This window comes from Primulina huaijiensis, chromosome 13 (genome assembly GCF_012295235.1).
Source record: "Primulina huaijiensis isolate GDHJ02 chromosome 13, ASM1229523v2, whole genome shotgun sequence".
Taxonomy (NCBI): domain Eukaryota; kingdom Viridiplantae; phylum Streptophyta; class Magnoliopsida; order Lamiales; family Gesneriaceae; genus Primulina; species Primulina huaijiensis.
The window spans coordinates 1,843,130-1,915,218 of NC_133318.1; the positions used below are offsets into that span (position 1 = coordinate 1,843,130).

At 33.2% G+C, this 72,089-nt stretch overlaps 7 protein-coding genes across 14 annotated transcripts in view; all 7 read left to right on the forward strand.

Annotated features, from left to right (window-relative positions):
* Positions 1-1,497, forward strand: part of LOC140990975 (photosynthetic NDH subunit of subcomplex B 1, chloroplastic-like) — a 2,391-nt gene extending 894 nt beyond the window's left edge. For 2 of the 4 annotated variants that reach the window (XM_073460870.1, XM_073460869.1), the window contains 5 exons: positions 1-93; positions 311-568; positions 726-811; positions 1,040-1,125; positions 1,234-1,496. The exon at positions 1-93 is cut by the window's left edge. In XM_073460870.1, the coding sequence (XP_073316971.1) occupies positions 35-93; positions 311-568; positions 726-811; positions 1,040-1,059 (423 nt within the window). In that variant the 5' untranslated portion in view covers positions 1-34 and the 3' untranslated portion in view covers positions 1,060-1,125; positions 1,234-1,496. Of the gene's footprint in view, positions 241-310; positions 569-661; positions 812-1,039; positions 1,126-1,233 lie in introns of all 4 variants that reach the window. The other 2 variants (XM_073460868.1, XM_073460871.1) reach the window with 2 other exon arrangements.
* A 6,721-nt stretch (positions 1,498-8,218) lies between these two features.
* LOC140956280 (probable N-acetyltransferase HLS1) lies at positions 8,219-10,151 on the forward strand. Its single transcript, XM_073412988.1, has 3 exons — positions 8,219-8,474; positions 8,677-8,825; positions 9,286-10,151. The coding sequence occupies exons 1-3, from the start codon at positions 8,271-8,273 to the stop codon at positions 10,148-10,150; spliced, it is 1,218 nt and encodes a 405-aa protein (XP_073269089.1). The 5' UTR covers positions 8,219-8,270; the 3' UTR covers position 10,151.
* Positions 10,152-24,696: 14,545 nt separating this feature from the next.
* LOC140990939 (putative receptor-like protein kinase At1g80870) lies at positions 24,697-26,978 on the forward strand. Its single transcript, XM_073460816.1, has one exon. The coding sequence runs from the start codon at positions 24,794-24,796 to the stop codon at positions 26,843-26,845; it is 2,052 nt and encodes a 683-aa protein (XP_073316917.1). The 5' UTR covers positions 24,697-24,793; the 3' UTR covers positions 26,846-26,978.
* A 2,094-nt stretch (positions 26,979-29,072) lies between these two features.
* On the forward strand, positions 29,073-31,188 carry LOC140991692 (uncharacterized). Its single transcript, XM_073461796.1, has 2 exons — positions 29,073-29,344; positions 30,821-31,188. Exons 1-2 carry the CDS (start codon positions 29,170-29,172, stop codon positions 30,910-30,912), a joined length of 267 nt encoding a protein of 88 aa, XP_073317897.1. The 5' UTR covers positions 29,073-29,169; the 3' UTR covers positions 30,913-31,188.
* Positions 31,189-35,858: 4,670 nt separating this feature from the next.
* On the forward strand, positions 35,859-38,959 carry LOC140991516 (shikimate O-hydroxycinnamoyltransferase-like). The gene is made up of 2 exons (XM_073461498.1): positions 35,859-36,342; positions 37,903-38,959. Exons 1-2 carry the CDS (start codon positions 35,935-35,937, stop codon positions 38,788-38,790), a joined length of 1,296 nt encoding a protein of 431 aa, XP_073317599.1. The 5' UTR covers positions 35,859-35,934; the 3' UTR covers positions 38,791-38,959.
* A 17,467-nt stretch (positions 38,960-56,426) lies between these two features.
* On the forward strand, positions 56,427-58,091 carry LOC140991514 (shikimate O-hydroxycinnamoyltransferase-like). Its single transcript, XM_073461497.1, has 2 exons — positions 56,427-56,862; positions 56,934-58,091. Exons 1-2 carry the CDS (start codon positions 56,449-56,451, stop codon positions 57,819-57,821), a joined length of 1,302 nt encoding a protein of 433 aa, XP_073317598.1. The 5' UTR covers positions 56,427-56,448; the 3' UTR covers positions 57,822-58,091.
* Positions 58,092-71,933: 13,842 nt separating this feature from the next.
* The window catches only part of LOC140990989 (replication protein A 70 kDa DNA-binding subunit B-like), an 11,383-nt gene continuing 11,227 nt past the window's right edge, over positions 71,934-72,089 (forward strand). For all 5 annotated transcript variants that reach the window (XR_012177753.1, XR_012177750.1, XR_012177752.1 and 2 more), the window contains exon 1: positions 71,934-72,089. This exon is cut by the window's right edge and continues 161 nt beyond it. The gene's annotated coding sequence lies outside the window, so the exon portion shown is untranslated.

The window sequence follows — 72,089 nt, forward strand, 5'->3', positions numbered from 1 at the left end:
GTGATCTTATCTACCAAAATAGCAGGAATTGGGCATGCTGCACTCTTGTTCATGTCCACCGCCCGGGACCGAGTTAGCTATGTATATCCTAATGTAAATGCTGTAGGAACTGGCCTCCTGAGCAAGCTCATCCCAAGTGTGCCCTCGATTATATCTTCTATATCGTCCACACTAACGCCTAATGCTTTCTGAAACATTTACACCTGATAGAATGAATCTCTCCGAGGGTGGTTACAACATGTGAGCTTAAAAAACATCCCAGAATTCTAATCCTCTAGTTTTTACTTAACTATTTTGGGTCGTATTTTAGGTATCATCAGATGATTGATTGGCCGCGGAGACCAGCGCGTAACGTACCAAGGCAGCCACTGCCTCCACGGGAAGTGTCGATTTCGATGAAGCAGAAGGAGGTTGTCGAGGCAAAGTACAAGACTGCCAGTGTGCAGAAGGGGAATTATATAGTGATTCATGGGATACAGTCAGATTCCAAGGCCTCAATGCAATCCAGGGCTGATACTGATAGCTTACTACCTCTTGAGATATGGGATGAGATAACCAGTGCGATAAGGTGTACAAGCTCGAATACATAAAATTCTTGTTTTAAATCTTTTTGCAACATTTGGTGTTATATTATCTATCACACTGATTGATACTAGTGCAGAAAAAAACTTTCTGATTTGGGGTTTAGCTAACTTGTAAATTACTCGATCAAACGACGGAAACAGGGGTCTCACACCGGTATTCTTCATCCCACATGAAAAAGAGAGGGAAAACATTGAAGAAATCGTAGCATATCATCACCCCCTGACAGGTTAGCCTTCTTCATATGGGGTTATTCTTGTTTTCCGAGGCCCTACGATTAAAGATCGGTAGCACCAACAATCAAGACAGTTTTTGAACTTTCAAAATCAATTCTTTATTCAATTCTTGCCGCAACAAGTGAAGAAAGCCTAAAATGATAACACGGGGAGTAGAAAATTAGAGCTATATTTATGTTAAAATTCCGGTCGAATCAGTATACCTTTTGTTCTTGTGCTAGCTTGCTGCTCTGATAAATGATTCAGCGGGAGTGATAGCTGCAAATACAGCTGCCATACAACTTGCGAACGCACGTGGAAAACCGAGGTAAGGAACAAAAAGAACAAGTAAAACTGAAGCATGGTACAATTTCAGATGTGCAATATGATAGAAATGTATGGATTTCATGTTAATATGATTGTATTTCTGGCGCAGTGTGGCCTTATTTCTGAAGATAATCCCGAATGCAGAGGAAAAGAAATGTGTGCCATTATATCGTCTAAGACAGGGAAACTTGTAGACATAGATGTTGAAGCTGTGAAGACTGCAGTCCAGATTTTCACTTTGCCTTCGGCTGTTGCATAGGAAAATTCAATGCATTCTTGTTAGGCATGATTAACACGATCCTGTCAAATGTTTGGTCGCAAATATAAGTATTGATTATTTATCTCAAATCAATCGAATTACTGATTTTAAAATTACAATAATATCGTTCATATCTTTTCTTAGAAAATATTTAATACTCAAGTTCAAACTCGAACTCGATCGAGGATCAATTTCGAGTAATTCGGACACGATTATTGGATTGAATTTGAGTTTGATGACATCATATATACGAAAATTCCATTTAATTTTTTAAAATGAAATTGTAAATGTAGGACCGAGCGCATGTCACTTTACCAAAAGATATAACTGGTAGCAACAGTGTAACTCATCTTTTAAATCGTATAACAGTTCAAGCACCACGTTTCAATTGCTATACCCAGTGGGGACAATTATTGCACCCAACAATCTCTCTCCTAATAATGGCACTTATTGCAATCAATGAGAATCGAATCTGTGACATTGGCTCTGATACCAATTGTAGGACCGAGTGCTTATCGTTTTACCAAAAACTATAGCTGATGGTAACGGTGCAACTCAAATATTTTAAATCGTATGGCAACTCAAGCATCACGTTTTGCTTGTTCTACCTAGTACAGATAATTATTGTAGTCAACAAGTAAATATTAATTTTTAGTATTATGCATTGTCAGAGACAATTAAATAGCTAATCCTTACATCTTTGATGTGATTGTTAAGGAACATAACTCGGGCAGCATTGCTAATTGTCTCAATATATTTTACAATGTATCTAATAAACATCGTTATTGTCTTTCGGTTGCCTACTTGATTGATCAAACATTATTATGTATTGAACATTTAAACAATGTATCTTAAATTTTATTTCAACAAAATAAGATTTAAAAATTTTAATCTCCTATAACTTTCAAAATACTCCGTAGATAAATCTGTCATAAAATCAAAAGGTTTGATCATAAATATAAAATAGTTATTTTTAAAACATCAATTATTGTAAAATTTGATTAAAAAAATACGTGATGATACTAACATGTTGGATCTCATTATTTGTACCAAACGATGTATTGCTTAACTTTTAATACCGACCCAATATTATAATACACAGCATAAAATACCAAATTAAACTTTACAAAAAAGAATCAATAATCATTAAAAAAATGAATAGTGAAAGATCACATTCCAACCATACTATATTAAATTTAGAATCAAATGTAATTATATTCATACATACCATCGACTTTAATCCAAGAATATGCCCATCTCATGAATCCCTCTAATTTTCTTGTCATTCCTCCATCTTTTTCTAGTCATTTCGAGGCCTTTTTTTTAAAAAAAAAATCTAAAATAATTCCTTTTAAGAAATGTGGAACCAATTATATGTGGACAACGTTCTATGAAGTGTATATTTATTAAAAGTCAATTTTATTCTAATCAATATATACCACTTGCTAAGCAATTGAGTTGTTCTTTTTATTTTTTATTTTTGGCCCTCCATTGTGCTTTGACAAGTATATTATTATTATTATTATTATTATTATTATTATTATTATAATATATATGGTAATTATTTATAATTTTATTCTGTTATAGAATTTGATCCAAGGGAAGAAACTAACATTTTTCCATGAACAATGAACCTAAGAGTATTACAAAAAGTTAGCATAAATGCGAATGAATTACAGCCAGTTTAACAAAGGAAAAATTTCTTAAAAGTTTTTGAGAGACGTAGAAAATAGTAAAAGAGATTAGGTCAATATTCGCACACATCAACTATATTATCTTCTCTATTAATTAGTAAAATAAAAAAAATCTTGAATCTGATTCGAAGGAATTGATTTTGTTAATCTATTAATATTGATGAGAAGGGACATTTTAATTATATATCATAAAATTAAATTTTATATATAATAATAATGGGACATTTTAATTTTATATATAATAATAATGGGACATTTTAATTATATATNACTTACCACACCTAATTATTGAGCTTACAAACTAAATATATTATGCCACGTGTGAATCCCATTGATAAAAATTTGGGAATGTAATCCCATCGACCTACTAAGAATAATGTGGGAGCAACAATTACACTTGATATTAGTCGATATATGTTATTTGTATTGTTGTACGCGTTAAAAAGATTAAAAGAAACTCAATCTTGACGTACTCACTTCTCTCAATGGCCTCCTCCAATGTGCATTAGAGGTGGTCTTGAATTTGAGTTGTTTTGATAAATACTTTCTCGACGAATCGTTTGTTACATGTAACGAGATTTTATTTCTATGTTGTCAAATATTGGTTTTAGTTTGTTATCTTTGTTATTTTGTAATTTTAATCATTTTCTTGACGTGGAGCTGATGTGGTATCAATACGACACTTACATGACTTCGACATGACGTTGATATGTATAATGTCACGTGAACACTCACGAATTTTGTGACAATTATTGGGTCACGAACACGATGGCATGTGCAACTCACTACGTACGGGAAGCGTTGTAATATTCCCTAATGTATCTTATAAGGAACACGGAACAAATCCACAATAATATTATATAAACGTAATCTTGATTCATACCATATCTTAAAATTAATGTCATAATCTTTACTTTATACTTTGCCCAATATAGTCTCACTGTCACTTAAAAGAAGCCAATAGAGGAAGTGGGAAAAGTATTGAATCTTTTGCAACATGAGAAAAAAGTTGTGGACCAAAGGCATGATTATGTATATAATATGGTAAGACGTTTTGAATGTAAATATATATATATAATTTCCAAGATTGATAATATATGCAAAGTTCCATATTCGCCGCCACAGCCATAAACACACATGATAAAAAGATCTTTTGCAGCGGCTTCTCTAGCAATTATTGGTACACTATCTGGTCAATATTCATTCAAATTTTCTCGACAAAAAAAATATTTAATTAAATAAAAGATACACGTTATGTGTGTGTGTGTGTGCACAATTATTGTTTATTTTATTGGCATCTTCAAAAGGTAGGTGGGTTTTTGAATTTATATGCAAGTGGATATTGTTATTGGTGGATATTAAAAAAAAATTAAGAGGTGGTGGTGGTCTAAGTTAGGACAAATTGTAATAACGCTGTAAACTTAAAATTCCCTTTTATCTTTACTTTCTTGTCCTTGAATAATCTTTTTGAGCTCCCTAATTATTTAAAATTTTCAAAAATATCATTGAACTTTTGGTACGTGATATTATTATATCTATCAAACATGTTTTTTAAAGTCTTTTAGACTAAAGACATATAGCTTCGCATGGTTTTTAGCATATATACCAAATTATAATTTTTATTATTATTAGTTCATCTTGCTTCCGTAAATAAATTAAACATTTTCATATGTTTCGACACGAAACACATTTTCTTCGATCAGATTTTGATTATGTTCCATTATATTTTTTCTGAATCAAGATTTCTTCTTCTTCATATATACTTTCGTCTGAAGGAATATCTTCAAATTGGTATACTTGAACTAGATCTTGGTAATAAATTGTTTCTTCAATATTCACAGTTGGTTTGAAGCATTTTATTCCCTTTCTGTCATTTTCTGGACAGTTGGTCGAAATATGACATCATACTCCACATGTTCAAAAATTACAATTTTTAACACTTTCTATAGCTCGGGTTTGATGTCTTCTGAAATTTTTATTCGTTGGTGTATGTCCCGTACTTCGAGATGAGTTCGATGCTTGAGATGTCATCTTGCTTCTTGATGGTCAACTTATTTGCTCAGGTTTGTAAGATCTAGCTTTTTGTCTAAACCATAATGTTCTTGGTTTCCAAGAAATAATTCAACTGCTTCCTTTTCTGACATAAGGATAGATCTAAAGCTCTTCATTTTCTGCCTTTGTGGCTTACTTTCAATGATTATTAGAAGATTATTTTCTTTACAACATAAGGGAGTATATTTATTAATAACCCTTAATCATTTTTAATTCTTTTGTAATGTGTCATATGACATAATCCTGCCAATTTTTCTTTGAGAAACGAGTTCCTTCGTGCCAAAATAGTATATTCCTAAAAATTGTGGCTTAAATAGGGTAGTCATTCTCCCATCTATCTCGTTAAGAAATTCTCGCCCGAGGACCGAATCTTTGATTTATGCCGAAGTCATGTCCCAGAAAATTTTAATTGATCCCATCAGACTCATTTCTAGAATTTTAATTAATTCCTCTATGTTGAGATCTAGTATTCATGATGCGATTCTCGTAGCCGATGCCCATTCATCTATGATTTATTATCTGTTTTTTAAATCTAGTACATCAAGATTAAGCGTAACTCCGAAAGTATGTATTGGTTATAAAACATATTTCTCATAGGGTGTTTTGTGCAATAAAAGTTGATTCTTCATTGACCTTGTTCTCGCTCGGTGTGCTTCTCCACCTACTTCAAAATCTGTTTAAGGTCCTCTCATATTTGTATTATGATATTTCACACTTTTCTTTGGTGGTCCATGAGAATATGACCAAGTTATTGGGGGAGGTTCACCCTTTGTTGTATTCATATTCAGATCTACGATCTTGATATTCGCAAAAGACTCAGCAAGGTCTTGAAGATCTTCTAAACCGATCATTTCTATAGTTGTCATCAACTTAATTTCTTTTCCAAGAAATTTTTAATCAGATTGATAAATTTTCTTCGTCGGTTAAATGTTTTGACATTACCTTGACATTCTCTTTTTGGTGTAATAAGGGTTCAGTACCAAATGATGGTGATAACCTTTCTTCTTTTTACTAAAACTTGTTTGTTGTTATAGAGTTTGGATTCTTGTTTGAATATCCTTTAAATTTTTCAAAAATTTCTTCTTTTTTTTTTTCAAGAATTTCCTCAATTTTATGTGGTAGATAATATAACGGATTGTCATAGTTCTATAACGTATTTTAGATCTTTCTTAGATCTCGAGGGAGTTTAGAGGAATCCAAGACTATTTTTAGGAACCTATTATTTATAATAACATTGTATGTTTGAAATAATTTTACTTCCACTCTGGTATCATTTCTAGCCCAATACAACAAATAATAATTGTAAGAGTATTTTTGACATGGTTAGAGAGTTTAAACGGAGTTTTTAGGATATAAGGAGTAAATAACTTGTGTTTTGATCTGGGGATTTCAATAAATCCTTTAAGTTAAATTTTAATTTTAATTTTTATAAATAATACGTTAATTATAGATTATTAAGAAGTATTTATTTTTATTTAATAATTTAGAGGTTTTTATTTGAAATAATGAATGGCGGCTCTGCCTTGCCGGTGAAATGGCATAAGATGGAACTAATTTTAGGTATAATTAAACTTGATTTATAATTTTCCTGGGATTTAATTTTAAAAATTTTAAGAAATTTTTATATACTTACTAATCGCTTAATTTATACACACAGCCCCACATAATATAAATATCAAAGCTTATGTCCCTTTACACGAAGACCGATGGGGCGAGATCAGAGACGGAGTCAGTGGGGATTGATTGGTCCATATCCTCTATTAGGGATGTAAATGAACCAAATCGTTTGTGAGTTATTCGAAGCTCAATTCGATAAAAGCTCGTTTGAGTTCGTTTAATAGGCTCGTTAAGATAAACAAACCAAACTCAAGCTTTACAGTATTCGGCTCGTTAGCTCGTGAACGTGTTCGTTGGTAAGTTCATGAGTAATCTTTTAGATGAAAAAATAATAGTTATGATATTTGATTTATTGATTTTGCATATTATTTATGAAATATATAGAAAAATCTATTAAATTTATTTATTATAATAAATTTACAAATTTTAATAAGAATAATATATTTTTCTTTAAATATATAATTTATTTTTAATTAATTTAATGAAAATTTAAATGTATAATTCATATTTATTAAGCTTGTTTAGGCTCGATAAAGGCTTGAATAAGCTCGTGAGCCATGCATATATTCGTTGAATAAAGCTCGAGTTCGGCTCGATTATAAACGAGTCAAGCTCAAATATTCAAGAGTTCGGCTCGGCTCGACTCGACTCGATTACATCCCTATCCTCTACAAATTGAATTCGAAATTAATTATCATAAATAGAAATGACACTATTTTTTTTTGTGTCGAGCTTCGTTTTTGGTTCCTAAAAATATTTTACTCGAGTAATTTTTTGGACAATAGAAATTATATATTTTCACGATGGTATGATATTGTTCATTTTCAGCTTAAGTCTTTATCGATTTACTTTTAAACTTTACCAAAAAATCTTATATCAATGGAGATATCATTCAATATTATTAACCTATGATTTTCTCAATGTATTTTGGTTAAATTTTCAGCAATCCTCACCCCTTAAACAAAAGACCAATATTCTTCTCATGGTCCAGACATCCTTTTCTCGAGCTAGGTTACTCATCTTCATTGCGTCGTGAGCGTATGGATTTATTGAGAGCTCTCACCTCTTTCGTTTATGTAACGTCTCGAGCTCGGGTCCGCACCTGCGTGACTGCATAATGGACCCCTATAGCAACTAATAGAATTTTCTTTTGATTTTTATCTAATAGACCTCATATCAACAGATATATCATTCCATTTTATTAACTTATAATTTTCTGTCTTATATTTTTTATATGTTACTTTGAGTACATTCTCAACATAACTATATTTAGTTCGAAATATATATATATATAATCAACTATACAATACATATATACTGGTATATTCCAGTTTATTTATCATGTAAAACGAGACCGACACATCCCATCGCATACATCGTACACGTTTGCAGCCACGTCGTCGAATCCCACTAGCTATATATATTCATCTTTCGGATGTAAAAATTTCGTATCACAGAACAAAATTCCCCGCAGAAATTTGATAGAACCGAGGATATATATACTGATTTTCACCAATATTATACATGTCTTCCCTGAAAATAGCAGCAGCGATTCACCCGCCGGTGGCCGTGGTGGTGAGAGAGTACGACCAAAGGCGAGATAAGGAGGCGGTGGAGGAGCTGGAGCGGCGGTGCGAGGTGGGGCAGCCGGGAAAACCGGCGCTTGTCACTGACCTCATGGGCGACCCCGTTGCTAGAGTCCGGAACTTCTCGTCACACATTATGTTGGTAGGAATGAGAACTACAATATTTATACAACATATTTAATCTTTACTCTTCAAATTAGTATATATATTTCTTATTAGTAGGTTGGAGTTCGATATAACCAAACTTGAACTCGAGAAATCGTTCCAAATTTATGACATTGATATCAGAAAAACTATAAGTTATCAACCAATTAGTAGTAACGATATTCTTGTAAAATGCATAGGTGGCGGAACATGGAAATGGGAGAGAAATCGTGGGTGTAATTAGGGGCTGCATTAAAACCGTAACAAGTGGAAAATTAAGGTCGAATGAATCTCCAATCTATGTTAAATTGGCCTATATTCTTGGACTCAGGGTGTCATCTTCCCACAGGTTCGTCCACCTACAATTTCAGCATATATATGTGTATGTATATGTGTGTGTGTGTATATTTGAGGGAATTTGAGATATATATTTTCGTCAAACAGAAAATATCTTTGTACTTTTCAGTATTAATAATATAATAATAGACATATTTTATGGTGAGTTGATGCAACCTGTCCCCTTGGCTATATCTCCATTTGTTCTTTTATTATTTTGTGCAATAATTATTCCCTTAGGTGCATCGATGCACCAAAAACTAATCATTTTTGTCAAAGAACATATTCCGTACAGTTTTAGATTGCATGATATGTCCCATTTGATAAATTAATTAACAATATCTTCTACTTTTTTTTTTAAAAAAAAAAAAAATCGATTTGTAGACTCCACTTTGCCAATTCCAGACTTTTTATTATTATTATTTTATCAATTTTTGATTTTGTCCTAATGGGGTTCTTGTTTTTTACTTCAGGCGACTTGGCATTGCAACAAAACTTGTTCAAGAATTGGAGGGGTGGTGTAAACAAAATGGTGCAGAATATGCATACATGGCTACAGAATGTAGCAACAAGCCCTCCTTAAGTTTGTTCACCCAAAAAAGCAATTATGTGAAATTCCGGAATCCCACGGTTCTTGTGCAACCAGTTCACGAGCATTATAAGTCATTACCATCAGATATAACTATTGTTCGTGTTCCTCCAAACTTAGCTGAGACAATGTATTATGTTCTATTCTCAAACTCGGAGTTCTTTCCTAAAGATATTGATGTGCTACTTCACAACAAGCTCAATCTAGGAACTTTCATCGCATTCCCGAAGAGGGATTTCTCGGATTGGAACCCTGAGAACGGCGATTTGCCATCATCATTTTCCATTTGTAGCATATGGAACACCAAGGAAGTCTTTAGGTTGCAGCTGAAGGGAGTTTCAGCTCTAACACATGCAGTTTGCATGGGTACTAGGGTTGTCGACTCATTGTTCCCATGGTTAAAGATACCATCGATACCAAACGTTTTCAAGAATTTCGGGTTCTATTTCTTGTACGGGCTTCACATGGAAGGCGAGGATGGTTCGCGACTCATGAAAACTTTGTGCGAATTCGTGCACAACATGGCAAGAAACGACCGTGGTTGTAGGGTGGTGGTGGCCGAGGTAGGGCAAATGGATCCAGTGAGAGAGGCCATTCCCCATTGGAGAAAATTCTCATGGGACGAGGATATTTGGTGTGTAAAGAAACTTCAAGAAGATATTAAGAACAAAAATGGTGACGATCATTGGTTGAAATCGTCTTCTATATCACATTCCAAGATTATATTTGTTGATCCTCGTGATCTTTGATATAATAGTTATAAATTTTTCTACCCATGTAATTTCTTGCTTTCTTACGTTAAATACCATCATATCTTAAATATAAGATGACAAGTCTCATCACTATCTCAAAGAACGAGGGGATTTATCAAAAATTAGAATCGTAGAATCGAATACATCAATAAAAAATATGATAACGATGTAATTCAAATCTATTAATATATATAACAATCTAAATATCATATTTTGATTTTAGGTGAAATAATTATTGCATCGTATTGAAAAATTGCGCTTCGTAATTATAATCACAAATAAATTGCACTTTGACGATTGTAGAAGTTAAAAAGTTAGAATGATCCAATTTTGTATCTGAATGTCACATCTTGATCAAGTAAGCCACATATATTCGTGATGATCGAAATAATTAAGTTTACACTAGGATATTCTACTACCACTATAGTTTGCCCAGACAAAAAAAAATGGGAGACAAAAGTAGACATCTCCCCATTAGTTTTTTTTTTTGTTTTTTTGTCCCTCCACCATCCATAAAATATTGAATATTTCCTATAGTGTCATTTATGTTAAATTATCAACACATCGAAAGTTTAAAATTTTTCAAGAAATTTTAGTTTTGACAATCAAGATATTCTTGTGTATCGTATGATTCAAATTCAAGCATAGGACGCTTAGAGTTGTTATTAGGTATGTGCAATCGGTCCAAACCGAAGTGACCAAAACTGGAAAAACTGATTATTTTTACCAACCGAACCGACCAATTTTAACCATTAAAATTGAAAAAACTAAACAGATAAAATATCGGTTATTTCGGTTATCTTTCGGTCGATAACCAAAATAACCGATATTTTTTAAGAAAAATTTGGTTTTTTAAAATTTTCTCAATTCTCATCTAATTTTATTAAATTCAAACAATCAATAAAATAAAATAATAACTTGTGGAATAATTATTATGATTTAGGACTTATAATAATAAAATTAGATTTTTTGTTTAAAGGCCAATACTTTTTTTTTTTGAGATATGCTTAAAGCACAATACAAAAATAAAAATTGTGAAGGGCCAGTCTCAATAATATATATATAGTTATAGCTGGTTGTAATTGTGCAATTTTAAACTGCACAGCAGCTCAAGCATTACGGTTCGATCGCTCTACAAAGTAAGGACAATTATTGCACCCAACAATCTCCCTCCCAATAATTACAATCTTTGCAATCAACGGGAATCGAACCCGTGACCTTGGCTCTGATACCAATTGTAGGACCGATCGTTTGCCGCTTTACCAAAAGCTATAGCTGGTTGTAATGGTGCAACTCAAATCTTTTAAACTGCACAGCAGCTCAAGCACCACGGTTCGATCGCTCTACCAAGCAAGGACAATTATTGCACCCAACAATACCAAACTATTCCGGATTTAAGCAGAGATAATCATTCTTGTAAATATCTACGAACGATCCTCTTGACTAATCATTGTTCTTCAATCTCCGAATTAGATTAACTATCAATGACAGGATTCCTACTCTAATTCTTACTACAAAATATAGAAGAAATTTGAGTTGAGATGAAATCACCAGAATTGGACAACTCCGGCGGGGCAGCGGCAGCGGCGGCGAACGTGGCGCACAGGTTGTTGTTGTGGCGGTGTTCGGTCGAGACCTTGTCAAAAACAAAAATGGTGGTCGATTTTTTAGAGTTTTGAATAAAGAGAAAAGTCTAGCATCTTAATATGATATGCATTATCATATTTATAATTTTCATGAACTAATTTAGAATCCTATTAGGACTCTAAATTATAATCCTTTGGGACTCTTAAGTTTGAATTCTAATGAGATTGTTACTTGAAGTTTTTACCTTTTAAAAAATATTCGCTAAGTTTCATTATTTAACTAGGACTCCTACTAGTTAAAGTTGTATTAGGATTCTCCAATCCTATCAAATAATTCATGATAAGTCATGATCTCATATAGTATTTTTTTTTAAATTTTGACAATACATGAAATAATTAAATAAATATTATTTAATTAATTAATTTTGGACCCTTCTAAAATATTCATGAGAATTTTACATAGTAGACAAAACTATCAATTAATATTTAATTAAAATATTTACTAATTAAATAATTATGAATTCATTATAATATCGATAGACGATCAGACAATACCGATATGAAGAAGGTACAAATCTCGTTATTATAATAAAAAGTGAATATTTTGAAGATCAAAATTAATCACTGACTCATTTTTTTGCAGGTGCCTATTTCGGAACTCATTCACTAAATTAAGTAGTAGCACTCTCATCACAAATTTAACAGTTGAGAAAATCTAGGGATTAACTCGTCGCGAATATAAATTGAATTTTTATGATATGAGTTCCAATTTGTATTGTGATGACCTACTCTTGTGGTATTGTGTAGGTCATCGTTGTCCAGCGAAGGCTTTGGAATAGATTGTTTCCTTCTCAACTTTCACATAAGTTGATTGGTACGATGCATCTCTACAATCTTGAAGCAAATCAGGGGGCAAACACATCATCATATATTATTATCATATGAATAAATAATTTTTTTTGCATCAATATCATTTTTGTTGTAAACGATCGAGTTAAACTGCACGATAAAGTTAAAAAATAAAATAAATGATGTGTTAAATAATCAAAATAACCTACATGATATATAAAGGCCAGTTGCAATAGACTTTCATATATGTGTTTCATTGCATAACATGCAATATAGAAATGCTAAAACTGCATTCCCCCAACTGTAATATTTTACTCGTTTGATATCTAGAAACATTATTCTTCCGATAATCATCAATGTCACACATCGATTCTATTTAATGAAATCTACATATGAGCTATCATTATTAATAAGTGTAGATGCACAATAAGCATGTAAAGAGGAACAGACAAGGGACCATCTTTAATATGAGATGGTAGAAGTTCAAATCCCAGCAACTCCAGACATATATGTTGTCATTTTTTTATGTATGCGAATAATCTACTCCAATGACCGATTCATATCAATTTTTAGGTCCCAAATAACTTAAACACATTATAAGATGATTGTTGCTTCACTACATCTAAAGTGAAACATATGTGTCTCACGGCACCGCCGTTCAACAAGAGCAGTAGTAATATGATTATCAAATACACGAAAGCCACATATTCTAAAACACCATCGAACACCATATGATTTAAATACGTCAACACATGGTTGTATATATTGTTCTTAAGATATAACACTCAGATAAGATTATCTGAACTCTTAACTCATACAATATCATCAACAATTTCAGAAGAAACCGCTAATGAGATATGTGTTACTTGCAAATGCAGAATATGGAGATCTTCTAAACCTCGATTTGCAATCATCTTGTAACAAATAATGCAAACCATAAATTAGTATTCAAAATTGATTAGTATTTATAACAAATAAAAAATAAAATAAAACTAATAATTATAATATGATCAATGACAAGTAAAAAGAGCATGTGCAAATAATTATCATATGATCAATGACAAATATAATACTAAAAAACTTGATGTATCTAAAATCAAACAATAAACTTTTTTAAATTTGCTTTCGAGAAATAATGTTAGCTCCTTCAAATCTTGCAAAATGAAAACTGAAACTTGGGCAAATGTATATATTTTACGTAAATCATTCGAAATTATTTTAAAAAAATTTAATTATAAAACAAACTCACGTTATTTTTTTATATTTTGTCACAATAATTGTCCCACCAGTCATAAATTTGGTAACGAAAATATCTTTTTTATAAGAAGATAATTTAGAATTTCAATTTGACTTTGAACATAACTCCAAGTGCAGACAAAATGAGTGGCCTACAAAAGTATTATTATTATTATTATTATTTTTCCATTATTCACCTTTTGTTGTTTTTTTTTTTTTAACATTTTGTACTTTGTGTGGACCGATCCTTGTCCAGCACATTCGTGGCATTATGTTTATTTCATTTGCATTGCAGAACGTCATTTTTATCATACCAAATTGCTATTAATTATCGTATCCTTTTAACTAGGATCTTGTCTCGTATTTGGACAAAACTTGTCTTCTTATGCTATGTTTGGTGTGTAGGATACGATAACTAATTGGATTGATGACAAAACTCAAAGTAAAGATATATAATGTGTTGTGATAAAACATGTTTTGTTTGGTAAAATTTTAATGAGTATGATAAATTTTACATTTTTTGTTGTTGAGACAAAAATACCCTAAACTAGTATTGATGACATTTTGATATATAAAATAATATTTGTAGCAATGTTTTCAAAATCATGTGTTTTGTTAATAAATAAATATTTTATAAAATTTAAAATTATAAATTATGTATTTATCTAATAATTTATTTTTTTAATAAAAATTAATATAATTTTGCATTTTATCTCATTTTTAATATTGATTTCTAATTATTTTTTTCTCTATTTTTTTAAATTTTATTTAGTTTCATCATGAAATTATTTATGTGATGTGTGTGCAAATAAAAAAAAATAAACCATCAAAGAATAGAATCCAAAGTTGTAGATCTCTCATGTTGATTTTTTGTAGGCAAAATGGTAATTTATGTTATATTTTAGGAATTGGATTGTCAATCCCTCCAAAATAATGGAATATCTTTTCAAACAAATAGGTTTTTTTTATCACGAGATTCTTGATTAATTGGGTCCATAAAAAATGAGACAAACATGAGATTAATAATCTATCCTTGACTTATCACTCACACCAAACATACCCTTAAATTATTATTATTATCATACAACCCAAGTCTTGTTGATTTACTAAAAATTTTCAAAACAATTTTTGCACCTCAACAGTTATTATTATTATTATTATTATTATTATTATTATTATTATTATTATTATTATTATTATTATTCCTTCAAGATAGAAAAAATTCCATATATTAAAGGTTTATGTTTTAGTTACTTGAACAGTGTGTACTTTGTTAAGAGAAAAGTCTGATCTAATTTTCGGAATAAAAAAATTCATTTATCTCAATTATTGTTTATGTAGACTTTTTTTAAAACAAGTTCATCCAAATATTTTAGGCAAAAATTTGTGTGAGACGGTCTTACGGGTCGTATTTTGTGAGGCAGATCTCTTATTTGGGTCATCCATGAAAAAGTATTACTTTTTATGCTAAAAATATTACTTTTTATTGTGAATATCGGTAGAGTTGACCCGTATAAAGATTCGTGAGACCGTCTCACAAGAGACCTACTCAATATTTTAATAGTTTATTTCTAAAATAAGATCTCATATCTTATAAATTTCTTAAAAAACTTATAAGATATAAGAATTTATAAGTTGATTTAATTGAGTTTAAACAAATATCTTTATAAAAACCAAACCAAAAATGTATAATTCTTAAATTTATTCACAAAATTATAATTGCCTGAGACATCTGGGTTTTGTTGGTGGGCTTGAACCTGCCTACCCAGTAACCCGAGTAACAGCTAAGCATAGTCAGCCTTATTTTGCATGAGTCCAGCCCATTAAAAAATGGGCCTATCGTAGGCCAGTCCAAAGATATAGCAAAACAGCCCATTATCTTTTCATAATACAGTAATAATTTAAAACTATAATGTATTATAATTTATAATCGACAACACAACAAAGAACACATATAAATGACGATTAGTGGATCTTTATGTCAAACACTCGATTTAACTTTTAAGTTCATTTTAATTTTTTATATATTTTTCAAATACATATATTTCAAATCATTCCATTGTAGTTTTCTTAGAAAAAAAACAAAAATTTTCAAATCAAATTTGTTCTTTTAGATGGTGTCATACTTAAACATATTTGAATATTTCGTAGAAGTTACAAACTATTTTATACTTCATTTTAGTAATAATATTCTTTTACAGATTGCATGTTGATTAAAAAAAAATTATCATTTTGCCATCCAAAAATTTGTCGGCAAAATGTTAGGTGGCAGACAAGCATTAAATGAGATGAAAACAAGTTTTGTAAGGCAGGAATCAAAGAACACTTTGAACATGTTTTGTTAGGCAGCGGATTTGAAATTTCGGACGACAGAGTCACACTGGAATTGAGTGCTTAGTTCTATAATATTTATGAGGTGTTTGTTCTCCTGTATTAAGAGAGTATGGTCTCTTTGAAAACACGTAAATGGTTGTACACCATAAAATATTATAGTGAAATTATTTTCATCTTACCCGTGGTTTTTACCTAAATAATTTTTAGGAGTTTTCCACGTAAATCTCGGTGTCAAATTTACTGTTTGTTTTCATATTTATTACCTCAAGTTGTCGCACTTGAGACCAACAAGTGGTATCAGAACCTGATTTTAAAATTTCTTGAATTCTGAGTATGCTCTGTGGTTGCAGCCTAAACTGATATTCTTGATCAAAAAAGATTTTTTTGATATTTTTTATTAAGGCGGGATTATTTTATCAAGTCTACTAAATTGTTGAAGACATAATGGAGGGCAGGTACGAGATAACAAAGTTCAATGGAAGCAATTTTATGTTGTGAAAAATAAAGATACAAACAGTTTTAAGAAAGGAGAATTGCTCGGTAGATATTGGAGATAGACCTATGGAAATGACGGACGATGGAAAGTTGAATTAGATGAATGATAATGTTGTTGTCAATTTACACTTAGCTATATCAGACGAAGTACTATTAAGTATCTCTGAGATAAAAATATCAAAAGTTATTTGGGATACTCTGACAAAGATGTAAAAGGTCAAGTCACTACACAACAAGATTTTCCTAAAAAAAAAGGCTTTACACTCTTCAGATGGCGGAATACTCATCGATGACCAACCATATCAACACACTAAATACTCTATTTGTCAAACTCACTTCTATATAGCATAAAATAGAGAAAAATGAACATGCAGAACTTCTACTTCAAAGTCTACAATATTTATATGATCAACTTATCATCAACTTAACCAACAATATTCATATGAGCTCTCTAAAATTTGACGATGTCTTAACTGGGGTTCTCGGAGAAGAAAGCCGACACAAGAATAAGGAAGATGGATTGGTAACTTCGAAGCAGGCGGAGGCTTTACCGATGATAAAAGAAATATTTATGGAACGTGACTCCAGTGGGAGCCAAAGATGAGGTAGATCAAAGTCAAGAAGTAAGAAGAAAAATATTTACTGCTTTAAATACGACGGAAAGGACACTTCAAGAAAGAATGTACGAGTATCCAGAAGAGTTCTCAAGGAAATGTGACCAATACATCAAGCAGTGGTAAAATATTATTCAACGAAGCGACAACAGTTGCAGAAGGCAGACACAAATTTTGTGATACATGGATTATGGATTCAGGAGCGACGTGGCACACGATGTCTTAGATAGAATAGTTTGATCATTATGAACAGTCTCAGGAGGATCTTTATTCATGAGAAATGATCATGCCTAAGAAATCGATGTGGTCTGTACTATCCAAATAAAAATGTTTGATGACACTATTCACATCATACATGAGGTACGATATATGATGGCACTGACGAAAAATCTTTTGTCATTGGGTCAATTGGATGATATCGGGTGCAAAACCCTATCGAAAACGGGATCATGAAAATTGTGAAGGGTGCGTTTGTGGTTATGAAGACAAAAAAAGTTGCTGCAGATCTGTATGTACTTTTGGGAGAAACACACAAAGAGGCGAAACTAGCAGTTGTATCAATTTGTTCAAGAGAAGAATTAACGGTATTATGGCATAGAAAGCTCGGGCATACGTCAGAGCGAGTGTTGAAAATTCTCTCAGAATAGAAGTTGCTGCTGGGACTTCCAAAAGTGTTATTACCTTTTTGTGAGTATTATGTTACCAGTAAACAACATAGATTAAAGTTTAACACTTCTACTGCCAGACGCAAAAGCATACTGGAAGTGATTCATTCAGATGTTTGGCAAGCACCAGTTGTATCCTTAGGAGGAGCGAGATAATTTGTCTCGTTCATGGATGATTTCTCTAGGATATGTTGAGTGTATCCAATCAAGAAAAAATCAGATGTTTTTCAGATTTTCAAAGATTTCAAAGCACAGGTTGAACTTGATTTTTGAAAAAAAATCAAGTGTTTAAGGAATGACAATAGAGGAGAATATACAAGTGACGAATTTGATGTATTTTGTCAACATGAGGGCATCAAAAGACATTTTACGACGCCTTACACACCTCAACAAAATGGAGTGACGGAGCGGATGAACATAACTTTGTTGGACAGAACAAGAGCTATGTTGAGGACTGCGGGTCTAGACAAGTCATTTTTGACGGAAGCAGTCAAAACCGCTTGTTATATTATCAATCGTTCTCCTTCAGTGGCGATTGATCTGAAGACTCCGATGGAGACGTGGACTGGAAAACCGAGTGATTATTCTCATTTGCATACATTTGGAAGTTCTGTGTATGTTTTGTACAATAATAAAAAAAGATCGAAGTTGGATTCGAAATCCAGAAAATATATCTTTTTGGGTTATGCTGATGGAGTAAAAGGGTTTCGCTTGTGGGATCCTACTGTCCACAAGCTTGTCATCAGCAGGGATGTTATCTTCGGGGAAGATAAAGTAAAGGGGGGCAAATGCACGCCGAATTCAGAAACTAATATATTTCAAGTGAAAAATAAGACGAACGAATGTCAAATTTCTTGTGAAGCAGTGCCAGTGCATAAAGAACAAGAACATGTTGAGTCTGAGGTTTTCAATGTGAGGCAGTCCATTCGAGACAGAAGACTACCAGGTTGGCTTTCAGATTATGTTATCGAAAGGAATATTGCATATTGTTTATTATCAGAGGATGGTGAGCCATCGAGTTTCCACGAGGTTACTCAAAGCTCGGATATATCCTTGTGGATGATAGCAATGCAAGAAGAGTTGGAGAAATTAGACAAGAATAAAACTTGAGATCTTGTTACACTAGCACGAAGGATGAAAGCCATTGGTAACAGATGGACTATAAGATCAAGTGTGATGACAATAACCAAGTAGAACGGTATCGTACTAGATTGGTGGTAAAAGGGTATGCTCAGAAAGAAGACATTGACTTCAATGAGATATTTTCTCCTGTGGTTTGGCTTACAATAGTCAGAGTAGTATTGGCATTGTGTGCAGTGTTTGACTTACATCTAACACATCTAGATGTGAAAACTGCATTTCTTTATGGAGATCTTGAAGAAGAAATATATATGCTTCAGCCAAAAGATTTTGTGGAAAAAGACAAAGAAAACTTGGTTTGCAGGTTGAACAAATCTTTGTACAGTCTCAAAGAGGCGTCGAGGTGTTGGTACAAGAGATTTTATTCCTATATCATGAGCCTTGGATCCTAGAGATTGAGTGCAGGCTCTTGTACGTATTTCAAGAGGTCTGTTGATGATTATATTATTTTGTTGTTGTATGTGGACGACATGTTGGTAGCAGGCCCCCCAAAAAGATCAGATTCAAGGATTGAAGGCACAATTGGTTTGGGAATTTGATATGAAGGACTTGGGACCGGCAAACAAGATTCTAGAGATGCAAGTTCATCGAGACAGAAGTAACAGAAAGATTTGGTTTTCCCAAAAAAATCATTTGAAGAAAGATTTACAGTGTGTTTGGCAACCAGGATTTGGGAGGATTTCATGTGATTTGGAATTGGATTTGAAAATTCAAGTATTTGAAATTCCATTTGGTGTTTGATTTAAAATTTAAAAATGATATTTACAAATCCATTTATTGTTTGGATAAAAAAAGATTCGAATTTGGAATTTTAAAATTTTACTAAGCTGCCATTAGAAATCATATAAATATAAATAACCCAAACAAGTTTACAAATTAATAATTCTTCTCTATTATTTGTGTTTGTAAATTCAAAAATTAATTATTATTTATTAATCATAGTTCACATAAAATAATAATTAAAAAATCTTCAAACAACTTCAAACTCTAACATGAAATTAATTATTAAACGTAAAAAGAGGCTTTGGTAATTACTATAATTTTTATTATATTAATCAGTAAAAAAAACATGAAAATTATAAAATTTAAACGAAATCTTTCAACTTCTAAAAAAAGTTAAAAAGAAAAAAATGTCTAACCATGTAGAAACTTTTGATGGAGAAAGTTGACTGATGAAAATAATGTGTTGATGAAAATGATGTGTTGGATGAAAATGTAATTGTGTGTTTTTAAAATCCAAATCCCACCAAATCTTATCAAATTTGATGGTATTTGGATATACTCATTGAAATCCCATACAAATCCGAATTCTTTTTTTTTAATCACTTTGCCAAACAGTAAAAATTGAATTTTGAAATCCAAATCACGTGAAATCCTCCCAAATCCTGGTTGCCAAACACACTGTTACAACGCTTGAACATACTTTCTTGTTAACTTTAAGTTATCCTCCGAGATGTGTTCTAGCAGTGAAGCAGAGAGGATGGAGATGTCTCGAGTATCATATGCATCAGTAGTGGGAAGTTTGATGCTCATCATGATCTGTATAAGACCGGACATTGTTCAAGCAGTGAGAGCAGTTAGTCGGTAGATGGTGAATCCTAGAAGATATCATTGGAGCATTGTTAAGAATTTCGTTATATACATTAAGGATACCTCAAATATTGCATTATGTTATAGATGATCGTATTTTACACTCAGGGACTATGTCGATTCAGATTATGCAGGTGATCTTGATAGGAGAAAAACTACTGCTGGTTATATGTTTACACTTGCAGAGAGAGCGGTAAGCTGGGTTTCAAAATTGCAAACAGTTGTGTCGTTATCTACAACAGATGTAGAATTTATGACAGCTACTCAAGCTTGCAAGGAAACAATATAGATTAAAAGGTTATTGGAGGAGACCGGGCACCAACAAAAGAACGTCCTTTGTTTTGTGACAATCAAAGTGCCTTGCACATCACAAGAAATCCAGCCTTTCATTCCAGGACGAAACACATTGGAGTTCCATTTCACTTTGTTCGAGAAGTAGTAGAAGAAAGAAGTGTGGATATGCAGAAAATTCATACAAAGGATAATGTACATGATTTTCTGACTAAGCTAGTAAATACGAATAAGTTTGAATTTTGTAGATCCTCAAGTGGCCTAACGAAAACGTAAGTAGTAGGGAATAACAAGATTGAAAAGATGTGTGGAGATGTGTTGATTCTCAATCAAATCTCCAAGTGGGAGAAATGTTGGCAATATGTTAGGTGGCAGACAAGCATTAAATGAGATGGAAACGCGTTTTGTTAGGCAGGAATCAAAGAACACTTTGAATACATTTTCTTAGGCAGCAGATTTGAAATTTCGTATGAGGGGTTCACACTTGGATGATGCATCTATAGATGCATCTTTTGGCATTTCAAAGTATCTCTTCATCGATTTCTCTCTCATCTTATAACATTTGAGTGTTTAATTCTACAATATTTCTGAAGTGTTTGTTCTCATGTATTAAGAGATTGTTTGTTCTCTTTTGGAAACACAGCGAGTGGTTGTACACCATAAAATATTATAGTGGAATTCTTTTCATCTTGCTCGTGGTTTTACCCTCACAATTTTTAGGAGTTTTCCACGTAAACCTCGATGTCAAATTTATTGTTTATTTTCATATTTATTATCTTAAGTTGCCGCACGTGAGACCAACAAAATTTTCAAATACTTGGAAATTTTATTAACTTCGTTCCTAGTATTACAATCTTAGCTCAATTTTTGGAGATTATTAGATACGGTTTGACTTGTGAGATGAGAAACGTGGCTGGAAACTATTCGCGTGAGGGTTCTTATGTGGATTGCGTCCAGACTCCTGAGCTCCGGAACTCCTACGGACATGAAACACAAATTCTTGAAAGGAACGTCGGAAATATTTTTCGGCATGGCCTCTTTGACACTCAATTCAATACCAGGCTCACAAAAAGTGAAAAACCCTTAGAAATGTACATGATTGCAAATATAAATAACTTGCAGAATCCATGAAAAGTGGTGCATATCTCATTTATTTTAGGCAGATGAAGATATAAACGAACGAAGTCTCTCGTGAGTTGTTCGGAGCTCGGCTCGGTGAAAAGCTCATTTGAGATTGTTTGTTAAGCTTATTGAGCCGAGCTCAAGCTCGATCTCGAACTCGACAATTTTATGGAGCCAAGCTCGATCCTAAGGATATTCGACTCGTAAGCTCGCGAGTATTTTCGCTAGCTCGAGCCCATGCTCGAGCCGAGGGCTTGTTTGTTGGGACATGAGTTTTTTGTTCCATGTTGTTATTTTATTGAAATGTAAGCTATTCAAATTCTATACAAATCAGAATCATACCTCTTAAATTCTCATATATTAGTTGGTTTTTTGCCTAAAAATATTCGACAAGCTCTAAAACAAGCTTGTTTAACGAGCTCGAAAACGAGTTCAAGTCAGACTCATAAACATGATAAACGAGCTATTAACAAACCAAACGTGAGATCGAGATCAAATTTGATCAAAGATCCTCATTCTTCCCAGAGCTGTTCAAACGCTACAATTCCCTCAGTGTTCCATCCTGTATCCCATGACCTTGGGACCTCGATCGTATTGGCTCGCGAGGTCCTCATAGCCACCTCTTCACCTCGATCCTCCACCTGGGCATTCTTGCCTCGGACCTCAGATCTTTCTTTGTCCGTTCTAGAGAGGGCCTATTACTTACCGAGGTAACAATAGGGATGCTAAATGATTTACAACTGTGTCTGTAGAAGTTGAGCCAAAATTTTAATAACTAGAATTTTCCTTGCATTTGGAACTTGTCACTTAAAAATCGTTGTATTATGTACTCACATGGTTATCTTCGTGTTTGCAGATCAGCAACTTTTCTCGAGAGCAAGATCTTTAGTCTTGATACATCTCGCTGTGCTCTCATCCATCATCATTTATATAACTCGATCCGATGAAATTGTCCAGACATCTTGCACCCAATTTTACCCGGTCACATCAAATGTGATGAAGTATATCAAAAATTTGTACATCCACTAGTTGATAGTCATCTCAAATGTGTACACAAAACTAAACAAAGTTAATGAACTGTGAAAATTTTANTCAGGTCCATGATTTGTTAAACCACTATACTATTTTTTATATACAATAATTATTATTTTTATTTAACATAAATAAAGTCCAATGTATTTTAATATTAATAATCTAGAAGTTTTGGTGCTAAAAATTCAATACAGAATCAACTTACAAATGCAAAGATATAAAAACCATAGTAGTAAAATTAACCAATCTCGTAGTTTTGGGGGATGATTATTTTTTCATTTTCATTTTCATTTTCAATTTCATCGAATCACAAATGTTGTAAACCTTTTGAATCAAAAGTAAAAACAACTTCATCGAGTCAATCCGATAGATAACCATGTTTGAGACGAATACTCGAGTTCGAAACTCCGTAAGAAATCTGATCGATGAACGTTCAATTTGGTATGGAAACTTTGATAGATTAAAATTGACTTTGACATGAAACAATTACAAATAAAGAAAATTTTAAAGGACAGAAAGTGGAAAGTGAACCGACAAACTTAAAAAATATTCGGTCCCATTTTCTTCCTCCATTCCTGCAAAATGCTCTCTTTAGTCAAAAGCTCCCCGAGATCCATCTCCTTTTCACAAATTTCAACTCCGTTCCCTTAATTTAATCAATTTTTTTTTAAAAAAAAATCTGATAGTATAATCCTCCCCCATATAAATTAATAAGTCACAAATTTTGTACATAATAAATTATATAATTTTTGAACTTATTATAATAATGGTTATCTTACTCTAAACCAACGAGGAATCTATCACAAAAATTCCTGTGAGACGGTCTCACGAGTCAATTTTTTGAAACAGATATTTTATATGTGTCATCCACGAAAAAGTATTGTATTTTTATGTCAAATATATTAATTTTTATTGTAAATATGGACAGAAATGATCCTCTTCACGAATAAAAATCCGTAAGACCGTTTTATGAAACACCTCCTCGAAATCTACACAACCTCCTCCCAAAACCCACGCCACCACTAATATTCAAAATAATAATAATAAAAAAAATTGCAGTCTTTTTATGCCATTTACTTTAAGTCTTAAATTTTGCAAAGTTCCGTTAATTCAACACCTTTAATAGAAGGATGATTTGGGAAAGTATTTCTTCCAAAATCAAGTTTCGAAAAAGTTACTTGAAAATTTCAATCCATTTTGTGAGATTTTCATCTTAGGACTTGATTCATCGTACACAACAAAAATATGTCAAAAATAAGTCAAGGGCTCTCTTTTTTCGTAACAACGAGCATTCTAACAATTCAAGAAAAAATAATTAAATATAAATGTTTGTTCAATAATATTTGCAAAATTTTCTGACAAGATCTTGATTTGGTGAAAGAATGTAACAAATTCATCCAAACTAAATAATATTTAACTCAAATTCTTTATATTATCCTATTTAAATAGATTGATTTATGTATGATTTACGTTGTCAAACAAAATTCAAGTAGTTGAAATACTTGCAAAATTCAAAAATAAAATAGCATCTGTAAAGTTCCAATAATGTTAATCTCGATAAAGTCAGGACAAACTTCCTACCCCACCAACACAAGAAATTAGGAAAAAAAAGGGAGAGTGGAAAAAAGAAAAAGAAAGACACGCACATATATTATCACCATTTTTTCTCGATCATTTCAATGAAAAATGGCTTCAAGACAACCATCACCACTTGATTCGAGACCAAAAACAAGCATAACTTTCCTTGCAATCACGATATCTGTATCTCCTGTGATTCTCTTAGTTATTCTGTATCTTCTTCACCGTTTCTGGTACTCTCTGGTGCACAGGTCCCGCACCAGCCCATATGATTCCACCGAGTCACTGAACAAGCTTCAAAGATTCACTTACAGAGAGCTCAAGAATGCAACCAACAATTTCAGTGAGTCCAATACAATAGGCAGAGGAGGTTCCGGCACTGTTTTTAGAGGTATTCTAAAGGATGGTAAATTGGTGGCTGTGAAACTTCTTGACTCAACTTCATTACAGTGTGAGCAAGAATTCCAGAATGAGTTGAAGATTCTTGGCGGGCTAAAGTCTTCTTTTCTTGTTTGTTTATTGGGTTTTTGTGTAGAAAGAGAGAAGAGACTTGTGGTTTATGAGTACATGCCTAGCAAGAGTTTGCAAGAATCTTTATTTGTTGAGTCTGATAATTTGTGCTTGAATTGGACCAGGAGGTTTTCCATTATTCTAGATGTTGCAAAGGCATTAGCTTTCTTGCATCTTGAGTGTGAACCAGCTGTGATTCATGGTGATGTGAAGCCAAGCAATGTGTTGCTTGATGCTGAGTTCAGAGCCAAGCTTTCGGATTTCGGGTTGTCGAGAGTGAAGCTCGAGGGTGAATTCGGGGTGGATTTGTTTAGCCAGGACTTGGGGAAAAGTCAAGAGTTGTGGAAGAGTCAAGAACTTTCGGAAAACTCGAATGCCGGTGGTTTAGTTGGAGAGAATGGGATTCATGAAAATGAGGAGGTAGATTTTGCTTTGGCTTTGCAAGCGTCTTCTTCTTTGAAAACTAGTTGCAAGATTAATCATATCGATAGTAGATGTTGTAATATGAAGGGAAAAGAGCTGTTGAGTGATGATAATGGTGGGGAGGATTGTGAGAAGTTTATGCCTTATGATTATGATTTATGTGATATGGATCATTGCAAAGATAATAGTAATGATAACGTTTTTGTTGGCGCGAAACAGTGGGGAAAAGACTGGTGGTGGAGACAAGATGGGAGTGGTGAACTATGTAGCAAAGATTATGTGAATGAGTGGATTGGGACTCAAATCTGTTCTTCACCGAATCCCCATTGGGATGAAGAAATGGGGGTATCCAAGGAGCAAGCCAACTTGGATAACTGCAAAACGAAAAGTAAAATCGACGAAGCAATTAGGAAACCTGTAAGAGAACATGGGATTGAGTATCCTAATACAGAAACTGAGAATGATGTGCAGAAGGGAACCGAAATATCTCAGCCTGTGTATACTAAGAAGCATCGGGCGATGCATGAATGGTGGAAAGAAGAGAGTTTAGATGAACGCGATAACAAGAACCGTGACCCAAAAAAGAGCCAAGTATGGAGTAAAAAATGGTTCAGAGTACCACATTTTGGTTTGGGGAAAAGCTTTCACTTCAGGAGGAGGAAGAACAAAATGGGACACAAAGAGTGTAAACTTGTTAACAAGAATGTGGAGTTTAGTTTCAGTGAAGGATGGAGGAAAAAGAAAGCGCGTTCCACGGGGAGCGACATGTGGAGTGGCGATCTTTTCAGTCGAGAGTTAAGTAGCACAACGAGCATGAGAGGGACACTATGTTATGTAGCACCGGAATGCAGTGGCTCATGTGGATACTTAATGGAGAAAGCTGATATATACAGCCTAGGTGTACTGATTCTAGTCATTGTATCGGGTAGAAGACCGTTGCACGTGCTTTCGTCCCCAATGAGACCTGAGAAAGCAAACTTAGTAAGCTGGTCTCGGCTCCTGGCTCGATCCGGAAGCCTGCTAGAACTTGTGGATGAACGGCTCAATGGCGAGTACAATAAAGAACAGGCAAGCTTGTGTGTTAACTTGGCACTTTCTTGCATACAGAAGACGCCGGAGCTGAGACCGGATATCGGTGACATTTTGAAGATATTGAATGGTGAAATGGAGCTTTTACCACTTCCATTTGAGTTCTCCCCTTCTCCTAATTCAAGAAGTCTCAGGTGAAATGCAGATAACTAGTTATTGCAGCTGACTTGGGATGATAATTTGCTTTATTTTGTTTGAATTGTGAATAAATCTAATTTAATTTTTATGTAAGTTAATTGATGATTTTTTTTGTTTAATCTTCAAAATCTTTTAAGATTGTTCTACATTGAGTTAGACTAAACTAATGTGTCTTTTCGAGTTTTTCAAATATGATTAAGAGTGGGTCTCATGTGAGACCGTCTCACGGATCTTAATCTATAAGACGTGTCAACCCTATCCATATTCACAATAAAAAAGTAATACTTTTAGCATAAAAAGTAATACTTTTTCATTGATGACCCAAATAAAAGATCTGTCTCACAAATACGACCCGAGAAACCGTCTCACATAAGTTTTTGCCTATGATAATGGGTCATAAGGTTTTAAAAACATAGTCAACTTGCATAGTTGCATATGTAATAATGTAACATAATGAGGATTTAAGCCTTTCATTATTTATTATTCTTAACAAGAAAATATTCTTTGTTTCACATTTGCTCAGATTTTATTTATTTAAATTAGTCTCTCTTTCATATCTTATTTAAAGATTAATATTTCAATCCAAGATTTTTTTTACATATTAAAGGAATATATTTTGTTTCTTTAATTTAATGGGAAAAGGCTTTATAACATATGCAATGAATGAAATGATTAACTAATATCTCACTCCTTGCTATACGCGAAATATTAAAATTTGTAAGCATGAACGCTTAAATAATTATCTTAAATTTATTGATACAATGAATATATTTAATTATTATATAAATTTTTTATACTATTTGAGACTATATTCAAATTCGGACAATTATTCTACTGTCACCGAAATATTGATTGAATGTAACTCTTACCGATAAAAAAATAAAAAAAATATATTAAAAAATCATATTATTTGTCTATCAAAATATTAAAGAATAAATAAATAATTTTAAAAATGAAAATTTTGATTTAAAATTTTAATTATTTTTAAACATTTTAAAAAATATTTTTATTAAAGTTCTAATTAAATATTATTAATAATAATATATGAATAATCAATGTACAAAAAATTCATGATGACATTATTCACTAAAAATTGAAAAACCTAATATTATATAAAAAAAATTTTGTAGTTTATTTAATATTATAGAGTATGAAGAAAAAAATATATAAAAATAACACAAAACACAAAATTGAAACGAAATTAAATGAAATGATATGATCAATGCAAATATTTTAAAAAAATGATATTTACACTCAACTTTTTTAAAAAATACTCTTTATATTTATTTCTTTACTCTAAAATACATAATATGTCCTCAAATGATTTTTTTTAAATATTGATATTAACATACAATGTTTTTTATATTTTTTTCTTTTATTAAATATGAACAAAATATTAAAACTAATTCACAAAAGTTTTTATAAGACCATCTCATAAATTAGTTTGTGATACAGATCTTCTACTCGATCTGATTCTTGAAAAAATATTGTTTTATGTCAAAATTATTATTTTTCACTCAAGATATGGATCGAATCTACCCGTCCCATAGATATAGATTTATGAGATCGTCTCACGAGAGAATTACTCAAACTAATTTAGGTAAATTAATTTTTTTTTCTACCTCTAGTAAGTTTTCGTAAGTATGTTGACAAATATTTTAATTGGACTACTGATTACTAATATTTTTTAAGTATCGTAACACATTATTAAATAATAATGTTGTTAGTATTTTTTTCTTAAAAAATATATTGTAGCAAATTTTAAGATATTTTATTTCTTTTCATATTTTTATTTTATTTATAATATTTATTTAAATTAATAAATTACAAAAAAAATGTAAATGTTTGTATATTTCGTAATTATCGTGTTTATCGTTGTAGATTTTAAATTTTCTCGAATAAATTTATCGTTAGTGGAACAATAAATATTTGTATTATTATATTTTAATATAAATTATTATTTTAATTACATATATAAATATATAAATAATTTTTTGCTTAATACTATTTCAAAATCAATATATTTAAATAAGTATATGAGAAATGACGAGGAATATTATTATTTTTTAAAAATAATTAGTGAATAATATTGAAAATAGGAATATCATTAAATATAATACTAATTAACGTGTATATATATATATATTGCAAACCATCTGTCATTTTGGCCCAAATTAAACTTCAGGCTCGTTAACTTTTAATATGGGCCTACTGGCCTGGACCAAACCTTTTGGCAGAACAATCCGACGCCGTAGCGGGTTTTGAGCTGAAATGGAAAGCTTGCAAGCGGAGGAGAACCGGGTTTAACGAGAATAGCAGCAAGAATGAGCAGTGATTCGAAGAAACCCGGCAGTGGAGCCGGTGCGGCGGCTGGAGGAGGAGGGGGATTTGGCGCTAGATTGAATCACTATCTATACAGCGGTGAGAAGAAGCATGTGGCGGCTGGAATCGCCATCATTGGAGTCCTCTTTGGTATCCCATGGTACCTCAAGAATCGAGGTTTTTTTTCCTATTCTTTTGGAATTTCCTATATGATTCTTTATTATTTCACCCGATTATTGGAAATGACGTTAATTTGGCAAGTTGATTTAAATAAATTCGTAGCTTCTGTCTGTAATGGTACTCTTATCTTCGATGATTGATGATTTGATTCAATATTTTTCACGGTAATCCATTGCGGATTCTATATTATTTGTGTGGAGTGGGGAGCGTAGACTGTTGGAAAACTTGATGTGAAAGGATCGTGTGGTTCTGTAGTCCATGGGAAATTACTGGAGTTCTTTTGCATTTGTGTTTTAAACAATTTGAATTCGAGGAAGGATGTGATTGATGATCAAATTATGAGTCTTCAGGTTAAGGAATTTCAAATTCCATAATTGTTTTTTTTTTTTTGAGTGATTTAAATAATGGTTTTTCTTTATACCGAAAGAACTGGTGACTGTAAATGTTTATACTTTGTTTTTAATTCATGGAGTAACCGATCATACCTCAAAGACTTAACAATAAAGGCCAAGGAGAATTAGAAAAACGATAGCCTCATGTGTTCTTCTAGGATTTCACATGTTTTGCGATGTATTTATGTTGACGTCCCAAAGAAAATGGTTGACTTAGCTGTTATAGAACAAGCATTACTCAAAATGCTGAAAGTTTGGAAGATCTAGATACAAGCTACAAGATATCGTTTCTTAGCCTCCATATATCAAGGAAATGAGGTGATATTAGCTTGGTTGAGCTATTGAACTTACAGAAAATCAGAAATTCCTTCAAGTTAAACTTCTTGTTGATGAGAATCAGACTTGCTTGGTTTGTACTGTGGTTTTTTTTTTTCACCTTCGGTTGGATATCTTGCCAATTCTCCTTACATAGTCACATACGATGGGAAAAATGGAGATGTCTAGCCTTTTTTTCGTTGGGATCATTATCTTCATGGGTTTTTTTTTTTTTTATATCTGCATGATCTAACTTCTACAATTGAGAATTTAACTGTCTTTGATCTCTAATATATTTATTTCTGATTAAAAGGACTGCCAGTTAACAGAAATTAATAGCTAAACAAGGCTTGGCATCATTACTTGGTATTAAATATCACATTAAAATCAATTGAAACGATGATTCAAGCTTCTTGGTTAAAGGACATTATGAAACATCAACATAGAACATTATCAAATCTTGGTTATAACTCAGTTTTAATTTCCATTCTTGGTATTGAGGATCCATCAATTTGTTTGGATATTGTTGTTGCTGTGATAAAAAAAATACAATAAGTCGCTTGTTAGCCCTTATGCACAAGCAAGAACTAAATAAAAGATATGGAAGTCGATCCTAAATGAATTGCTTTACTATGTTTTACTAATTGGAACTTTTGATCACGTGGCTCGAATTTCTCATCTCTGTATATGCTATTTTTTTCCATTTGAATTTGTAATGTGTTTGAAATGAGCATCAGCTAAATGTAAGATGCTTATTTGCTCATAGGCTCGAAGCATCAATCTCATCAAGATTACATGGAAAAGGCCGATAAAGCTAGGAGTGAAAGACTTTCTGCTGGTTCGTCCACAGCCAGGTGAAAACGAGTCGAATCTCTTCCTTAACTCCCTTTTTGCAGTCTCTTTCAAATGGCCACATTCTACGCCTCTTTTACTTCTATTTTGACATTCTTCGATGATTTCTAAAAGGAACTCATGAAGTCCTATGGTCATGGTTGTAAGTGATGGATTGTGAATTATGTATTCTTAGACCCGGATTACAACTTTAGCTGAGAAATAGATGTTATCGATCGGTAGATTGCTTTGTGATTTTAATAAATGTTTAATAGTATATAAACGAATCTACCACTTTTCTTAGTTTGAGTATTTGGTGTGGGGAAGTCTCGAACTCGAGACACGGGCAAATTTGAGGTAACATGCCATTAAGTCAAATGGCTGGTGGCACTTGGTGGTAGTTTATGTCGGCATTTTCAGGCTTGCCATATCGATTTTAAGACCAATGTGCATTGCCTATGACGAATTATGTTGAGAATATCGATTGATATCAAAATTTTGACAGAAAACAAGCGAACCAGTCCTGTAATTGATGAATCAATTGAGGTTCTATAAAATTGAGCATAAGTTTTAGCAAAAAATAAAATAAACTAACCCCAAATATACCATTGAAATACTTGAAAAAAATTAATCTGAAGTCAACAAATCGATAGGAATTTTATGTAACGGAATTAATTGGATAATATTTTGGCAAAAATAAATTCGCCTCGATCGCTTTACGAGCACTAATGTAAATTTTTTCCTTCTTATTTTCTAAATACCTTAATTGAAATATGGTACACCTGTAATTAACATCCAATTAAATTCAATACCTTTTTTTATATATCAAATTAAATAGACTTTTTAGCTCAAAATAGATTCTTTTTAGCCTCTTGGCTCGCATGTATGATGTGTCCAAGATTATCCCATCAAATAAAATTAAAAACTAAACGACAATAATATAGATATTTATTTAAAAATGTTTTTTTTTTATATTATAATATCATTTGATAGTAGGTTGGTTTTTGTTTTGTTTTTTTATTTAACAAAAAAAAAATACAAACAAAAAAATATTTAGGGTTGATGAGTCCCATCACCTATTCAGACCAAACAATCAAAAAGCTAAATTAGCTAAAAATGGATGGTGATTTCACCACATTCAGAGCATCTATTGACTATTCTCAACACCTCCATATCCGGCGTCATCAATTTTGTTTGTGTTAAATTGAGATTTATCTCTAAGTTAAAAATACAAGTTATGATTCAGTTTTCGTGTCAAAAAAATTTAGTTTTAACTATTTGATCCGACATGTTTTTCATTTCATTTCTCTGAATTAAATATTCAAATATTATATCATATATACCCAATTTAATAAAACTGATACTCAATTTAACTCACTTTGTACATGAAATGCATACATTTTGTATTTTTTTTTCAACAATATTTATCATATTGGTCCAAAAAAGTGTCAATATTTCATATCTAAAAATTAAAATTATACACCTAATTTAATACATACTTATATTTGTACATTTGCGCTTTGTACATTTTAGTTTTCATATCTTATATATGACATAAATAGTATACTTATTGATACATTAAACTCAAAAAATATCATGAAATTAAAATGATAAAAACGCGTCGGACCAGTGAGCTCAACCTAAGTTTTCTGACACGATGATTGTATTTGTCAATAGTCAAAACTGAGTGGAGAAATAAATACTTAAAAGTTGGTCTAAGTTGACATGAAAGCCTTATGACTAAGTCGTGTGTTGCCTACTTGACTTTGTTTGCAATTCACGTCAATGCATATTTACTAGTTAGAACCACAATTGTTTAACCAATTCAAATCATACATATTTTTTCCAAAAAAAATGTTGTACTATTCTGAATCGTTAAATTGGATCGACGAACATTTATTGTAATATATGATCTGTTATAAAACGAAATCTTTCATCCCGTCTAAAAAATAAAACTACACCGAAAGTTCTATTCCAGATGTATGATATATATTCCATATAGGAAGTAGTTTTAAAGTTATATATCTATCATTAATTTGTAATATTCTGACTCGTGGAATAGGAAACCATTTGGTTTAAAGATACTATTTCCACCCGGACATTAGAGTTGGTGAGAAAATGGATATGTGTGTAATTTACATTGCTATACGTTAGAGTTGGTGAACTGTGGATATGTTTGGAATGTAGCACAAACCAATGCCACTCACCATCTCACCAACTTTGTCAACCAAAGTCAAATCTTCCCACTTTTCTAAATTTAATTTAGATATGAAAGAAAGATTCTTTCTTGTCCCATCATTATTATTATTATTATTATTATTATTATTATTATTAGTCTTTGTTGGGTTATCCAAAACAATATATGGAATTTTTTTATTGGAACAAATTGAAATTTATAATTATGTTATCATTGAGTAAGTCTCTTGTGAGACGATCTCACGAATCTTTATCTGTGAGACTGGTCAACCCTACCGATACTCACAATAAAAAGTAATATTCTTAGTATAAAAAGTAATATTTTTTCATGGATGATCCAAATAAGAAATTCGTCTCACAAAATACGACCCGTGAGACCGTCTTACAAAAGTTTTTTTGTCTTTGTGGGAAGCTTTATTTTTTAAATTCTATCTTTAGATAATGTTGTTTTCAATTAAACTTGAAAGTATTTGTTATACCTTCCGGCTTCCAATATATTTATCATGATCCCCAATAAATATTGAAAATTTTATTGGTTGTGTTGTCTGAACAATATTTCTAAAGGATATATTGTTTTTTTTCATATAATCTCATGTAGATTTCATGTTATACGAAAATATGTTGATTATTTAGTTTTTTTTACATATTAAATTGAGATATCGCATGATAATAGAACTATTATTGTAAATAGTAAAAAAGCAAACGATTGAATAGAGGAATTTACAACTGTGAGTAAAATTTTTATTTTTGAGAAAAAAAAACTATTATATATATTTATATAAGAAGACATGTCTCACATATCTTTATTCATGAGATACATCAATCATGTCCATATTTAAAATAAAAATTAATATATTTGACATAAAAAGTAATACTTTTTCGTGAATGATCCCAAATAGAATATCTGTTTCACAAAATTGAACCGTGAGACACTCTCATAGGAGTTTTTGTGTATAATTGGTTTACCTGTTTGTGGACATCTCATGATTGTCGCAAGATGTTCATGAGAACATATTATAGAACGTCACATCGATCGTCTCCTCAAGCACGCTTCCAAAATATCGAAAAATACTTCCACGGTGGGATATGGAGTGCACACCAACAAATGACATCATACACACACACACATACATATATATATACTAGTGGCTGAGGCACACACGTTGCGTGTAACATAATATTAGATATTTAAAATATTGTTTAATCAATTTATAGAATGAATATTGGACATTTGTAATTTGATATGAATATTATAATTAGTGTGTTCGTACACATTGTTATGTATGACAAAAAATCTATTTTTCTATTAAACTTAATTACAATAAAAAAATATAATAGTATTATGGTAGAAAAAAATGTTTTTTGCGTTAAAAATACTAAACGTAAGGTTTTTTTTAATTGAGAAGTTTTCAAATGTGTTGGTACGGTTAGAGCTTCCATTTTTTGGGAAGATTTCATACGTAGAATTGACATGGTTGGAATTATTACATGTAGTGTTGAAGAGGAGAGTAAAAAGGGAAGATATTTTAGTGTCCTCCTCAAACAGTTTTTATAACACACTCACACTTAATAGAATAGTATACANTATATTATTTTGAGTTTTTTCATAACAAAGTCATTGTCTTCCTCAAACTTTATTCCACACATTCCAGTATTCAATATTTCTTACAATTATATCATTAAAAATATGAACATTATAATAACTACCTTTGGTAGGTTGGTATCTCCATATTTTTATTACAAAAATAACAATCATTCTTTTTGTTAATTTCAATTTAATATTTCATGTATCTATTCTATTTTATTAAAGTTGAGGACATGATGGTAACCACCTAAGAAGGACACCAAATTTTTCTTTCAACTTTACTCTTATATGATAATAATTTTACACTTTTGTTTTTTGTTTTTTTTTTTAAAAAAAAATTTCAACACACACTTTTATTATTATTATTATTTTTTATTTCAGCAATTCAAATATCAATTTAGTCCCTCGATAATTTGCCAAATTTCACTTTAGTCCATTGATAATGATAAAAAAAACTGTACACACACAACGCGTGTGTAGAGTAACTATTATTTCTTAAGTCTTAACCCGCATAAAAGAAAAAAATTGCTCTGCCTACTCAATGTTTAATTAGTGGACAAAATATTTTTGACTCTATTTTTTAACTCGCGCAATCTTCATGCCCAAACACTACTAGTTCGTATGAAATATTTGACTACAGAGAACCTATTGAAAATAACGTTCGCTACCGCTTCTTGTCTCCAGCAAGCGGCACAGCCGCGCCTAGAATCGAGATTCATTTGGTGTTATTCGATTAATTGTGAATTCCCTATAAAATCTAAACCATGAAGTTTCTCGATCTTTCTAGATAATCACGAATCTTCTGCTATATTCTTTACCGTATCTGACTATTTTTGACGGTTGGTTTTCCTTTTTTATTTTCTCGTACAAGATTGTTTTGCTTCATCGAGCACTAAAATTTTGTATCATAGCACTAGACCAGTAATATTGCTATAGTATCCGACAATTCCATCTGTTGTCTACAATCTGTTCGGCCAAATGTATAAATCTGCTCTATAAGATGATATTTTTTAGTTATTATTTTAGACATGTTTAATCTTTTTATTCATTTATTTTTTATATTAATTTTAATATATTGATTTAATTCGAAAAAGTTATAAAACTAAAAATATGAACACAGAGTGAGAGAATTTTTTAAAAAAAATTAGATTCGGGCCCAAAAATTGTTGAGATCGGCCTTTTATATATATATATATATATATATATATATNTACACCAGCTTGTCTGCCTTGATTCTGTCGATAAAGTGGGACTCGAAGCCAAGACAAATGAAAATCGACGTGAAGAACTCAACGTTGGTTGCTCCGGCGGCGGCGACGCCGAACGTCAGCCTATGGAACTCCAACGTTGACCTGGTGGTGCCAAACTTCCACACACCTAGCGTCTACTTTTACCGTCCCACGGGAGCGGCGGACTTCTTCGACGCCAGTGTTCTCAAGTTGGCACTGGGCCGCGCACTGGTGCCATTCTATCCAATGGCGGGGAGACTCAAGAGGGATGAAGATGGCAGGATTGAGATCGACTGTAATGCCGAGGGAGTGCTTCTGGTGGAAGCGGAGTGCGACGGAGCGGTGGATGATTTCGGCGACTTTGCTCCGACGTTGCAGCTGCGCCGCCTCATCCCGGCCGTGGATTATTCCCTCGGAATTTCAAGTTACCCACTTTTGGTGCTGCAGGTGATTTCTTGGTTTAGTGTTTGTCACGTTCGGGATTTATTTTACGTAAAACAAATATATGTAGATAAAATTTCAAATTATTCAAATAAAAATTATATATTATTAAACAAATAATACATTTTTTAACGTATAATTTTCAAATATTTTGTTAATTAAAAAACTAAAAATATTTAAAAATCAATTTTTACAAACACTACCGAAATATATTTTTTTAATTGGATTATTCTCCCATCATATTGATCCACTAAAAGAACACGCGCACTTATTACATGCACTGCCCACCTCCATAAGAAGAGATTTTTTTTAAAGAATAGGTCTCTTGACGATCTCACGAATTTTTATGTATGAGACGGGTCAACTATACTGATATTCACAATAAAAAATAATACTCTTATCATAAAAAGTAATACTTTTTCATGGATGATCCAAATAAGAGATCCGTCTCACAAAATATAACTCGTGAGACCGTCTCACATAAGTTTTTGCTTTTTTTAATGATTTATTTTGGATTAGGTAAATTGCATTATCACTTGTTTTTCGATTTACAATACATGCTAATTAAAGTTGATTCTTATTTGGTATTTAAAGTTGATTAATGAAAACAAGATTGTCTTCTTCTTTTTATTTAGGAATTTCCAATTTCAATTGCGTTTATGGGGTAACTTGTTAATTTTAGTCATCAATCCTCGGATCCGTTCAATTAAATTTTAATATATGAATAATGTTAAAAGGTACAATCAATATATCGTGTGATATTTACAATCATTATATCGCGAGATTTTGTATTCAATATACAATGAAATTTTGACAAATTGAATTTTTTGTGTTTTATAAATTGATGTACAAATAACGATGTACATGTATCATCAGTCTTAATATATACCATTAAAACTTGTGATTCAGTAAAAAAAAAAAAAAAAAAGAGTCAATCATGAATATCTCACACTAATTTGGGATATGTTATTAATTACAATTGGCTCGTTTAATTAGATGCAAGTTGATAGAATTGTAGCTGGGGGTTAGAAGGTGTGTCACTTATTTTTATATATGGCCACACATATTCACGTGAAGTATTTGCTTATAATAAACACAACAAAATATAACATTTTTAGAATTTAATAGAGATTGTAGAATTAAATGTGATAGTAAGTATAATATTATCTATTCCACATTACTAAATTATAGGTTATTTTGAAATGGGGACATTAATTTTTGAACTTTTTTTTAACTTGTACGTTTTTTATTTTATCTTGTTATTGAAAAATTTACGGTTTTAGTCCCTTACTTGGATTTTTTAAATTTTAGTCATTTTTTATAACAATGTTGATGTGGTATTTATGTCAGTAATATCTGGCGTCACATCAATAATTTTAATTGTTATTTTATTATTTTTCGGAGAAATTACTAAAATCGAAAATAATAACTATTGAACTAAGAACCTGAAACCAAAAATTGAAAATACACTTGGGCATCATTTTGTTGCATAGAGTTGAATTGTAACGTGGGGGATGGAATCATGCAATGGTAACTTTATCTCAATGAATTTCATTATGATTACAGGTAACATATTTCAAATGTGGTGGTGTTTCCTTGGGCGTTGGAATGCAGCATCACGCAGCCGATGGCTTCTCTGGTCTCCATTTCATTAACACCTGGTCGGACATGGCCCGAGGCCTCGACATCACCGTCCAACCCTTCATCGACCGGACCCTCCTCCGTGCCCGCGATCCGCCCCAACCACAATTCAAGCACATCGAGTATCATCCCCCTCCATCCATGAAACTCACAAGCAAACCTGATACATCCCCTGAGACAGCAGTTTCCATATTCAAGCTAACCCGTGATCAGCTCAACACCCTCAAGTCCAAGTCGAAAGAGGAAGGAAACACGGTCACTTACAGCTCGTATGAGATGCTGGCAGGCCATATTTGGCGATGTGTGTGTAAGGCTCGTGGGCTGCCTCAAGATCAGGACACGAAGCTGTACATCGCAACGGATGGGCGATCCAGGCTCCGGCCCTCGCTCCCATCAGGCTATTTTGGCAATGTGATCTTCACAGCCACTCCGGTTGCTGTATCTGGTGATCTTGAATCCAAGCCCGTCTGGTATTCTGCTAGTAAAATTCACGATGCTTTGGCTCGGATGGACAATGACTACCTGAGGTCAGCTCTTGATTACCTGGAACTGCAGCCTGATCTGAAGGCACTTGTTCGTGGGGCGCACACTTTCAGGTGCCCGAATCTTGGGATCACAAGTTGGTCTCGGCTGCCTATCCACGAAGCAGATTTCGGATGGGGCAGGCCGATCTTCATGGGACCGGGTGGGATTGCGTATGAAGGTCTAAGCTTCGTGTTGCCTAGTCCGACAAACGATGGGAGCTTATCGGTGGCCATCTCTTTGCAAACCGAACATATGAAGGTTTTTGAGAAGCTCTTGTATGACATTTGAGTCCATTTTCATTGTTGCTTTATAACTTGTCCTTTTGTATGAATTCACATTTCTGTCAATTAGAACAGAAGTTCAAATACATTTTTTATCAGATTCACTGTGACTATATATAATGTAAACGAACTAAAATGACGTTTCGATTGATACGCTCTATTAGAAAATCGTTTCGATAAATTTGCCAAGAAGCATTGAATTAGTACTTATACACAAGCACAGATTCATGAGAACAAATAATTAGTCAGAACATAAGCCAAAATGATAATCAAGACACTAGAGATTTTTACGTGGTTCGGCTAAAAATGATCAACGTCCACCGCGCCCATTATCTCCAATGTACACAGCTTACAAATTCCTGAGATACAAAAGCAATCTCCAGGATCAACCTTATCTTACTTGAACCTTTGCTCCGGACCGTCCACAAACCGGTGATGGTGCAGAAGGGTTGATTGAATTTTTGGGGACAATTTCAAAAGGAATTATATAGTTGGCTTGAATCTTGATCAAAGAAAAGAAAAGGTATAAACTTGGCTACTGTTTGGAACAAATCATGGGAGAAACCAAATAAAAATAGTTGTTGCAGTTTGGAACTGGCCCAAAAGCACCATAATCCATTTTTTTTTTCTCTAGAGCAAGCAGATTTCCTATTGATGCAACACTTGCATTCTACGCCAAGCTGAATGTTTAAGCTCTATCCGTTTTATGGAAAATTTGATTCTGCTCTCGGTGTAATTTATGTTGTTGACCCAAAGAGTGCATCCAAAAGTAGACATTTATCCTCGTCTTAGCATACTCTACCCCCTATTAATTTTTCCAGGAGACCCCGTGAACGAGCTAAAATGAGGTCTCCATCAATAAAATCAATCAGATTACCATTCGATACCGATAACAAAGACTGGTATAGGAATTAGGAAGTCCAAGTCCTCTGTAATTCTCCGAGTTCAAGTTAACAACCTTCTTGTCCAAACGCTACTAATTTTCTTACAGAAACTCTCAACTTCTATCGGCTTCGCCCATGTTACAAAATTCAGTATGTTATGTAGTTGTAGTATAACTAATCTTCCACATGAGAAAATGTTTTTTGAGATTTTTTATTAAGGAGGGATTATTTTGTTCAGACTAGTAAATTGTTGTAGACATAATGACCGGTAGGTACGAAATAGAAAAGTTCAATGATAGCAATTTTCTGCTGTGAAAAATAAAGATGCAAGCAGTTTTAAGAAAAAGAGAATTGTTTGACGGTTATTGGAGATAGACCGAGAGAAATGACGGATGATGGAAAGTGTAATGAGATGAATGATAATGTTGTTATCAATTTACACTTGGCTATAGTAGACGAAGTACTCTCAAATATCTCTAAGATAAAGGTGAAAAAATTATTTGGGATACTCTGACAAAGATGTACGAAGTCAAGTCACTGCAGAATAAGATTTTCCTAAAGAGAAATCTTTATAATATTCGGATGACGGAATCCTCATCAATTATAGATCATAGCAACACTCTAAATATCTTATTTGTTCAACTCACCTCTATGGAGCATAAAATAGAGGAAAAGAACGTGTGGAGCTTCTACTTCAAAGTCTATCATATTCATATGATCATCTTATCATAACTTTAACCAACAATATCCTCATATATTTTTTAAACTTTGACGATGTCTTAACTGCGGTTATCGGAGAAGAAAGTCGACGCAAGAATAACGAAGATATTTTGGTAACTTTGAAGCAGACAGAGGCTTTACCGATGATAAGATGGAGATTTATGGACCGTGACTCCAGTGGGAGCCAAAGACGAGGTAGATCAAAGTTAAGAAGTAAGAAGAAAAATATTTATTGTTTTAAATGTGACGGTAAAAGACACTCTTTCATTTTCAAAAATGAGTGTACGAGTATCGAGAAGGGTTCTCAAGGAAATGTGGTAAGTACTTCACGCGGTGATGAAATATTATTCAGCGAAGCAAGAACAGTTTTAGAATGCAAAGACAAATTTTGTGAAACATGGATTATGGATTTAGAAGCGATATGACAAATGTCGTCTCGGACAGAATGGTTCAATTAGTATGAATCAGTCTCAGGAGTTGGGCTTTACAGTCATGTACTTTGAACATCCATTATCCCAGTATCAAAGTGATTCCCTCAGTGATTCTTCTATTATAATCTGCAATCACAAGTAAAATTCAACTGGTACACATACTTACTTGGGCCCAAACGTGAATAATCCTTTAAGAATGCACATTGGGATCAATTTGGCATATTGATCTCTTTGTTTGTTAAGGGTTGTGCATAAACATGTGTTTGTGATGCTCTGTGAATTAAATACAATTTTTTTTCCTTTTCTACTTCATTGGTCAGCTTGTATCTCCTCTGAATAGGCATGCAGTTATGGTATCAGTACGACTTACCATTCACAAAGCTATGCCTTACTGGACTGAATCTGTTATCATACCAGTCGGGCTTGGCATTCGTACTCTCAGGTTTGTGATCAATACCAAACTTTTTTCCTTTGTTCGTCCGTTCAACATGTTTTTCAATTTTATGGATAGGCACTTGATGTTCATATAACTTACTAGATTTAATAAAGTGAATGTATTTCCCTTCGCACATTTTCAGTTTCAGTTTAGTGCTTGATTCTGGAGTGCTTTCTTTTTTAATGAAACCGAGACCAGTCCTATCTCCTGATTATTTCTGTGACTTTTACATTTCCACTAGACTGACCGATGACTTGTTCCAGAGCTTGACCAGTCCATCTAGTTTCTTATTTTCAGAATTCAGCTACCGATACTCAACTCGTATTTGCTCATTCTCAAGTTTCAGCTTTGCAATTTTTGCTTTGAGACTCAACATTTCACCTAACTGTTTCTAATTAGGCTCAGTATTCTTGTCAGGCATAACTAATTGCTTAGCCTTGACTTCCTCAAATGATTTAGAAAGTTTTTTGTACTCATTTATCATATCAATTAATTTTGTGATTAAATCATCTAGTGTAAAATCAGTTGACCTAAAATCTAATACATCTTCACTAGTAGATTCTTGCTCGACATCAGCCATGAGGCATTGAACTTCTTCTTAATCACTCCCACTTAATGAACTCCCTGACTCAGATGAATCATAATTAGAATTTGCCCACTTGGTCTTACTGTCTTTGGCTACAGAGCTTTTTGATCATGTTTTTTCTTGAATGATCTCTTGTCATCTTTGGGACTTTTTTCTTATCAAATGACCTCTTATCCGTATCAGTTGGTCTATGATAATCTCTCTTCGACTTTGGGCAGTCAGCTATGAAATGATCAACTTTCCACAACTGAAACATAAGTTGTCTTCATTAGCATATTCTGGCTCCATTGTTGTAGCAGTCAAGACTTTTGTCAGTTGGGTGATAGATTGTTCACCATATCTTGATTCAAATTCAAACTCATAAGCCTTGAGATCTACGAACAGGTCACATAGTTCCACTTTGTTTAGATCTTTAGATCTTCGCATTGCAAAGGTTTGGACATCTCATTAACCTTGAAAGTCATCTAATCACTTTCAATACAACTTTTCAATTGTTGTATTCTTTTTCAAGAGCACTTAACTCAATCAGCTATTGACTATTTCATCAAAGTCTGACGTAGAATCTCCAGGATTTATATTTATGTTATCAAACTTTTGTATTGGAACAAATAATTTATTCTCTTTAGTTTGATCTTTTTCCTCACACAGTTCAATTATTTTCTCTTATATTTGTTTGGCATATTTGCACATCTTGATGAATGTATTTTTGTCCAAAGTTTTGTACAATATATTTTTAGCCACATTGTCTACGTTTGCTTTCTTTTATCCTCATTGGTTCATTCAGCTCTCGTCTTTTCAATCATCTGAGGTACACCATCAGTTACTGTAACAATTGTATTAGCCTTCATTATCGTCATTGATCCATCGATAATGATGTACCATATATTATCGTCTTGTGCAGCCAGGTGAGCTTGCATTCTGATTTTTCAGTCATCAAAGTCCTTTTTGGAGACCATAAGGATCTTACCAAATGGGGCCATTAAATATATAGTGTTCATAAACAAGAATTAGCCTCTCTCTGATACAACTTGTTAGGATCGGGTGATTCGTTAGAAGGAGGTGTTGAATAAACAATCACAATAGTTTGTCTGAAATTCGGTTAGGTTAACAACTTTGAATTTTGTAATTCTCGCCAAGTCAATGTCAGTTGGCTAATCAGATAAATTTTGTGCTGATGGAAGCTAGACTGATAGATTGAACACTAAAAAATGTCTAAGAAAAGAAAAATAGTTGGGTTATATATGTATACTGACTGAAATGTAAATAACACAAATATGTTTTTTGATGTTTGGATATTTGAATAACTCCTACATCACTCCTTCTTCATTGTGGGAAAGATGTTCACTAGAAAACATTGAAAATTATAACTTTTGTAACAACTCGATTCAGTCGGGCTTTTTCACTACCTAACTGAAACATCTAGTTTAACTTACTTTAAAATATTGAATAGTACACTATCTGTCAGTTTACAAGTATTTCGAAATGAAATAAATTAAGCATTAATTGATCCTTAGTGATCTGATATAATACTTAAGCGTGTGCTAAAAAGTCTTGAAAGTAGTTGAGCTATTGAAAGCTTGAATATTTGATCTTATGTGATAATTTCAAGGAGCCTAACTGATTTACAAGTTTTATATTTATATATTTTGATCCAACGGTCAGTAAAATAAAATATTATATATGTTCCAAATATGGTAGTCGTTAATCCCATCTTTTTCACTTCATTGTCCCTTTTGACAATCATACACTGTAGGTGGTGCTCGCGGATTTCTGACAATTCAGATATTGTTTTTACGGAAGATTTTATCCAATAATTCAGATTTGTAATTCTGAGTAGTCTAACTGATTCTTCAAATAATGTCTATTTAGTTTAACTCAACTATCTTTTATTGCAGTTGGTCTTCAGCTGTCAGTTCGGTAGACCTAGATATCAGTTAAGTTTCAAACAGATTTATCTTGCAAAACTTTTAGTTTAGCTCATGTTCAATTTATTTCATGTTGTTAAATCATCAAAACTTAATTGATCCAACAAGTTGCACGATTAGAGTGTAATTTTGAATTTAGAAAAAGCTTCTCCAACATATCAAAAGTGAGTTATTCTATGAGGTTTACTTTTAAATATTAAATAAAGCTTCTCCAACATATTAAAATTTGGTTATTCTATGAGGTTTACTTTTAATATATAAAGTTAATTAGTGAATTTACCAAAATAGAACGTTAACTTTTTTTCTATTTTTGTTCATATTGTAGTTCAATTTATGGTCTTAGTACACCAATTTGAACTTTTTAAAATTTTATAACTTCTTTCATAAGGAAGTTATGTGACGTCGGAAAATAATGATGTGACATCGAAAATTTATAATGTGACACGAGATATTGTTAACATGTCTAATATTACATCAGCTCAAGTGGAAAAAAAGACTAAAATTGAAAAAAAATAGTGGACAAAAGATCATGAATTGACCGACATCAGGATAAAAATGAAAAACATGCACGTTATATGACCAAACATACAATTTTCCCTTTACTTTTTAGATGATTTCAATGATAAAAAAATGAAAAAATTAAGGATAATAATTTTTATATTAGTTGTCGAGTCTTGTGATTGGTGAGCCCGTTAATTTAATGATAGATTTTATAAATTCATTCTTATTATCCTTTTATATTTTTTCGATTGAGAATTATTTTTGATAATTTACATATCATATCAAAATAAATAGTATGTCTCTTGTGATACGGTCTCACGAATCTTTATCTGTGAGACGAGTCAACCATACCAATATTCACAATAAAAGTAATATTCTTAGCATAAAAAGTAACACTACGCGTCACTTAATTTTTTTTAAAGTGTAAATGGACAATAGTCTTCTATTTAATTACTTTTTTCGTAAATTTATTTGTAGTCTTGCTTCCTAAAATAAGTTTTCAAAAACTTTAGTTATTCAAAATATTACAACTAAATTTATAAATATCCTTAAATATGAAAAGATACATAACAAATTAAAATAATTTTTAATTTTATCTCATGTTATTTTATTAATATTATAATGATAGTAACATATAGATAATTAAGAACTCAAGATATAAGCATAAATAATAGTGAGATAATATAATGTCCTAAGGATAAGTCGAAGTGGGTCGTATAAAATATTTTATGGATATATATCAGATTTCTATATAAAGTTTAAATGAAATTAATTAGTATACCCGATAAAGAAAATCGTATCTTTATCATACAGAAATAATGAGAATTGTGTTTATACAACGACCAAACATCCTAGAATTCAAGTGATAAATTTTTGATCAACTTTAGGAAAGTTAGATTTCACACAATTCTTTAAGATTGCGTTTTGATGGAAGGAATTCATTTAAAAAGACTGATTTGATTTGTAGAAAGATTTTAGGAATGAATTTCAAACAACACTCGTGTTTGGTGTATTTGAAATCCATTATAATTATTATTGAAATTGCATAATTTGATACCAATTGAATTTAGAATTACTTCATTTTTTCTATCTATGGAAGCCAAGACATTTGAAATCTATAATCTCAAATCTACCAATTCCACGCACGACCTAAAAATTCCAGTTATTATTGTTGTTATAAGATTAAAATTATGATTCTTTTTAAAATTATTATTAATATTATAGTATTTAATATGCAAAATAATTTTTATTTTCCAAACCTACAATAAAAATTATTTTGCATATTAACTACTATATTAACGTACACTTTGATTAGAGTGCAAATAACAAGACAGCATTTTATGTAACTTAATTATTATCAAATATTAGTGAAATTATTAAATAGTTCTCTATTTTATTTTTTTAATCCATTAACGGATAAAGATGCAACTTTACAAACTATCCTTGGTGATTACGGGAATTAACACGAAAAATTTAATTAAATATATTTGATCATGTATAATAATCGTTCACATATTAAGTTAATATAATATAATAAAATAATTGATCAATATTAAACTAATTTTTACTCCATAAATAAAATCAATCAAACGTGGTCCTCACACACTTAATTCAGACAAAAACTTGTGTGAGACGGTCTCACGGGTCGTATTTTGTGAGACGGATCTCTTATGTGGGTCATTCATGAAAAATATTATTTTTTATGCTAAGAGTATTACTTTTTATTGTGAATATTGGTAGGGTTGACCCGTCTCACAGATAAAAATTCGTGAGACCGTCTCACAAGAGACCTATTCCTTAATTCATGATCCGATCCTCTGCCAACTGCATTCAATAAAGAAATTGATGGGAGTATAATTAATAACAAATTCAGGGAAATTTAAAAATTTAAACATAATTAAAATTTAAAATTACACATAATTAAAATTTAAAAATTTACTGGCAATTTAAAAAATACAAGTAATTAAAGTATAAAAATAATCAAATCTAACAAACTATGAATTAAATAAATTCACGACTGAATCATTTGAAGAATTTGTTCTTGCATCTTCATATAATAATGCCTTCGAACGTCACACAGCTTTGGATCCTTAATATCTTTTTATATGATTAGATTTTTCCCCACAATCTCCTTTCTTTCCTGCTCCCTCAACTTCATTTCCTATTTTCTTTCCATATTTTTCTCAATTCATCATCAACAACGTTCTTCTTCCTTTTCTTTTCTGGTTTAGGAGGAAGGACTTCATTGAGATTTTGGGATGATTAAGTTTGGTTGAACATAAAGCCCAACGTTTGATCATTGAAGTATTGAAAATTGATTTGAGAATAATTTGGTGAAAGAGTATCGAGATTATCAGTTCTCCATAGATCCATTTTTCGTATTTGGATTGAAAATGGAAGAAATTGTGAATTTTTGAAGGTGTAATAAGGTCAATTTATAGGAGTACAATTTAATTTTCAAAGTATGATCATTGGTGATTTTTCAAATTGTTTTTAATTTTTATTTCTTTTTTTATTATATAAATTTAAATATTTTAAAATAAAAAAATAAAAGGATGGGTAACTTCACCGCGCCGAGGCCACCAATGTCTTCGCACGGGAAAATTTTGCGTGCGAGGTCCTCGACCATTAGAAGCTAGTGCAGCTTCGTCGCCCACTATAGATGGCCTAAAAAGCTTTTTCAGAATCAGACAGGATTGGTCGGATCGAACGAGAACCGATAATGGGTGTAGTCCTGACACCGTCTAAAAATCGTTTGACTGATCAAATCGGTCAGAACCGGACAAGAACTAATACCCAAAAAACTGGTTCAGCCGGTTTTTGATTTTTTTGAAAAAATTAATTTTCTTATTATTAAAATCTTATATTTAATATTTAGTTATATATATACACGAGTATTTAGACTTTTGACTTTGTTAAAAAATATTATTTTAGTTAAAATTAGATTTTATTTAATCTATTGTTTTTGTTTTAAAAATATATATAGCTATAATTGGTATTTCGAATATGTATATAGTTATTTAGTTTTTAAATTTTGCTAAATATATATATTTTTGTATATTTATATACATCTTTTATGTTTTAAAATTTAAAATATATTATTCTTTATATTATATTGATATTTATATTATAAAACAGAATTCGATCGTCTGGTTAAATTAGCCCAACTAATTGGGTTATTTTTTAATATAGACTTATCCGATCATTGGTCCAGTTATTAAAATATTGTGCCCAAGTAGTAGGTAGATAAACCTTATAGGATTTCTAAACAATATTAGTTCGTTTTTTTTTCACAAAATAATCGTAACAACAATATTATAATCTTTAGCATATATTATATGCGAGTCTGTTATAAAAAAAACAATATTATTTTTACTTGTTGGTCTTTTAAAACTCACTGATCTATTGATATTTACTAAAAAAAAACTAACTCTATTGACGAAGTTTTACCAATATTGTTGGAGAAAAACATGCAAGATCATCATACTCAATCATGACATCATTTGATTTGTGAGATGATAGAAGTTATGAAAATTGAAATTTAGTTATATAAATTGGTGTTTTTTGAGTTTTAGTAATTTAACTTGTCAAAGTTTTATTTTCATACATTAACTTCGTTTTTTTTTTGGTTTGGTTTTTTTTTTTCATCAGATTCCATTAAATCTATCCGATATGATTTATTTGACACCGATTTTCTCTTATATGACATGTGCCAAGAATAAAACCCATATTACTCATAGTAAAATTCATATGATAAAAAGAGAAAAAATAAAGCAAAACTATCCTCAATATATCTACATATATGAAAGCATGAATAAGTTGTTATCGGTCTGTTTTTGTACGGTTTCAGGTCATACAAAACACACGTGTTCTACTTTGATTTATCCAACGCACAAGAGTTTGTGCTGTCTAAAAAGGGCACTTACAGCATTCTGTTTCCACCTTTTCTTCATTTTAAAAAATAAAAGATTGTTTCAAAAAAATAATAATAAAATAAAATAAAAGGTATAAAAAAACATATATAGAGTTCTGGTTCATCACCAAGAGTCTCTTTTTTACTATGCGTTCTTGCTCTGATTTCAACCTCTTTCCTTCTCCTTCACTTCACTCCCTTGATTCTCAGGAACAACTTTATCGTCCTCGTCTTACTTAGCCAGGGTCTGGTTCGGTGCATAGGTTCCTCCGAAACCTTCTTCCTCGGACCTCGTCGCGTATGCTTCTCCAAATCCATGACTCATTGTGTCCCTGTTGCATAGCAATATACATATATATAGATAAAACCGTGTAACTGGGATATGAATCTATTAACCCTTTCTCGGTTTTGGGTTTCTGGTTTTGTTTGACCATTTTGTCATATACTTCTGCGGGTCCGGCTGTAGCTAGTGGATATCAGATTTTGGACGTTTTACTAATAATCTTATGTGGATATAATGGAAAAAGGAGATGGGTCTGCGCTCGTAAGGTTCTTTATTGCAATAGTGGACATCTGTAATTGATCAGAATAAAATGGCCATAAAAATTTGCTTGAATGAGGACTGAAGGTTTATATTATTATTTTTATTTTATTACATATGTGTTCTTTATTGCAATAGTGGACATCTGTAATTGATTAGAATAAAATGACCATAAAAATTTGCTCGGTGTCACGGTAACTTTTACACGTGTCCACTCTGCTTTGACAGGTGTTTTTGCAAGTTCCCAGAATTCAACATACATTTCAATATCTTTTGGTATTTATTCTAATAAAACAAAAGGTATTTTACATAATATTGTTGCATGAAAATTACTCACAGTGTCTACGAGTTTGCAAAGAATTGTATTAAAAATGAAATATGCACAAACTCGATGTCACGCTTCGATACCCAACGTTAATATTTGATGATGTTCAACCATCGCATTATTGATAAACAATAAGTTTTGTAGTACGGTATTAATAAAAACCAATTTATAAAATAAATTCACATTTACAATATATAAATTTTGAAAACGGAAAAAATATGTTGAAACGTTTACAACTTGAATTTAAAACTTAAATAAGCGAAACTAAAATAAACTTTTTGATTCATTTTATTATTAACCTCAAAATTGGTCTTGCTCCTCTTCCTTGATTTCTTCTTCTAACTTATCTGAGAACGTTAGAATAAGAGGTGACCGATATAGCCGTCACTCAATAAAATATGGTTGTTCGACCACATACATAACAAATATACATGATTTTCGAAAATTAGCATATCATGCATAACATAGTTCGTATAACTTATATCATGAGCATAAACATAACATAAAATTGTCCTAGACACTAAGATTATTTTATTTTCCATCACCGTGTAAGAGTCATAAACTTATCATACATTGAGATTTTCGCTCATATACAGCTGAATACTCACAGTGCCAAAACATAGATATCATATAACAAGAAGAGGAAGAAAAATAATAATGATAAACCAAAACTTTCAAAACGAACTGAAATAATTCATATACAAATTATTTTAAAACATAAGCTTGTTTACCTCAGACTTGATAAAAAACACGTGTATGTGGATGGCTTGGTTCGAAATCCTTGAAGAACCACTATAGGTATTCGGACAGCATTTGTGCAACACTTTGATATTTGGCAGAACTTTGACTCGAAAATTTGACAGCACTTGGGAGAGAGAATTTAAAAAATATAGAGTTATGTATTCTTTTTGAAAATTTGGGCTTGGGTATTTATAGAGGTGTTTTGAAAATCTTATCATAGTTCAGTTGATTTTCTTTCATAATTTTGTGATAATTCTTCAATAATTTCGAGATGTTCCTTCCATACATTTAACCTTGCTAATTTCAAAAACTCGGTCTTCAATTTTATATAGTTTTCAAAATTTATATTAGGTTGGGTAGTTGAATGCATTCTGTTTTCTTGTACTTGCATTTATAATTTTCTTCCTAATTTGATTGATACTCTAGCCCTAAATTCCAAAATCCTTGAACAGGATTTTCGAATTTAATATATTTATTGACTTGAAAGTTCTGATTATCATGTATTATTTAATATTTTTGAATTTATTATTACTCACAATAAAACCAAAATTGTGAAAATATAATTTTATACATGCCTATAATTAAATAAATAATTAAATACCAACAAATCATGATTCTCCAAATCGAGAGTGTATTAAGCATGTTCGTGTCCCTTAGTGTTTATCTGTCATGCTCAAGCACTTACACTTTAACTGCATCCAAGCTTAACGATAGATTTGTTTGTAATGTGTATATTTTTAAACGTAATTTATACCTAATTTCTTATAAACATCATTATTTAAAATAGTATGTATATATAAAAAACGTGCCCATTACTAAAACTTAAAAAATAGTAACTATCTCCAACATGTATAAAAATATTTTGTGCTTTTTATTTTTATCCAATGGCTAGACAAAAAGATCACGTATATCTTAACCATAGCTTCACAGTAACAACATTGATCGAACTTGTAGAATAGATAAGCTAGAATATATCTTCTCTTGGTCAAAACAACTTCAGGATTTTGATTACTGACACATACAATTAGCAAAATACATGAACCATGTTAACATAATAACTGCTAATGGTGACCTTTTTCCTAAAAAAAATAGTAAGGGAAAAAAATGTTAATTATTATCCAGCATGTTTAGTTGTTAATTTCTTGGTTATTGCTCTTACTTAGCTTAGATTCATTCAAACTTGTTAGCTTCTTTATTTTTCAAATAAGTTTAATAAATCTTTTGCACGTTACAACATGCATACCCAACTCTAACCAAATTAAGGATTATAAGTTTAAACATTTTCAAATTTATATGTTTCCACATCTAACATATCAGTTTACACCCAAACATGTCACGTATGCATAAACTCATTCATTATAGCTTTTAGTATCTACAATACTAACATTTTTTCTCCCCATATTTAACATTAACAAAAATTATTTTCATTTGTTTTTAAGTTTTTTTTTTTACACAAACAGATCAAACTTGATTAGCCTTTTAATAAAACGTTGTATATATTGTTTCCTAGCTATATTAATTTATTACAAAGAAATCTACATTTGCGTTACTTTAGTTTATATTTATTTAATTGTCATACATTAACAAAAGAGAAAATATAAAATTAGACATATACAAATATAAACACATATTCATCATCTTTAAAGTAAATCAAAATTGATCATATGTTGCAAAACAAACTTGGGTAAACACCTCAAAAATTGAGGTGACTATACCTAGTACTTCAGAATGGAGGGAAAGAAATTGTTTCTCTTAATTTTTATTTATGTAGATTTTGATGTGTATTGTGGGGACCCGGACGCTAATTCAATTCTTAATCATCATTAAGATCAATTTACTAATCAAGTAATTTGGGTCATAAAAATTTTTTTTCTTTAAATGCGGAACGTAGTGAAATCAATCTCATATACATCTCAGTATAAAAGTACAAGTCTTGTACAACAAACATCCATTTAAACTCAGGTTCAACAACTAACTGTCAAGTGTTTCAACCCTATTTACATCAACATCAAATTCCGTAGTCTCCACTCTAATCACGATCTCTCCTCATCTCCTCGACCCTGATCCTGTCCCACCTGCTGTCATGCACACATACAAACACGACAACAGCCGGATAATTCCTGTGAGAATATAATCCCAGTATAAAACATGTACACATGCAATGCATAAAATCATATACAAAAGCATAAATCATGTATCAAAGAACATGAATCGTAATTTATGACACATTAGTGAATACAGATAAAACCATCTGACTCGTCATCTCCGACTCAACCCATTTCTACTCTAGGGATCCCGGTTTCTGGACATTGACACATATATCGAATCTCAGCGATAGGAGTCAATCCGCCCCTAAGCAATATCGATATAATTCAATAATCCAGTGTCTTGGCATATCCGCCATGGACTTGGCATATCCGCCAAACCTATCCTGTGACAATGTGCAATGGGCCAATGACCACTCTGTCACACTCTGGCCTTTCTGTCAATGACTCTCGCTCAATAGCTATCGGCTATTCTCTATTCTCTATAATTCAATAGATTAATCGTATCAATGTCAAACAATAGCAATAAAATAAAGTATGTGGTTTTAGGGAAACTAGATTCCAATCTGACTCAAGTTAATCTCCCAGTTAACATTGATTTATACCTTTCTTTCGTAGTCTCGGTCTGAAGAATTGGAAGTTCTGAATCCAAGACTGTCTCTGTCAATCTGAAATGACATATCGAGAATAATAATATCAACATTCCATTCCCAATTCAATATTGAATCTGATCAATTTGAATCTAATTCAAAATCAACGGCATAACGGCACAATCCCGATATCTCCGTCAATACAATATCAACATATATCAATTACAAATCATTACCCATATCCGCTACAATCTGTAATCAATCAATAATCCAAATGTGTTCAATTTCAATCGATAAAATCAGAAAATCATAACAATTCTAAAATCAACTTGTTCTTCGATCTGACGTCGATTCTACGATGTCTAGTATTCCCAGAACACATAATAATGATCACATAATAATTCTTCCAATATCATAATTTCAAATGATAACAGAACTCAATAAAACTTACGTCTAGTTGTAGCTGGCGACGAGAAGAGTACGGTACTGTGTTCGGATTAAAAATCTGATATACGGATAATATAAAATCACGATTTGAAGATTCTAAAAAATCTTTGCAATTCCCTTGAGCTCTCGGCTGTTTCTCCGTTCCGAAATGTTGAGGAAGACCAAATTTTATAATCAAATCCATGACAAGTGTCCCACTCAAGTCATAATTGCACTTTAGCCCCTGAATTCTTTACTATTTGCAATTCAGCCCGCAATAATTACGAAATTGCCATCCTATAATTACGAAATTGCCATCAAATTTAAATCAAGTATTTTTCCACTTAATTACAAAAATGCAATTAATACTGTTTTCTTTTCGGTGTCTCACAAAATTGATAACATCTCGGGCCTTACATGTATAATATAAGCTTTATTCTTTTTACACGAGCCACATAAGAGAGAATCAATGTCAAATAAGTAATTTATAGTAGATTTAGATATTTTGGTTAAAAAATGACAAAAAAGTTCAAGTTACAGAATGAAAACAAAACTTTGACAATTTACATGACTAAATCCCAAAATATACTATGAAAATTCTCACACACAATCCCTCACACATTTACATGAGAGTTGAGCTTCAAAGTTTAGTTGAGTGAGTCCACAAAAAGACATTAAATATTGTGTTTGTAATCTTGACATAAAAGACATTAAACGTTATGCGTGTAAAACCCAAGATTTTGTAAATTCGTGATAGTAGTTTATAATTTAAAGTTGTACTAGGATTATTCAAGATTTTTGTATTTATCCCATTAGTTTATCTAAGATTTTCAAGTTTATCTAAGATTGTGTGAGATAATTTTATCGTGTACATAATTTATGGAGCTCGAAATTTAAGATAATATTGTAAATATATTTGGAGTTTGGGGATTAATAAATATATCTCGATCCAAGAAATTAAATAAGGAAAGATTTCATATAAGCATGTAAATTTTGATATATAAATTCAAATTTTGGAAGAAATACCAGATAGAGATTCAAGATTTGAGTTGATATTGATATACATGGATAAAGATCAAGTAAGAAGATAATATGATACTTGATTTTGAAATTTTGGAGTATTTAATTAGAATTTTCGAAATATTAGATATAGGAAAAAGTTTACCCGATAAAGAAATGCAGGCATGAGAAATTGAAAAGTTTTCCTACCATAATTTTAGGAAAATCAAGAGTCCTATTTTTGGGAAAAATTATCATTAAATTCGAAATTACTAAGGGAAATTTTTGGGATTTACGGGCAAGGATTTAATAGTACTTCAAAATAAAAGATCTACCGGATATTGAAAATTAGACAAAAAATTCGTAATTTTGCATGCTTGGATAGGAGTACATTTTCGAAAATATATCCAAGGAGTGAATATAAATTTTGAAATTATCCGAAGTGTCATGGATAAAGAAGAAAATTATCTTAGATTTAAAGTTTGATTTAAAAGTTCAAACGCGAGGATAATACCCGATCATGATAGCAGTCAGCCTCTATAAATAGGAGAACCATGCCATTCGAAAATCACACCTCAGAATTCATTCAGTATTTTCGAATTCTCTCTAGTTCTACCTAGGAAAATTTTCGAGACTTTGCTCTCTTAGTGCTGCCGAGTATCGAAGCGCTGCTGCAGTCAAGATTCAGAGTAGGAATTCGAAAATTTCAGTGCAAGATTACCTTCTTCATATATTTTTTTCATCAAGATCTAAGGTAAGTGAGCTTGTTTTTAAGATTAAATTTTCGGTTATATGCATTTTCGTTTTTTCAAAAATTCGGTCGAATGCTAATTCGTCTTCTATCCCCTTCTTGGTACACGATTATTGCATTAGTTATGTGTTGGCATTGTGAGGATTCGACTGGATATGAGTGAGAATCTCAATATGACGTGTTTGACACAGTGAGATTAAAACTATTATATGGACTCATCCCCTTAGAGAAGTAAAACTCAGGGACTGTATCAGCAAACCATGGAAAGTAGAGGAATATCAATGTCTTGTCAATGGTATTCATGTGGTATGAGTCATGTTATGCATGATATGTATTTCGAATTTTATGCATGTTGTTTTGTTGTGCTCGAACGTCATCGACTTGCTGAATGACGACCGTATCACTCACCCCTTACTCTGCCCTTCCAGATAAATCCGGGGAATAAATTGAAGAGGAGGAGTCAGACCAGTTTTGGGGATGATGATCCGCGAGATTATTCCAGATAAATCCGAGGAATAAATTGAAGAGGAGGAGTCTGGAATAAATTGAAGAGGAGGAGTCAGACCAGTTTTGGAGATGATGATCAACGAGATTATTCTAGATAAATCCGAGGAATAAATTGAAAAGGATGAGTCAGACCAGTTTTGGGGATGATGATCCACGAGATTATTAGTTTAGAATTTATGCTTTATTTCCTTTGTAAAACGCTTTTGCAGTATTCCTTTTTGGTTGTAAAGACAATGATTTTTTTTTTTCTGGAAATTTATGATACAAATTGGTTTTGATTTACAATGTACTACGATATTTGTTGTTTTTCAATTGTGTGGTTGCAAAATAACGCCGGTGTCGACCCTGGGTTTCGTGGCGTGACAATGCAGATTGTGATATTGCGACTTACAATCTAGAGCGTACTAAGAGTTTCAATTAGACAATAGATACATCCTAAGTTGAAATTAGTTCGTACAATGAGTTGTATAAATCAAAATTTTCTAGTGGAAGAAATGGTGACTTAAGAGTTGTTAATTTTCGAATATCCATAAACAAATTTGTGTATATTTATTTATTATTGCTACTGTTTTAAGATGCATCGTTGAAATATTTTATGTATATTTCAAATACCAAAATATTGCATAATAAATAGTTGATAAAATGTTTCAACTAAAAACGTTTCTACACATTCAACTTACGTATCTTTTAAATGTTTTATCAAAATATATAATTTTTTATATGAAAAATTATTTTGAGTGATTTTAATTGATTTGAAAATCTCATTTAATTTAATTAATCGATGTTTAATATTTTAAATATTTAAATTATTATAATTTTACGGATATCCATAAATTGATCTTATCATCATCGTTAGAATGAAACGGCGTTCAGATGACATCTGTTACTTAAAAATAGAGAAGACATTGAAAAGAGAGAAATACAATGCAGAGAGTTGATGGCAAGAATCGAAAATAATAGAGAAGAAATCGGAAAGATAGAAGTACGACAGAGAGACTGTTGATGGCAAGAAACGAAAATAGTAAAAAAGCATTGAAAAGATAGAAATACGATACAGAGAGTTGCTGGCAAGAAACGAGAAATGGATGGGAATTTTCTACGAACCAAATAAGAATACATGGAGTGGAGGAGAATTATAAAATTTGGATAAGTATGTTTTATTTTATAATAACTTTTTCTTTTATAAAAATAATAAAAAACATAAAAATCTTGAACAAGAAAGTTGATGGGGGTATCACCCGTATCGGGTATGGCGAGCATTTATAAAACATAAGCCAATGCTCGTCATTTTTCAATAATATACTACACCAGATCCAGGAACAGCGCTGTATCTGTTTTGTAGTTATGACCATGAAAATCGACGTGAAGAATTCGACGGTTGTTGCTCCGGCGGCGGCGACGCCGAACGTAAGCCTCTGGATCGCCAATGTTGATGTAGTGGCCGCCAGCTACCATTTATCCAGTGTCTACTTTTACCGTCCCACAGGTGCGGAAGACTTTTTCGACCCCGCAGTGCTTAAGGAGGCGCTGGGCCGCGTACTGGTGCCGTTCTATCCCCTTGCGGGGAGACTGAAGAGGGATGGAAACGGCCGGCTAGAGATCGACTGTAAAGCCGAAGGAGTGCTTTTCGTTGAAGCGGAGTGCGAAGGTGTGGTGGATGATTTCGGTGACTTTGCTCCGACAATGGAGCTCCGCCGCCTCATCCCGGCGGTGGATTATACACCGGGGATCTCAAGTTACCCACTTTCGGTGCTGCAGGTACTTTCTTGGTTTCATGTTTAATTTACAACTGCGTGCGTAAACTGAAACTAATGACAAAAAATGAGTAGGTCACATATTTCAAATGTGGTGGAGTTTCCTTAGGCGTTGGGATGCAGCATAATGTGTTGGATGGAATTTCTGGTCTCCATTTCATCAACACCTGGTCGGACATGGCTCGCGGCCTCGATATTACAATCTCCCCTTTCATCGACAGGACCCTTCTCCGTGCCCGCGATCCGCCCCAACCCCAATTCGAGCACATCGAGTATCAGCCCCCTCCATCCATGAAACTCACAAGCCAATCTGATAAGTCTCCCAAGATAGCTGTTTCTATATTCAAGCTAACCCGTGATCAGCTCAACGCCCTCAAGTCCAAGTCGAAAGACGAAGGGAACACGGTCACTTACAGCTCGTATGAAATGCTGGCAGGTCACATTTGGCGATCTACATGTAAGGCTCGGGGGCTGTGTCGAGATCAGGTAACAAGGCTGCACATTGCAACGGATGGGCGATCCAGGCTCCGCCCCTCGCTCCCACCAGGCTATTTTGGCAACGTTATCTTTTCAGCCACTCCGATGGCTGTATCTGGCGATCTTGAAACGAAGCCCGTCTCGTATTCTGCAAGCAAAATTCATGACGCGATAGCTAAGATGGACGACGAATACCTGAGGTCCGCTATTGATTATCTAGAACTACAGACTGATCTGAAGGCTCTCGCTCGCGGGCCTAGAACTTTCAACTGCCCGAATCTTGGGATCACAAGTTGGTCTCGACTTCCCATCCACGATGCAGATTTCGGATGGGGCAGGCCGGTCTTCATGGGACCGGGTGGGATCCAGTTTGAAGGTTTAAGCATCATCTTGCCTAGTCCAACAAACGACGGGAGCTTATCGGTGGCCATCTCATTACAAACTGAGCATATGAAGGTCTTTGAGAAGCTCCTCTATCACATCTGAGTCCGTTTCCATTGCTGCCTTGCTGCTTTCCTTATTGTACTAATTTTAATTTCGTGTGAATAAGACCAGCAGTTGAAATCAGTGTTCTAAAAAGCGGTAGGCGGTAAGTGGGCGGCGACCTACCGCCTAGCGCCTAGGCGGTTGTCTAGACGGTTTTTTTTAAAGCTTAAATTCATTAAGTGGTTCATGAGTATTATGTTTGTATATGAAATATATATTATTATAAAATTTAAAATTGTAATAATAAATATATATTAATAAATTTTTATATATGAATCATCCACATCAGTTTACTACTTTACTACAACTATTGTACAATGAAAATTAAATTTGTTCAACATTTTTTCCAACATAATATATTGATATTAAACTTAAACATCTAACTCTTCTAGTTCATCTCCATATTTTTCCAATACTTCTTCTGTATCGGATTCAAACTCAAAATCCGATATGTATATATACTATAATTAGGAATATCATAATTTTTTTTTTAAGTGTAAACCGCCTAGGCGGATTTTTAATTGTAAAATCGCCTAGGCGGCTTTCGCGCCAGACGGCGCCCGGACCGTCCCGCCTAGGCGGCCGATTAATATGGTGGCGCCTAGAAGTTTCGACTAGCCTAAATCGGGGCGGTTTTGGACCGCCCAGCGCCTAGGCGGTCATAGGCGAGGATTTTTAGAACACTGGTTGAAATCCATATATCATAATTTTGTTAAAGATTGAATCTTCGTAAGCACGAATAACTTATATTCTAATCTCGAAGTTGAGATAAAATTTTATTACATTTATCATCTAAGGAGCGGTTTATTCGTTGAACGGATTAAATTTGTCTATATTTACAATAAAAAATAATATTTTTATATTGGTGATCAAAATAGAAGATCCGTCTCACAAAAGTGACTCATAAGATCGTCTTACAAGAATTTATGTGTAATTGAAAATACAGGAATTTCGATTATAGTTTTATTAATAATAATAAAATCATAGATCAAATTTTAAATTCAAATATTACTTATTTACACATTAGTTACAGAAAAATAAAATGAATTTCAAATATCTCTAATAATTATATTAAGGTAAAATAGATTTCAAATGTGTCTATTATTGTGAACTTGAAATCATCGTAATTAACATGAAAGACTATATAAATATCGAAGTGGTGAATTTAAAGTCATTCTCTTTCTTATTTAAAATAACAAAAATTCATTTAAATACATTTGAAATTTCATATATTTGAAATCTATATATCTAAATAAAACCAAAAATAAAAACTTACAAAATTGGGATGAACACCGCTTTTTATCATAAATTCTGGGATACGACGGGTCCTAATGTTATTACATCCTGCCTTGCTTTCTGAACATGGGTTTTTACCTGATGGGATAAACGACACTTCAATAGTTCTCATTCCAAAGAAGAAACGACCGGTTACTTTATCTGATCTTCGTCCCTTCTCTTTATGTAACGTCATTTATAAAATTGTGGCTAGAGGGTTTGCGAACAGATTGAAGAGCGTGCTGAATTCCATAATCTCTCCTAGGCAAAGTGCATTTATGATTTACTCCAGGTATGAAGACAGTGATTTTAGTGAGAGTAATTATGGTGATGATTTGGAAAAAAGATGATAAACTTTCCGAACAAAATGTGGATAATGAAACCGAGTGACTTAGAAGTTTGAGTCAAAAGAAACATGGCAAGTGAAGTCTGTTGAAAAGAATTTGGTTGACAGTGAAGATGATATGACAAATAATGAATAGCAAGCTGTCAAAAATGATTATTAAAACTTTCCTGTTTTTAATCCAATTGAAATATATGATCCGGCATTTGAGTTAGGTTTGTTGTTTGGAACCAAAAAAGAGTTGAGGCTTGCAATTCACTCGCATTCTATTAGAACTAAACGGAATATAAATATAACTAAAATGAAAAGACAAGACAGAATGCTAAGCGTGCAAGTAAAAATTGTGGGTGGAAGCTTCATGATTCCTCTATTGCCACCAAACTTTGGGAGTCTACTGGGAGGCCAAAAAAATCTAGGAGGAGGGAAATAGATGAGCCTGATCCACAAAAAAAATAAGAGACGAAGAGTGAAGGCCAAAGGTACTTTGAAAGAAACTCGGACAAGGAGGCAACAAAAGACATTAAAATACAGTATATGTGGAGTTGCAAGCCACAATAGAAAAACATGCAACACGGATATTGAACCAACGGCTCCAGTTATAACTGAAAAAGTAGTTGCAACACAAGAACCAATAAGCCATCTCACACAAGAACAACCAATGAGCCAGCTACAATGTAAAGGGACCCTAAAATTGCAGGTTTTCTAATTTGTATATCATGGTTTACATTTGAAATTTCTTTATATTTATATATGTATATATCGATCAATATATTATTTGTGGTAGGCGAGGAGCAAAGTTGTGGGGGAGAGTTAAAAAAAATGCTGGAAATGCACGCAACCCAATTATTGGTATAAGTTCAGTTTCGAATTTTTGTTATCTGTTTATGCACATTTACAAATTATATAAACCTAATTATAATTTGTCTTTTCTAATAGGTTACAAGTGAATCTGTAGTTGGACCAATGACCCGACCAGTGGAATCAACAACCCCATCAATGTTTGAGCAATTCCAGAGTTGCCACACCTTTTGTTGGGGGATCTTTCATCAGGAGTGCTGAGACGTATGTCACGCCCCGAAATCGAGACGTGTCATCGGCGTTGTTTAACAATTTAAAACCGTATAACAACAAGCCACGTAGTACATCAAATAGCCAAAAGCCAGTCTATTACATAAATCAATAATCGTCTTTACAATGTGATTAAAACGAAATGCGGAAGCGTAAAACACGATAATATAACTAAGAGACAATGATAAGACTGGTCTTGAATTGGATTGACTTCATCACCATCCCCAAAAGTATTCTTGTTCTTTATCTTCGATTTGTTTCTCGTTCTTATCTGGAGGTGGGAATGTAAGGGGTGAGTACTTGGGAAATACTCAGTAAATGGGGGCCGATCGGGCATAACGAATATCAAGGTTATAATTATACGAATACATTATTATAATCTCAATCTTAAGCATGTTGAATCGAATATGAACAAGATACAAACATAGCACTGAAAATCATCTCCTTTTTCATGGTTTACTGATCAGTCCCCTATATGTTACTCCTCTAAGGGGCGAGGCCAAAAGAACGGTTATTATAACCCACCGCATCAGGGCCTTAAACAAAACATATCAAATATCGGAATTTCCTTGCCATTTCTAATTCGAATCATTACAGTGCATTTCAAAGATTTCAAACATGCTTTCAAATATTATAACGAATATCAATCAACAAATTGTTCAAAGATTTTCATAACAAATAGGAACGAATATATCATGCCGATCGAATTTCAAGAAACATACTTAATTTTTTTTTTGAGCAAATGTGGACATACTTACGAAGAACAAGTATGTCGATATATATATCAAGTAGTACACTTATGAAATGCAAGTGTACGTAAAAGTATAACAAAAACCCACTTACAAAGAAATATATATAGCAAAAGCCCACTTACTTGATGATAATCTTCAAAGATTTGAGGGAAAGACAACTAAAATTCGAACACGAAAGCTGCTGAACTGCGTCGAACCGGACAATAATTCGGCTACTGCGGTGCTTCGAAAATGGACAAGAATGAGTTGCTGAAATTTTCAGAATGTTGTGAATGTTTTGTGCCTTCTTTTTGGTCATCATGCATGGTATTGATAGGCTCATGGAAGGGAGGTGAAAAGGCTCTCATTCAAGGCCATTACATCCATGTTTATGGCCTTCTTGATAGCCTTAAACACCATTAACATGTTGTTATGTCTCTTCAAATTCCTCCTTGAATTCATGGCTTGAAAATGTGGTTTAAAGGCTTGGCTTTGTGGCTCTTCAAATTCTTTGGTCTTCACATCCCTCCCACCTTATGAGGAGTTTCGTCCTCGAAACTTGGCTATACTCGATCTTCAAAGAGATTCGGATATTGTTCTCGCATCATTCCTTCCAACTCCCAAGTAGCTTCTTTTTCGGTGTGATTGGACCATGGTACTTTGACATATGGAATAGTTCGTCGTCTCAGTACTTGTTCTTTGTTACCCACAATTCGGATTGGAATTTCTTCGTACTTCAGCTCCTCATTTAGCTTGCCCTCAACCAGAAGTGGTCCAGCCTCCAGAATATGACTTGGATCGGAAATATATTTCCTTAGCTGCGAAACGTGGAAAACATTGTGGATTCTTGACATATCAGGTGGAAGTGCTATTTTATAAGCAAGTGCTACCACTTTCTCTAAGATTTCAAAAGGTCCGACGTATCTAGGATTCAATTTCCCAGTTTTATTGAACAGCATCACACCCTTCATGGGTGACACTTTCACATATGCTTTTTCACCCACTTCAAATTCCACGGGTCTTCTTTTCAGGTCAGCCCAACGTTTCTGTCGATCCTGTGCAGTTTTCAGTCTCTCTTTGATCATAGCAACTTTATCCACTATTTCTTGGATCAGTTCGGGTCCAACCATGGCTTTTTCCCCTACTTCATCCCAATATAGTGGCGATCGACACTTTCGTCCATACAGAGCTTCGTACGGTGCCATTCCAATATTGCTGTGATAACTATTATTGTATGCGAACTCGATTAAGGACAGATGTTCGCTCCAATTACCATTGAAGTCTAGAGCACACGCTCTCGCATGTCCTCCAGAGTTTGTATTGTCCTCTCAGTTTGACTGTCCGTTTGAGGGTGATATGCCGTACTAAGAGCAACTTTTGTCCCCATAGCTTTTTGAAAGCTCTTCCAAAAACGGGATGCAAACCTCGGATCTCTGTCTGATAGTATGCTAACTGGAACTCCGTGTAACCGTACGATATTATTCATGTACAAGGTGGCCAGTTTATCCAGATTATAGTTCATGCAGACAGGTAAGAAATGCGCAGATTTTGTGAGTCTATCTACGATTACCCATATACCATCATAGCTTTGTCTAGACCTTGGTAAACCGACTACAAAGTCCATGGAAATATGTTCCCATTTCCATTCCGGGATTTCCAAAGGTTGAAGAAGTCCACCAGGTCTCTGGTGTTCTGCTTTGACTTGTTGGCACACGTGACACTTGGAGACAAACATTGCAACGTCCTTTTTCATTCCACTCCACCAGAAGTTTTTCTTCAAATCTTTATACATTTTCGTACTGCCGGGGTGGACTGAAAATTTTGATTTGTGTGCTTCAGACATTACTTCATGTCGAAGATTTTCAATGTCATGTACACACAATCGTCCTTTCATCCACACAACTCCTTTGTCATCTGTCTGAATATCTGGTGATTTTCCTTCTTCAGCTTGTTGTTTCAGTTTCATCAAAGTGGGGTCTCGATCTTGACTTATTTTGATTGTTTCTCGGAGGCACGGTTGTGCTGAAAGTGACGCTAGTATTACCTTGCCCATATTCTTCCGACTCAAAGCGTCAGCTACCTTGTTTGCCTTGCCCGGATGATAGCTTATTGCCAAATCGTAATCCTTCAGGAGTTCAATCCATCGTCTCTGCCGCATATTTAGTTCTTTTTGAGTGAACAAATACTTGAGACTTTGGTGATCAGTGAAGGCTCCATAGAGATAATGTCTCCATATTTTTAGTGCAAACACCACTGCAGCTAGTTTGAGGTCATGCGTCGGATAGTTTTGCTCATATGGTTTCAGTTGCCTTGAAGCGTAGGCGATCACCCTTCCATCTTGCATGAGCACACATCCTAAACCTCTTTTAGAAGCATCACTGTAGATGGTGAAGTCTTTTCCTTCAGTTGGCAATACCAATACCGGAGGAGAGGCAAGTTTCCTCTTCAAGGTCTCGAAACTTTGCTCACATTCTTCACTCCATTGAAACTTAGAGTTCTTTTGTGTGAGTTTAGTGAGGGGGATGGCTATTGAAGAGAATCCTTCAACAAATTTTCGATAATAGCCCGCTAATCCCAAGAAGCTTCGAATTTCTGCCACATTCTTTGGTCTCGACCAATCCATGATTGCTTCTACCTTCTTAGGGTCCACAGACACTCCTGCTGCTGATATTATGTGTCCCAAGAATGTGACGCTCTTTAGCCAGAATTCGCATTTCCTGAACTTGGCGTACAGTTCCTTTTCTCTAAGCGTCTGGAGAGTGAGACGAAGATGTTCTTTGTGGTCCTCCTCACTTAACGAATATACAAGAATATCGTCGATGAATACCACAATGAACTTGTCAAGAAACGGTTTGAACACCCTATTCATGAGATCCATGAATGCTGCCGGAGCGTTTGTTAACCCGAACGGCATTACGATGAACTCATAGTGCCCATACCTTGTTCTGAAGGCTGTCTTCGGAATATCGTCTGTTTTGACCTTTAGTTGGTGGTAGCCTGACCTTACGTCGAGCTTGGAAAAGACTGTAGCTCCTTTGAGTTGGTCAAACAAGTCATCTATCATTGGAAGCGGGTACTTGTTCTTGATTGTGATCTTATTCAGTTCCCTGTAATCAATAAACTAGTAAATATGCAGAAAAATGAGCTCGTTTCCCACGAAGTACGCATCCATGAAGAAATGCTCGAATGAAGAAAAATCTACCTTCCAATTTTGGCATTCATGAAACCTTCTTCAGGGATTGCCATTTGTCCACGAGGTACGCTAATGAGCTTGTTTCCCACAATTACAATGCATTGAACCAGTACCAGAAATAGAAGACATTTTTCTCTGACCTGCGATTGAACTTTCTTCTTCTCTATGTTGTCTGGTTTCTCTCGTATTTAGTTTGGGTTAAATGGGGCACACATATACATGAATTATTGGGTATGGAGAGATTTATGGGCTGTTGGAACCCGGAAGATTAACTAATTTGGAGAAATGGAAAAAATATTCGTCATCCAGAAGGCATATTGAAGTGGTGAAATCGTTCATGGAAAGATGGGCAAAACGAACAAGTAATCGATTAACTCGTCATACTTCAAGTTAGAAGCATATGTTTTTTTGTACTGGTATGGTTTGGAGATTTTTAGCTAATGATGAAATAATAATAGCATGGTGGAAACCGGCTTAAACTTGTTAGTTGAGCAAGTGTTGGATTTCCATATTTATTTTTAGGTCATTGATGTTTTTTTTTTTTTGGGATCTCACTTGTAAGAATTAATAAGGTCCATTGGAATACTGACAAGCTTTGTTATTATTACTTTTTTTTGTTTCAAATAATGGGTATCGAAAAATACTACTGAAGCATCAAGTGTCTGTTCAAGATTTTCATCGTTCTTACGTACAAATCCATGTTGCATTTCACATTTCTGCTGCCGATCATTTTCTGCTAAATGATCAAGTGGAGGGAAATGACTTGTCCTTTTTCCCTCATTTTTTTTGTTACGTATCTTGCCCTCTTCACAGACTTGGCTTATAGATACTGGACGAGCTCTCTTGTTGTTGTTCATGCAAGCTCACGAAACACACTCAAGAAAGTAAAATTGCACACGAAACGATTTACGTGGTTCGGCCTTGAATGGACCTACGTCCACGGGAAGAAAGAAGACAAACTCTTTTATTGAATCACCGGGGAGTTATTACAATTAATACCGAGATTATGAATAGCACTCAAGAACCTTTCATTAAGCCTAAGCTCCTTGATCTCTTCTTCTGAAGTGCTTCTCCTCTCGTGAATTCTTCTGATGAATTTGATGTGTTTTTCCTTCAGCCGAGAGTTCCCCTTATAAGCCACGAGCTGACCTGTGTTTTTTTTTTCTACAGCTTATCCAACTCTCTAAAGTAACGGCTCCTAACTCCCTCAATTAACAGAACACAACCGGTTGGCCCAGGTCATGGTTTGCAGCTCCCATTGACTTATCTTGTAGCATCTCTTTTGAGAGACACCCCAACCTTCTCTCAACATTTTTTTTAATAAATTGAACATCTAAATACAATAAAAATTATGGAAAAAAGATCTAGGATATTAAGTGGCAAAAAAATCAAGAGATCCCCAATTTTAAAGCCATATAAGCTCCGGCCACCACCTAATCAGCTTTTTCCGACGGAAATCGGCCACCTAAATGTTGGGTAATTACACCCCCGAAGCGATGTCAATCACGATGATAATATAGTACCCAAAACTTGCGGAATAAAATAACCAACAAGAACACAAAGATTTACGTGGTTCACCCAATATAGGCTACGTCCACGGAGCACTGCAACTTTTATAACTGGAAGAAATATTACAACAAGTGTATACACCAATACACTTAATATCTCTCACACTCCCAACCCGAGTATACCGAGAAAATAATTTCTCTAACCCACACAAAGAGAATTCCCGCACTCAAGAAAAAAATACACTCTTTTTTTCTATGCACTCTCTTTTTATCAAAGCTGAAAAGCTTTTGATTTTGTGATACAATAACTGAAGGAATTGAGCTCTATTTATAACTAATTCCTTCTTTCAATTTTTAAAATTCTCCGATGTGGGATGAAGTTTTATATTATTTAATTTAATGTGTGGGCCCCACATCCTCACCTAACAATTCTCCCACTTGAAGACTTGATTTCAATCATGTCTTCACACCATCAGTGCAACAGCTCATACCTCCTTTGTTAGTCCAGGAGACCAACTGAAGTCAAATACAACTTCAGTTTTTCAATGATGACAGCCTTCGTGAGCATATCAGCTGGATTCTTGCTTCCAGGAATCTTCTCAAGCTTCAAGACTCCATTCACCTGATCTCTAAGGATCCTCATTCCAAGGATTTGTTTTGCAGCATCCAAATCCTTCAAAGCAAATTCCTTTGATAACTCTTTCTCGAGTCTATCAATCTCTTCCAAACAAGCTCCTGCTATCAACATATCATCTACATATATCAGTAGTATGATATAATGACCATCAAGCTTCACATAACAATAGTGATCAGCCTGATAATTCAGAAAACCATCATTATTCATTACACCATCAAACTTCTTGTACCACCGTCTTGGAGCTTGTTTGAGACCATACAAGCTCTTCTGAAGTTTGCACACCATTTTCTCTTTCTTTTGTACTTCAAATCCCTGTGATTGATTCATTTCTTCATCTAGCTTTCCATGAAGAAACCACGGCTTTACATCTAACTGTTCCAGATGTAAATCTTCTTTTACCATCAATCCAAGTACAGTCCTGATAGTAGTTAACTTTACCACCAGAGAGAAAATATCAGTGTAACCAATGACTTCCTTTTCACCTTTTACACCAAGTATTTCTTTGTACCGCTTGCTACCGTCGTGTTCTAACCGATACTCCCACTTGTTATGTAAAACCTTTTTACCTTTAGGAAGTTCTGACAACTCCCACATGTGATTGGATGACAGTGAATCCATCACATCTTCTATGGCTAACTCCCACTGTTTAAAAGTCTCATAAACATCCAATTTATTTTCACAAAATAAACCCAAAATTTCCCCCTCGAATCGTCAACAGTAGTGCCATAATATCTTGAGTGATCTCCAAGGGATGTCACAGGAGATGGTCCACATACATCAGTATGCACAAGCTCCAAATCCGCTGATTTTGGTTCTCTACCGCCTTTTGAAAAGCTCACCTTCTTCTGCTTTCCAAAGATACAGCTTTCACATATTTGGTGTTCAACAGTCTTTAATTCTGGTAGCTTTCCTTTTGACACCAACATCTTCATTCCCTTCTCACTCGTATCCCCAAGCCTACTATGCCATAGACTTGAATTAGCTCCAGCATCCACAGCCGCTAATTTATTTCTCAAACTTGAAGTCATATAAAGTGTTCTAGTTTTCTTTCCTCGAGCAACAATCATGGCTCCCTTTGTCACTTTCCAGGAACCATCACCAAAGGTCACCTTATGACCTTCGTCGTCAAGCTGTCCTACTGAAATCAGATTGTGTGTCAACTCTGGTACATGCCTTACTTTGTTGATTTTCCAGACAGATCCATTTGTCATCTTCATCCGGATATCACCCATACCAATTATTTCCAAAGGTTTTCCATCAGCCAGGAAAACTTTTCCGTAATCTCCCGCAATGTAATTATCGAATACATCACGATTACCAGTGGTATGAAACGAAGCTCCCGAGTCCATAACCCAAGAATCAACCGGGCTTTCCATGGATAGTAATAGAGCATTATGTACCTTCTCAGTAACAACATTAGCGTCGTTCTTTGTTGATCTGCAATTCTTTTTCAAGTGGCCAGTCTCACCACAGCTCCAACACTTCACATTCTTTTCAAAATTGCTTTTGTCTTTTCCATTTCTTGACTTAGATCTACTATGCCATTGGTTAAAACTCTTTTCGCCACTCCTGCCCCTTCCTCTATTCTCGAGATTTAGAGCAGAACTTGATGATGTTCCTTCACCAGAATCCATCCTGCGAACTTCTTCAGCAAGAATTTGATCTCTGACATCATTGAATTGTAGCTTTCTTTTTTCAACAGAGTTGCTAATCGCTGCCCGCATCGGTTCCCAATTGTCTGGTAAAGACGGCAAAAGAATAAGTGCCCGAATCTCATCATCAAATTTAATTTCAACCGATGTAAGCTGTGAAACAATCGTGTTGAATTCATTGATGTGTTTAGCCACCGATGCATCTTCTCTCATCTTCAAGTTAAATAACTTCTTCATGAGATGTACTTTATTATTTGCCGATGGCTTTTCGTACATGTCCGACAAAATGGACATCATCTCCTCCGTTGTTTTTGCCTCCGCCACGTTATGTGCCACGTTCTTCGTTAGGGTCAATCGTATTACACCTAACACTTGTCGGTCAAGAAGCTTCCAGTCATCATCCTCCATCTTTTCCGGCTTCTTTCCAGATAGAGGTTGATGCAACTTCTTGCTATACAAATAATCAATAATTTGTAGTCGCCAGAACGTAAAATCTGTACCGTCGAACTTGTTGATACTCGGTCCCGATCCATCATCTCCGGCCATCACTTCTCTAGCCTTAGCAAAAAATCTAAAAAATCTTTTCTGATGTGGAAGATCAGACAAAGCTGCAACCACAGAGCATACTCAGAATTTTTAAGAATTTTCACAACAAGGCTTTGATACCAGTTGTTGGGTAATTACACCCCCGAAGCGATGTCAATCACGATGATAATATAGTACCCAAAACTTGCGAAATAAAATAACCAACAAGAATACAAAGATTTACGTGGTTCACCTAATATAGGCTACGTCCACGGAGCACTGCAACTTTTATAACTGGAAGAAATATTACAACAAGTGTATACACCAATACACTCAATATCTCTCACACTCCCAACCCGAGTATACCGAGGAAATAATTTCTCTAATTCACACAAAGAGAATTCCCGCACTCAAGAAAAAAATACACTCTTTTTTTCTCTGCACTCTCTTTTTATCAAAGCTGAAAAGCTTTTGATTTTGGGATACAATAACTGAAGGAATTGAGCTCTATTTATAACTAATTCCTTCTTTCAGTTTTTAAAATTCTCCGATGTGGGATGAAGTTTTATATTATTTAATTTAATGTGTGGGCCCCACATCCTCACCTAACTTTAAATAGAAAATGGACCAAAATAGCAAAAAAAAAGATAGTGTATCGAGATCAAAAATTAAAAATTTTGTGGACCAAAACCCAAAAATGATAAAGTTATAGGACCCAAAAAAACATTTTCCCTTTTGCTTTCATATAAGAAAAAGCATGGTGTCGTGCATGGATGGAGGCATAAAATATTATCTCGTGCGGGAAAAGAAATCTTACTTAAAGTACTGGTCAAGCATTGCCGTCGTATGTTATGAGTGTGTTTCTTTTGCCTGTGTTGTTGTGCAAGGATTTAGAGCATATGATGAACTCATTCCAGTGGTTGAAATCGAGTAACAACAGAGGTGGTTTATATTAGCATTGCTGGGATGAACTTACACTGCATAAGGAAAAAAGGGGTTTGGGCTTCCGTAAAATTCACGAGGTTAAAATAGTGACTGATCAGCCAGACTCTTTAATTTCACAGGTTATCAAAGCCCAATATTATCCTAGGACGACATTCTTTGAAGCTAAAGTTGGAGCTAACCCGAGCAATGTATGGCGTAGCATAATGTCGACACATGAGTTGGTTGATAAGGAGAGGCCCGGGGCCAGAAAACGTATAGGTACTGGAGAGAACACAAAGATTTGGGGACAACCTTGGCTAACAGATATGGAAAATCGGTATATTGAGTCTCCTTGCCCTGAAGTGCTGCAGAAGCCAGAAGGCAACGGTAAACTCTCTGCGTTCGATGGAGTATGGGAGTTGGGATATGGATATTCTTAATGATCTTTTTCGTGACAGAGATAAGAGATTAATTTGTTCTATTCCCCTGAGTAGGCGAGGTTGTGATGATTGCAGGATATGGGGAGACGATCGGAAGGGTTTATATACTGTGAAAAGTGGGTACAAATTGTTGTTTTCTCCTCGGTTACCATCTCTTCCTGTTATAGGGGTAAACTGGTTGTTGATTTGGAATCTGAAGGTCCCTGATAAAGCAAGAAATTTTATGTGGCAGACTCTTTCATCTTGTCTCCCAACTATGATGGCACTACAACATCGTCGGGTGGGTGTTTCTGTGTGGTGCCCTATATGTCGTCATGAACCTGAGGATGAGTTTCATGCCTTGGTCTCTCGCTCATTTGTTCGTAGCATTTGGAGTCTTGCTTCTCTGGGTAGTTTCTTTGGATCATCTTGTTCTTTTTGAGATTGGTGGAATCCTTTGGCTCTAAATTGAACTGGTGTGGATTTAGAATTGGTGGCAGTAATATTGTGGAGTATTTGACTTAATAGAAATGATGTGGTTTGGAATGAGAAGCATAAAAATCAGCAGTTTATATTTTTCAATTGGCGTTGGATATGCGTATTCAGTGGATGTCGGCAAATCAATGTGAAAATCCCCTCGTTTGGGATTTGTCTGCATTGTTCGAGATCATCAAGGGTTAGTTAAAACTGTTGCACAAGATTGTCTTCTGGGAACTTATTCTTTGACATTGTCAGAAGCTTTATGTATTCCAGAGGCTTTGAGTTGGCTTAAGGATCTGAACTTCTGGAATGTTTTGGTTGAATCAGATGCATTTGTGGTTATAGACGCTCTTAACTATCCGACGTGGATGTTTCTAGTTCTATGACTGGTTGCGAATACTTGATTTTATCATCGTCTTTGTTGATTTCTATATAATTTTTATCGATTGTTAGAAATGAATTTCTCATTTGATTTCAGAAAAAAAAAAAAAAAAAAAAAGCACATTTCACTCTTATACGTAAAAAAGAAAAAATTTCAAGCATTTTTACTTTATTTGTAAGGAGTTTTATCTTTGATTTTTAAAAATAGGAGTTTTTAAATATAATTAGGGGCGTTTGGATTGGATGATATGGATTTGAGACAGTATTTGAGTGAAAGACATGAAATGACTTCGTGTTGTAACGAATTTGAAATCAACCATAATGAGTAAAAAAATTAGTTAGAGATTTGAAATTCATTGTCAAATTGATTTATACAAATAAGATAACGTATTTATTATTATGAATTTGAAATACTTGTATGATTTTTTGTTTTGTTTATGTGATGCTGATGCAAGTTCAACATAATTAAAAATAAATCTATACATATTATAAAAGTGTGAACCAAGGTCAAAGTTTTTCATTGTGTATTGTCAACTTTGTCCTTATTTTGTACACACTTAGTAATTTAGTAAGGATGTTTTAGTAAAATCAATCATTATGATAAGGTCAAAATTGGAAAAATACGTGTTTGTTGGATAAACATCAAATTTGAGAACATATTTTTTCTATGAATACTTTGATTTTTATTATTATAAATTTTTTATTTAGTTATAGATAAAGTTAACATATTTTTTTCGACGAAAATCTACATGTTTGTTGAAAATAAAAAACAAGTTTGATTGAAATATTAAAATATTTTTATTTTATTATTATACCTAAAGTTAACATATTTTTTTCTAATATATTTTTTATTTAGTTATAGATAAAATGAAAATAATTTTTCCCACAAATATCAACATATTTGTTGAAAATAAAAATTAATTAAATTTGATTGAAATAAATTTTTTTGTAATTTTAAAAAAATCATTTCTCTCTTATTATTATCTTCATTCTCTCTCTCCAATAAAACTTTCCTCCTCGTTAAAATCTTCTCTCCATACAATTCCAAATCCTTTGCCGCTAGCCGCCGGTTTGTCGCCGTACGTCGTCAAAATTTAGAAATAAATACATATTCGAAAAATCTCGTCATAAT

Excerpts from the sequence above, each read along its gene's own strand:
- LOC140991692 (XM_073461796.1), top strand. The coding sequence starts at position 29,170 with ATGAGCAGTGATTCGAAGAAACCCGGCAGTGGAGCCGGTGCGGCGGCT. Across the intron at positions 29,345-30,820 it reads ATGGTACCTCAAGAATCGAG|GCTCGAAGCATCAATCTCAT; the intron begins GTTTTTTTTCCT and ends ATTTGCTCATAG.
- LOC140991516 (XM_073461498.1), top strand. The coding sequence starts at position 35,935 with ATGAAAATCGACGTGAAGAACTCAACGTTGGTTGCTCCGGCGGCGGCG. Across the intron at positions 36,343-37,902 it reads ACCCACTTTTGGTGCTGCAG|GTAACATATTTCAAATGTGG; the intron begins GTGATTTCTTGG and ends TTATGATTACAG.
- LOC140991514 (XM_073461497.1), top strand. The coding sequence starts at position 56,449 with ATGACCATGAAAATCGACGTGAAGAATTCGACGGTTGTTGCTCCGGCG. Across the intron at positions 56,863-56,933 it reads ACCCACTTTCGGTGCTGCAG|GTCACATATTTCAAATGTGG; the intron begins GTACTTTCTTGG and ends AAAAATGAGTAG.
- LOC140990939 (XM_073460816.1), top strand. The coding sequence starts at position 24,794 with ATGGCTTCAAGACAACCATCACCACTTGATTCGAGACCAAAAACAAGC.
- LOC140956280 (XM_073412988.1), top strand. The coding sequence starts at position 8,271 with ATGTCTTCCCTGAAAATAGCAGCAGCGATTCACCCGCCGGTGGCCGTG. Across the intron at positions 8,475-8,676 it reads TCTCGTCACACATTATGTTG|GTGGCGGAACATGGAAATGG; the intron begins GTAGGAATGAGA and ends TAAAATGCATAG. Across the intron at positions 8,826-9,285 it reads AGGGTGTCATCTTCCCACAG|GCGACTTGGCATTGCAACAA; the intron begins GTTCGTCCACCT and ends TTTTTACTTCAG.